At 36.3% G+C, this 60,948-nt stretch overlaps 3 protein-coding genes across 3 annotated transcripts; 1 reads left to right on the top strand and 2 right to left on the bottom strand.

Moving 5' to 3' along the window:
• Positions 1-1,492: 1,492 nt before the first annotated feature.
• On the top strand, positions 1,493-3,614 carry LOC121261867 (1-aminocyclopropane-1-carboxylate synthase CMA101-like). The gene is made up of 4 exons (XM_041164273.1): positions 1,493-1,810; positions 1,935-2,066; positions 2,226-2,386; positions 2,562-3,614. Exons 1-4 carry the CDS (start codon positions 1,664-1,666, stop codon positions 3,544-3,546), a joined length of 1,425 nt encoding a protein of 474 aa, XP_041020207.1. The 5' UTR covers positions 1,493-1,663; the 3' UTR covers positions 3,547-3,614.
• Positions 3,615-27,938: 24,324 nt separating this feature from the next.
• On the bottom strand, positions 27,939-29,815 carry LOC121262162 (transcription factor RAX3-like). Its single transcript, XM_041164567.1, has 4 exons — positions 29,761-29,815; positions 29,365-29,544; positions 29,100-29,229; positions 27,939-28,974 (listed from the first exon to the last, which is right to left on the bottom strand). Exons 1-4 carry the CDS (start codon positions 29,813-29,815, stop codon positions 28,164-28,166), a joined length of 1,176 nt encoding a protein of 391 aa, XP_041020501.1. The 3' UTR covers positions 27,939-28,163.
• Positions 29,816-38,519: 8,704 nt separating this feature from the next.
• Positions 38,520-46,060, bottom strand: LOC121261866 (protein CROWDED NUCLEI 4-like). Its single transcript, XM_041164272.1, has 8 exons — positions 45,721-46,060; positions 43,673-43,882; positions 43,307-43,560; positions 42,306-42,576; positions 42,128-42,211; positions 40,048-41,903; positions 39,508-39,877; positions 38,520-39,010 (listed from the first exon to the last, which is right to left on the bottom strand). Exons 1-8 carry the CDS (start codon positions 45,925-45,927, stop codon positions 39,002-39,004), a joined length of 3,261 nt encoding a protein of 1,086 aa, XP_041020206.1. The 5' UTR covers positions 45,928-46,060; the 3' UTR covers positions 38,520-39,001.
• Positions 46,061-60,948: the final 14,888 nt, after the last annotated feature.

The raw sequence follows: 60,948 nt of genomic DNA, 5'->3' as shown, positions 1-60,948 counted from the left end.
CATGTCAATCGGGATTATTCATGTTTGGATACAAGAAGTCTCTTAACTCATCTCATCTAGTCATTATAATTTTTTTAAACTTCTATAAAAAATACAAGAAATAATTCAATTTTCTCAAATCTTAAAATAAAAATGATATTAAAAAAATAATATTCTAACAATATTTTATTCAACTTTCATCTCATTTCATTTCATTTCAACTCACTAACCAAACCTCCCTAATGATCTTTTGGAAACTAAAACTTAAAACATTTGGTCGTAGTTGAAGGTGTCAAGTATATATATATTTCCTTAAGTTTTTCATCTTGCGGGATTAAAGATAGCTAGCAGAAATGAGTAAATTTATAAATTTTTTGAGAATTGCCGGTGAAATTGCTAGGGATTTTCCTTTCTATTTTCCTAGCGACTAGCTAGCTCCGTGATTAGAAAAACTTGTGTAAAGATGCTTTTCAAAAAACTCTCTGTGGAAGATATATATTCAGTCCTTATTTCTAACATTATCTTGTTCAAATTCGCCTTGAATTGTTTAAATATTGAAGATTGTGATCAGTTGAGAACTTCCACAGAGTAAACGGTTCAGACTTTTCTGCATTGATAATTTGTTCTTATCAATAATGAGATGCAAATAAAATCGTTGAAAACATATATATATATATATATATAGAGAGAGAGAGAGAGAGAGAGAGAGAGAGAGAGTGATGAGCTTAATGTCTCTACATATCTCTCCCTCTATACATATATGTGATATTATATAATACATGAGCTAGTTAATGTGATTGATCATATCATAGGATTAGGTGGATAGTGAGATAAGATGAGATGATTTTAGATGAAAGCTGAAAATTGAATAAAATATTGTTAGAATATTATTTGTTAATATTATTATTATTATTTTAGAATTTAAAAAAATTAAATTATTTATTATATTTTATATGATAATTTAAAAAAATTATAATAATAAAATAAAAAGAATCATTTCACTACCTAAACGGACTTGATAAAGAAATAGGAAGTTGAAAAGAAAAGAGTAAGTGTGGATGTTGAAGTGAGTTGAGTTGAGTTGAGTTGTGATGATAAAATATTGTTAGAATATTATTTTTTAATATTATTATTATTTTAAAATTTGAAAAAATTGAATTTTTTATTATATTTTGTATTGAAATTTGAAAAAATTGTAATGATGAGTTAAGATGAGTTGAGGTGAAACACACCCTAAAAACTCATGAATTCAAAAGTCTTGGAAGTTTTTTTTGCCGGGGCGGTGGAAAGCGCGTACCGCGTCCAGTACAAATATATTAATATAATTAGATCCATGTTGAAACAAGAAAGTCCGGCCTGTCGCTCTCCTTGTGGTCAAATGTATTTTTTTTCCATCCGACGTGGCATTCCATCTCAAAGAGACTTGACGATAACCACTGCTATTATCTAATATATATACACACAACATTTGCATAGAGCTCTCCACTGCACCAATTAACCTAGCTAGCTAGCTGAGGGTCTTCAAGATTCCAATCCAAAGACGTTTCAAAGCTTTCATTCTCTCTTTCTGATCTCCGAAATTGTTTGGTTCTTGCTGACTGCTGTCCTTCTCTGTTTTCTGCACCTTTCTGTGAAAGAGCTCCTTCTTCATAGCTTACTTAATCGCAGAGAGACAGTACCAGAAATGAAGCTCTTGTCTAGAAAGGTCACGTGCAACACTCACGGGCAAGATTCCTCATACTTCCTAGGGTGGCAGGAATACGAGAATAACCCCTTCGACGAGGTTCGGAATTCAAATGGGATCATTCAGATGGGTCTCGCGGAGAATCAGGTTAGATATATACATATTATATAAACGTACTCCAAAATGAAACAATATTGTTTAATTCCAGCTTGAATATGCTTACAAAGTGTGGTTGGTTACGTCGTTTTAATGCAATATTTTGAACGTACAGCTCTCCTTTGATATTCTTGAATCGTGGCTTGCTATGAACCCGGACGCAGCAGGGTTCAAAAGAGATGGAAACTCCATATTCAGAGAGCTTGCTCTCTTCCAAGATTACCATGGCCTCCCCGCTTTCAAAAAGGTATATTTATGTGTGTGTATATATATATATATATATATATATATATATATATATATATAGCAAATTATTATTTTCCTTCCTCAGAGAAATGAATATTTTTCCTCCAGTATTAACGTTTGTCTCTAACTTCAAATTTCTGGCATTCAAAATCTCTTTCAGGCATTGGTAGAATTCATGGCAGAAATCAGAGGAAACAAAGTGATCTTTGATCCCAGCCGCCTCGTTCTCACTGCCGGCTCAACTTCAGCTAACGAGACTCTCATGTTTTGCCTAGCTGAAGCTGGCGAAGCCTTTCTCCTTCCGACTCCATACTATCCTGGGTACGTACGTGCGTACATATAAAAATATCTTCCTGTTTACTTTCCCCGGCCTCTGCTAACTGCTAAGATATATCTATTACTCCTTTTAATGCATTATTAATTCCCAAGTGGCTCATTATTTACACGATAAAAAGCATTTCCCTGATTTTGCTTGCATTCCTTGGTTAATTTGCAGATTTGATAGGGATCTCAAGTGGCGAACCGGGGTTGAGATTGTACCGATACACTGCACTAGCTCCAATGGCTTCCGGATTACTGCATCCGCTCTTGAAGAAGCCTACCAAGAAGCACATAAACGTAATCTAAGAGTCAAAGGTGTGTTGGTGACGAACCCGTCAAATCCATTGGGAACTACATTGAGTCTAAGTGAACTGAATCTCCTCATCGACTTCATTACTGCTAAAGATATCCATCTCATAAGCGATGAGATTTATTCCGGCACCGTTTTTAGCTCTCCAGGCTTCGTAAGCGTCATGGAAGTTCTAAACGGCTATGAAAACACCGAAGTCTGGAACAGAGTTCATATTGTGTATAGTCTTTCGAAGGACCTGGGTCTTCCTGGTTTTCGCATCGGGGCAATCTATTCCAACGATGAGATGGTCGTGGCCGCGGCAACCAAAATGTCAAGCTTTGGCTTAGTTTCTTCCCAAACCCAATACCTTCTTTCTGCATTGCTTTCTGACAAGAAATTCACGAAGAAATACCTCTTCGAAAACCAGGAGAGGCTTAAACAAAGACAGAAAATGCTCGTCATGGGCCTGCAGAAAGCCGGCATTAGCTGCCTTAAGAGCAATGCAGCTTTATTTTGCTGGGTAGACATGCGGCACCTCTTGCACTCTAACACTTTCGAATCGGAAATGGAGCTTTGGAAGAGAATTGTTTACGACGTCCGGTTAAACATCTCTCCGGGATCGTCCTGCCACTGCACCGAACCGGGATGGTTTCGTGTTTGCTTTGCTAACATGTCCGAGTCGACTTTGAACCTCGCCATGCAACGGCTGAAGAACTTTGTTGTGGACTCCACCACCAACAATGGCAACAAAAGATCATTGCACCATTATTATTCTCCCAAGAAATCGAAAAAAAAGTCACTGATCACTAAGTGGGTTTTCCGGCTATCATCTCGTGACCGTGACCGCGAGTCGTCCGATGAACGATAGTCTGGTCTTAAGGGATTACTCATGATCATTCGAAAAGTTTTTTACTTTTATTTTTCGGTCAAGTTCTGATTTTTCTTGTTCTTTTCTTTTTTTTTTTTTTTTTTGCGAAGATTGTAGAAGTCATGCACTCTGTCCTTTTATTGGATTAGAAGTGTCTCTAGCTTCGTTTGTACAAGTACTTCGTGTCGTATTGCACCTTGCATGAATTCTTGGTGATGTCTTCATGATAACTTCACCGTGATATATGTGATCATTATCTACTAATTAATTATCTCGAAAATTCAATTACGGTGTAATTTATTTACAAGTGTACGTTTCCCTTTTAGTTATCACTTGACAGCTTATGTATAAACAGATATTTCCGCTTGCAATGAAATGCGTACGTACGTAATGGCGCCCGCGAGATAAGCGGCCAAAGACGCGGAGTACTGAACTTGTGCTGCCCTCCTGCCGACGGTGGGCGGTTTTAATTGTTTCCTATCTCGATCGACCGACCTTATCACTCACATGACTGCTTTTGTAGCGAGTACGTACGGACGTATGGGATCACTACTTTATTAAGTAATACCCTGGAAATGAGAAAATAAACAAAAAATGAAAATAGGCCGTGTTTTTGCTTTCATGGGTCTAAGGCCAATTATGAAGCAGAAGTCATGCATTTGTGACTTTGGTACGTATTAGGGTTTCAAACTACGTACATTCCATCTTGAGGCGCAGGACGTCGTTGGAATTCCTGCACTTATCCAGTATCTCTGACCTGATCTTCCAGTGGAAGAGAAATTAATATGCAAGTAAAGTTGACATGTCCTGAGGCTGTTTCCTTTGGGATATTCAAAATCGTCACCAACTACGCATGCAGGGCGATAAAGAGTAACTTGCAAGAAATCACAAAAGTCAAATTGCCCTTTAAACTTTCTAGGGGTGTAATCAATGCTAGCTTTATATTCTCTAGCTTGCACAGGTTACGCGGTTTCTGGCTATATATATATGTGTGGGTCCGAGAAGGCAACTAAAAGGGGACAAGAAGCCGAGGCTTCACCTTGAACAGGTAGACTTTTCGGCTTGGTCCATCGTACTGCATAGGGATGAAACTCACCTACCTAAAAATCTCTCAAACAGTGTCTAGTCATTAAGTATTTGTCCGCATCATAGGCAGAAAGTAAGGAGAATCCTCAATCCTCTGATATGAAAGATATCGACAGACCACTAAAGACACCAGTAACGTGAGGCAAATTTAGGAATTACGCAGTATTAATGACACCATTACTCGAACTACACATCACATTAATGACGTCATTGCAAAGTCACACCTCATTAAATGACTCTGACAAAAAGAATAGTACAAAGGATACGGACTTTTTAGGAGCAGACACGATCTGTCCTCTCAAATTCTTGGTATAAATAACAACTCCCGGGTACAAGAAACGCAACGCTATCTAATCTCTAGACTCTCTTGTAATTTATTTATAAACTTTCAAGAGACTTTACTGACTTTGACATTGGAGACTCTCCGGCCCTAAGGCCACTTTCTTCCAGCTATCTTCTTCTCTATTTTCGTAAGCTCAAATTTGAAGACTAAAATTGCTGAAACCTGGCCCAAAAGATTGTTAACGATATTATGCATGGCCAAAATTTACGTACTAGTCTTTCTGATCTCTGTTCTTGACTTAATGTGAGTTCCTTCACAGGAAACAAAGCATATCTCCGATGATATTCGGTTATCAAGCATCTTGGCAGGGATATCATGAAAATCTGATGTCAATGTTCTTTAAATCACATCAAACCCTTTTACATGTTAATTTAACGCATCGTATGCATGTGCAATGGTACGAATCAATAAAAGATGACTCGATCACTAAGTGTGGAGTTTGGATATATATATATATATATATATATATATATAGCTTGAGTAGTATAGTTAAATACAGTGTGCTAGCTAATAATACGTTCAAGAGGTGATCACGTGCTCATATCTGATGCCTGTACGCGCGTATACGTGCCAACCCTATAACTTAATTTTTCTGGCCTGCCTTCAACAGGAAAAAATTACAAAATAAAATAAAATAATTTATTTAAAAGTCTTGTATAAATCATACTCTTTATGCCCTTGACACGATCGACAAGCTGATCACATGACAATAGAATAACTTTCATGTTCCTATATATATTAAAAAGCTGGCCGGTAGACTAAATATATATAGGATGAAAATTTGTTTACTTCATAGCTGCATGCATGTGCTGTAAATTTTGACGTAATTTATACGTAAAGCAATTTTTTTTTTCATTAGAAAATATTTTCAGTGGAATTAATATTAGAGATTTTCTGGAAAAATTAGTTATCTTCTACCTTTTCTATATATGTGACGGAAAAAACCAAAATTAATAAAATTGAAAAATTATTTACAGGCGAAAGCCCAAAAATGGTTTTGAAACATTTTCTAGATCTAGTACTACGTTTGTTTGGATTGACACATGACAAATTATGTAATATGCACTCATGATGAAATTTTACCTGTTTTGCATGATGAAACATTTATTGAATATTCCGGTTATTTTAAAAAATAGAAAGACATATATATATATATAGGTTTTTCAGGATCGACGATTTTCATAGCTTTTCTAGATAGAAATTTCTAATTTCCATTCGTCAACATGCATCTGAAATTCAAGCATTTGGCTGATGATTATTACTTTTTTGTAATTTTACTAAAATTATTAACGTCCGTACTCCATCGGCATTTTGTTTTAAAGTACCTAATTATCACTTTGTAATTTCCCCGCAGACCGATCTGATAAATAACTTCTTTAACAAAAAATTGTCATCAGTTAATTTAAGTACCTACTACTCATAAGATATTACTCATCCCATTGAGGAATGTGTACACTAATTAGCTACAGTACACTTGAAGCACGATTAATGTTCATACGAGCTAACTGGAAAGGTTAAAAACTTTCATAAATATATAATATAAATATAAAGAAAATGATTTGTGCTAGTATAAGGCATGCAAGAAATTTGAAAAAAAAAAAAGGAAAAGACTGGAATATATCTTTATGGAAAAACTGGCTTTTAAATTACGCGTCTAATTTTTTCAAAAGATTTGTGCGAAATTAATCAATTTCACTCATAGCTAGTTTATATTTAACTACATTTTTTTTAAAGAAATAATAGTTGCAGTCGTGGGTGTGCAAGCGTCACACAATTATTTTTAAAAAAATGAATAAATATAAGACATACATAGAAAAAAATTAATAGTTGACCCACTCTTTTCAAAGCGACTCTGCACAGTACTTATGCATTTCACGACTGTGTATAGCATTACTTTATTTTTTTTTTTTTTTTGTTAAATGTACTTCCCATTATGTAAACTATCAAGGTTTGGAATTTTGGTAGGTGATCACCACGTTCTTGCAGTTGACTGCTAGCTAAAAATTAATTATAACTTGGCCTTTGCTGCACATCGATCACGTTCACTAGCTAGCTAGCCAACTGAGCACCTTCAACGCATCTTAAATGAAGTCAAGTTTAGACATTAATCACTTGCGGACAAACAAATGGTTCTTTAATTAATAATCACTTAAGGCAAAAAACTCCCAAAATTTTTAAAATTTGATGAAAATTAAGTTTTAGAAGGTATTTTTATAAAATAGACTATATAAAAATTAGTTTTTGGTACCCCAAAATTATTTTTTTTAACTTAACCTCCAAACCAGATTTTCTAGTTCCGCCGCTGTTTATTATCATGCATGGTTCGATCGACAGAACACGCACGATCGATCATGTACTGAAAGGAAATTTCCCTGCGATAACATTATTAATTAATTAATAATTAATTAAAGGACTACTTGGACTTCTTGGCCGCGTCTTTTAGCCTAAAAAGTAAAAGAATACGGGAAAAGCGACAAAGTTCAGTACTGAGCTAGCAGTGTTGATCAAGTCAGCAAATTACAAAGTTTATTGGCTCTTCGAGCAGACAGACACTGAATAGAAAAAACAACGAGACATGATAACTTTACTACTTATAGATTAATAAATAAGCTTTTTGTCGCTCGACATAATATACTCGAAACATCAAACATCACAAATGAGACCATAATCACCCTACAATCAATGTCTTGTACTCCCAAACCTTACGGGGATCGGACAGTGACAATTAATTAGCTCATTAACGGCAATGACAAAACCCTAAAGTATTTATAGTTTGATAAACACTTAAGATTAACCCCCTATCGATCGATGGGTACGTTCACTTCGGCTTTAACTAATCAATTAGCACCAAATTTATTGAACAAATTAACTAGCTATAGCTACAAGTACGTAATATTTAATTTGTATTATTCTATTCTTCAAGGCATGCATGCAGGAGTACGTGACAAAATTGATTACGTGGGTATGGCTGACATGTGGGTTTCACATTTGAGCAAGCACATGCTAGGGAACAGAGAACACCTGCAACATATTTTGAACACAGGTAATTAATGGGCGTAGGGTATATATATATATTAGGGTTTAATTTCTTCTGTTGCCTAGCTAGCGCTCATTGAAGGAGCAACCTGGTATGTGCTCCCTTTGGTGATGCTCACTCTTACGGGGACAGAGGGGGCCATGCGAACATGGCAGCTCATTGATTCTGACACTAGTAATGCCACTACCGATGACTCTCCCTCATGCCCCTCTACCCAGAATTGCTTGTATATATGCTGATCAGTTGGGCCCCCCTGTTGCTACGTACGCATATAGATTGGTGTTCTTTTGGAATTTCTATGTGAATGATTGAATGATTAATATATAAGAGGTTTGTCTTCATTTAAGGGCCATGCTGATCAATTGGAAAAATGTAGTAGTTTCTATCGGGCATGCATATATACTGATGATCTAGCTTTTTACTTCCATGTTTTTTCTTTTTTTCTAGTGGCTGATTGACTTGGTGGCCCTTAACAAAGAACAAGGAGACTAGTAGCTTCTAGGACACGCATCATATTTAAGGGCACGGCTCACGTTATCGCCTGCATAGCAAAAATCAAATGATCTGGCTTCTCTAGAAAGAAACTTGATATCATCACCTCAAATTTGAAATTAGGATACCGATTAAAAAAAGGTCTGATAGGAGTTGATAGCTTCCATGGCATATATCTTTAATGACGAATGAAGCTCGTTTGGATACTAAGAATTTTTCAAAATATCTATATATTATGAATAGTTGTGAAATAGTTTGTAAATAATAATAAAATAATAGAGAATATTTTGTAAATAATAATGAAATAATAATGAATAGTTTGTAAATAGTAGTAAAATAAGTTGAAAATATATGATAATAATTGTATTTCCAAATAAACCCTAAAGCTTGGAGACCTTTTGCTTGGCTATAGGGCCGGGATGTTTCCTTTGGAATTAAGGACTTTGTTCAAGAAATGGTATTCATCCTTTTTCAGCTCTTGCTTCAAAAGTTTTAATAATTTTTACAAATTAGAGATAGAATAGTAAGCTTCAAGATTCTCAATAATGGCAATAATTTTAATTTGATATATTCAAACTCTAGGATAATCAAATGATCACAGCAAGATAATTATGGGATATATAGCATGAGCATTCAGACTTAGAGGGACCCTCATAGCCTTGAAAGGAATGGGCCTGACCAGGAAGCCCATTAGATATAAGCCCAAAGAAAGAAAAGATTTGTTGCCCAAGAGACCAATATGAATCCATAAGGCAACCGCCATGAAGGCCAGATAAGGTGATTAGGCTAGTAAGTTGAGATAAGCCCGCTCTTTTCGGATTGATTATAATGTTAAGCCGATAATAGCAATGAGAGGATCAAGTTTGTAACTGGTACTTATCAACAATTCCCCAGGCCTGTATATGTGATAAGAAGGTAACAATTCAAGTAACTTGACACTCAAAGCTTTGGTGATATCCTCTTCTACATATCATTAACTTAGGCATCAGAGGTATTTCAGACACTCTAGGCTGTCAACTTTTTTTGATGCAGGTAGTGTGCGTTGGGGAACAGTGTGTGGAACACATCCCGAACAGTGGCATTGTCTTTGGGATCCCTTGAATTTACGAGTTCAATCAGTTTCCCATCGAACTCCAGCGTAAATTCCACATGCCAGCCACCACACACACTCAAGTAATTCGCAATCAAGACACAACACCTGCAGACGTGGACATGCGGCTTGCAGGATCTGAGGAGAAATTAAAGAAAGTTATGGAAACAATGGAGGACCTATAGAAGGAGATTGAAGAGCTTAAGCACCGTAATTCCAAACTCAACGAGGCCACATTACCTAGCCATAATGAGCAACTAGAAGAAGAAGTGCAAAGTGTTGAAGGGACAAACGCCGAAGAGTTAGAAAAGAAAAGACTACGCGACGAGTTGCATAGTCTTGTCAATAAATATGAAGAGATGGCTAAAAATATGGGGATGATCCTTGGTCAAGCAGTTATTGAATCTTACGGACCTACCCTACAGTGCGAAGGTGATGATCGCGCCACTCCTACCAAAGTTTAAAGTCTCGTAGATAGAAATGTACGACGGGTCTCGAGACCCAGTCGACCACCAAGAGAATTTCAAAACACACATGACTTTGCACAATTTTTACAGCGAAATAGCCTGCTAAGCCTTCTTGATAACATTGAAAGGCGTGGCGAGAGGCTGGTTCAGAACATTGAGACCTAGGTCAATTAACGGCTTCAGAGAGTTGGCCAAGCAGTTCCTAGCATAGTTTATGGTGAGCATGAGGCACCGACGACCCTCTATATATATCCTTACCATTAAAAATCAAGAGGAAGAAACTTTAAAGGCATACGTAACTAGATTCAAGAAGGAGAGGCTAACAACCAACAACCAAGTAAAAAAGATAACCCTGGCAGCTCTTCTGGGAGGTGTATGGCCTAGGAGCCCATTCATGGCCGAGTTGGCGAGGAAAACTCCTTCAACTCTTAGGGAGTTTATGGACAGAGTCGACGAATTTGTTAACGTGAAAGACATCTTAGCAGTCGGCGCCATAACCCTGCCTGTCATAGTAGGAAAAGGGCTATGTGCAGCTACCACGATGACCATCCTTTTTTGGTGTTCAAGGCCCCGTCATCCTACAATGCTATATTAGGACGACCAACCCTAAATAGTCTCAAGGAAGTTACATCCACCTACCACCTTAAATGGAAGTTTCCAACAGTAGCGGGAGTAGGGGAAGTGTGAGGCGAGCAGGCCCTGCCTCGAGAATGTTACGTGTAGGAGTTCAAAAAAGGGGGTCTGACGTTTGCACTGTGGAGGATCACGCCTAGGATGAACCACCACCCCCGCCACTAGTTCCCTTCGATCATGATGTGGAGGCACGTAATGAACATAATTTATAACAGGCAAAGGCAAATGAACCATTGGTGCTAGTGACGTTGCATCCAGGGCAGCCCGATACAACAATACGAGTAAGCACACAACTTCTCCTTGACATCCAGAAAGCCTTGAAGCAACTGCTAGTCGAACATAGGGACGTGTTCGCGTGGAGCCATGAAGAAATGCTCGAGATTGACAACACATTCATTAAACATAGACTATGTGTCGGCCCCACCTACAAAAACGTCCATCAAAATAGAAGATCGTTCAATGTAGAGAAATATTCAGCTATAGCCGAAGAAGTGGATTGCCTCCTCACCGCAGGGTTTATTAGAGAAGCCCACTACCTCGAGTGGTTGTGCCCACTACCCCGAGTGGTTGTGTAATGTCATCTTGGTCAAGAAAGAAATGAAAAGTGAAGAATATGCATAGATTTCACTTATCTAAACAAAGCATGCCAGAAGGACAGCTTCCCACTACCGTGGATCGACGCTATTGTTGATGCCACGGCAAGACATAGGATGCTGAGTTTTATGAACGCCTATTCAAGGTACAACCTGATCCGTATGAATCTGATGGATGAAGAGAAGATGTCGTTCATCACGGACAAGGGACTTTACTGCTACCATGTCATGCCTTTTGGCTTAAAAAACTCTGGGGTGACTTATTAGAGGCTTGTGAATCGGATGTTCAAAAAACAAAATCAGATGAACCATGAAGGTGTATGTGAAGGACTTGTTGATTAAAAGTAAGGAACCCACCCATCATTTGACCAACCTAAAAGAATCTTTTGCGGTACTCCGCTAATACAAAATGAAGCTAAACCTGGCGAAGTGCGCCTTCGTCATGGGTTCAGGAAAGTTCTTAGGCTTTATCGTGTCCCGAAAGGGAATCAAAACAAATATGGAAAAGATTCACGTGATTATGAAAATGAAACTACAACGGAACATAATAGAGACCAATTGCTAGCAGGTAGGGTGGCGACTCTAAACAGATTTGTGTCCAGGTCCATGGACAAATACTTGCCATTTTTCAGAGTTTTACAAAAAATAGATCCCTAGAACGACAAATGTGACTAGGCGTTCTAAGAGCTAAAACAATGCCTGTCAAATCTGCCACTACTGAGGCTACCCAAGCAAGGAGACACGCTCTATGTATACTTGGTGCTGTCACCCCATGCAGTGTCTACAGTCCTGGTCAAAAAGTTTCGACAACTTCAACTTCGTCAGTGCTCCGACGAAGTTGGAGTTTTTAAAAACTAGAGTCGGAGTCAGAGTTTTCAGAAATTAGAGTCGGAGATGAAGTTACTCAGGCTCCTTTACTCCAACATTTTTTTTTAAAAAAATGGCCTAACTAAAATGACATCGTTCTCACTTTTCCCCCTCATTCTCGCACAGGAACTCTCTCCTTTCTCCTTCTCCAACATCTTCTCTCCCCCTCTTTCTTCTCTACCCGTCTCCTGCACCATTGCGAGCCACCGTAAAGGGAGCTCTATCTGCCGTTCTTTCTTGCAAGCCTTACATCTTAATATTTTGTTATAAGAGTTTTAATTGTTTGTTAATTGAATGATTTAGGGTTCAAAAATTGTTGAAGTTATTTGTGAAATTTGTTTTTTTATAGTTTTTGTTGTTGATTTATTGTTTTAGTTGGGTGATTTATATTTTTAGAATTTTAGTCGTGAGATTTGTGGGATTTTGTTTGGAAAAAATTGAATGGAGTCCTTCAAACAACGTCTATTAGTTGTTTGCTCAAGTATGGCTTGAGTGAGATTCACACATATTGTTCACTCGAGCTTTCGCTTGAGTGGACGTTCAATTTTTATGTTTTATTTATTTTTAAAACCACAAACACGATTAGACACATATATTTTTCCTTTCCAATGAGTAGATAATTTTCATAACATGTCAGATGATGATTATTTGTTAATTGTTTCAGATTATTTACATAGCAAGTTATGAATGCTAAACCATCTCGCTGAGATTCTCCACAAGAGGATGTCGCACAACCGTTGGCGTCATCGATAGGTACTTCGGGTCATAGACCCCATCTAGAGCAGCTACCTCTTGTTAAAATAGTCAAATCTCAATAGATCTAGAAGATGTTGATATCCTTAATAATGAGGAGGAGTTGATGAATGTTGAGATTGATTGACCAGCACCACCTAGTAAAAAAAGGTCATAGACATGAGAACATTTCACCAAAGTTTCTAATTAGTGTGAGAACCCGCAAGCCTGATGCTATTATTGTGGGCAACTATGCAGTAGCCATTCGAAAAGGCAAGACATATCAGTGTTAATAGCACATTTTACGAGCTGCCACCGATATAAGTACACAAAGGGTTGGAGGCAACTGATCAGACGAAGTTGAGTTACAAGACTTCTACGGCCATTGATGGCATGTAGATTGAGAAGTTATCAATCCCTTGATATAGTGAGAAAATGTTGAGGGATGTTCTTGTGGAGATGATCATCACTGATGAGATGCCTTTTACCACGGCTGACAAGGTAGACTTCTGTAAATTTGTGCACATTTTAGAGCCACGATTTCTCATGCCTTTATAGTATACGGTGATACGCAATTGTTTGAAGAGGTGTGCCAAGGAGAAGGCAGCAATGAAGGAAATGTTTGTCACACCTAGCTAGAGAGTTTTATTTACTATTGATACATGAACCTCCATACACAATGTGGCCTACATGTGTATTGCAACCCATTTTATTCACAGTGAGGGATGTTGCAGAAGCGGATTATCGGTTTCAAAAAAATTGTTGGCTAGGATATGGATGATTGTATAAAGTATTGGGGGATCAGAAAAGTTCTTTGTATCACAGTTGACATTGCTAGTGTGAATAACACTATCATTAATTGGCTCAAGATGAACACGACAATAAATGAGAATATTATTTGTGAGCACCAGTTCATCCATGTTCGATGTTGTGCCCATATTATCAACCTCATAGCTTCTGAAGGGTTAAAGGAGGTTGATGTTTCCATTATTAAAATCCAGAACCTTATTAGATATGTGAGGGCTTCCCCAACGGCTCTGTCAATTTAAGGCAATAGCTAAACAAGTTAAGATCTCATCTTCCAATATGTTAAAACTGGACGTTTCAACTCAATATAACTCTACATATATGATGTTGGATGTAGCGCAAAAGTACTGAACAATGTTCGAGCAAACGAAGGTCGAGGATGGGGGCATAAGATATGCTTTGCTGGAGTCAAATGGGGGGAGAAGCGGCCTCGGTACGCTGAACACAATTGATTGGATCAATGTCAGGTATTTTGTTCAATTTTTTTTAAGTTATTTTATGACGTAACTATGCAAATATCTATGACAAAATATCCTGCTACTAACATGTACTTCGAGGAGCTCTCGGGGCTTTACGGCCACTTGTAACAGAGTTGTACTGATAGTGTGGGTTTGTAGAATGCAATAACTATGAGGATGAACTACAAATACAATAAATATTGGGGATGTAAAGAAGATAAATAGATTCTTATTTGTGACTGCGATCTTTGACCCTCGATATAAGTCGACAATTGTAGAATTTTGGATTAAGGACGTCCTCATAATGAGGATGTTGATTAGTTTATTAGATCGCTTAAATATGATATTGATCATTTATATAGCCATTACAACAACAATGGTCAGTTTTCAACCGAAGGTGATAGCTCTTCACACCTGACTTACTCGACATCTTCTTGGGATGACACACATGCACAGAGTTCAAATGTTTTGATGCTATGACTTTTTCATCAAAACTATGCATCGAGGAATATTATGCAATGTAAGTATCAGGTTGAGCGTTACTTTATGAAACATGTCGAGGCACCTAGTGATACATTCCAGATATTAACTTAGTGGAAGGTGAGCTCTGGCAAGTTTCTAGTCATTTCCCGAATAGGCGGGCATGTACTAGCCATCCATATCACTACAGTTGCCTCTGAGTCGGCATTTAGCACCACTTGGATGTTTATTGGAGTTCATTGTTTCTGACCATCGGTTCATAAAGTTTGACACAACACCGGTTAGCATTGGCTAGTTCCCTCTGGGAGGACTCTAGGTCCCTCCTAAGACCAAATTGCTATGCTCGAGTAGAATCTCACTCCACCTTCAACAAGGTTAGCTCAAAGTTGTCCTGGACCCAGGCCTCCCTTACCTGCATGAGCTTGCTTTGGAGGCTGGATGCCTATTTGCAAAGGATGTCCAGATCACCCTATAGTGAGTGGGTATAACCATTCGATTGCTCAAGGAGAAGCTCCAACTCAGCTTCCTTGGACTTTCAAATCTCAAACTCCCTCTTCACCCGAAAGGCAAACATACGCCTCGATTGAGCCTCTTCTTCTAAATCAACCTGATCGGTGACGATCCAGGCGGCTAAGTCATCCACACCCTATGACAATTAGATATTTGAATGCTGCAGTCAGTAAAAAAATAAGATAGAGAAACCGCATGAAGGAAAGAAGAGAATAAGTCATGCTAAAGAAAGGAAGCCCCATAAGCTGAACAACCTATAGCTGACAGACTTGCTCTTGGGTGGACGGGAAGGGCCCGGGTGCCTCTCCCCTTGAGTCCTTGGAACTGAGTCGCACCGAGGCCTATGAAAGTAAAGGTCTGATATGACGAAATTAGAAGAAATCTGCCCCTAGGGGCACGCCTAGGTTCCTCAGTGGAGTGAACAAGTTCCACCATGACAGAATTGGGCAAAATAGAACCTTCCTCACCCCCACCTCCAGTGGCGAGAACGCCCTCTTCGAGAGGGGAAGATCCCTTGTCACCCCCCAAAGGATGAGTTGAAGGGAAAAGGGATGGAAATCGGCTCCCCACTCACTTCCAAATCAGTGGGTGGGGTCTCACCCCAAAAGATGGTATTTGGAAGAGAGCTTAGATGGCTTCTCTCTCCCCTTGATCCTTCTGGGGGCTGGGGGCCATCAAGTACTCATTCTCCTATCCCTAATCCTCTTCGACCACTGACAAGGTAACTCTTAGACCGAAAAGTTTGGTCTGGACTGGGACCAGACCGAAGCTTTTGGATCCTCTAAAATATGGTCCGAGACCGATCGGTCTCAGTTTCGGTCCAATCCAGACCGAAACAACCGGTCTGATCGATTTCTTTAGTCTAGACCGATCGTTTATCACCCCTAGCCTTAGGGAAATGAATCGGCAAGTGGGGTATTCATTGAATTCCCGTCCAAGGTAAGCATTAATCCTTTTACCCATTTAATTAGCACCACATCTATGTAACAAAATGTTGACAGTTACATGCCTAAGTAGAGAGCGGAGCAATCTGAAAATGATGTCATTGCCAAAGATAGGGGAACAGAGACTGACAAGCAGAATAGCACCGACAAATCATTAAATTTCCCTCACGCCCATGCGAGAAGAATTAGTGGGATAACTGGAGGGACTCTCACAGCCCTAAAAGAAAGCTCATTAGATACAAACCCAAAGCAAGAAAAGATTAATTGCCCAAGAGACCAATATGAATCCATAAGGTAACTGTCGTGCAGGCCATATAAGGTGATTAGACTAGTAGTTTGGGATAAGCCTGCCATTTTCGAATTGATTATTATGTTAAGCCTATAAGAGCAATAAGAGGATCAAACTTGTAACTGGTACTTATCAACAATTCTCCATTCCTATATATGTGATAAAAAGGTAACAATTCAAGTAACTTGACACTCAGAGTTTTGGTGATATCCTCTTCTATGTATCATTGATTTAGGCATCAGAGATCGTTTAGACACTATGGGCCGTCAGTTTTCTTTGTTGTAGGTAGAATGTGTTGGTGAGCAGTGTGTGGAACACATCCCAAACAGAACTGGTAGTCGATATCTAAGGGTGCTACATATCCACCCACCCTCCCAATTCCGCATCCCTTCTTTGGCAGAGAGCAAATTCTTGTCCTCACCCTTGCACTCTCCACACCACCTTCCAAGCGAGGACCGGGGGTTATCAAGCCTAGCCATTTGGGTCATCGCCACCCAATAAAAATCATAGACACTATCCAAGCCAAAAATCCAATTCCACCGTCACCCAATCAAAATCAAATAAAAATATATATTAATGCAAAGTAACAAACAAATCCAATTCCACAAATCAAACTCAAGATCTACACAAAATTGTGAGTTAAGATCTATGGGTCATGGTTGTGGGTTTGTGCAAGTCAAGATCGACAGACCCATCGCCACAATCATGGGCCCACTCGTAGGAGGTGACATGACCCAAGGGTGTGACCATGTGTCCCTTTGTTGGAGGTAACACGATGTCATTTCGAACTTTTGGGCTTTGACCATTCAAGGAGATGAAGAAAAGAGAGAAGCAAAGGCGAAGAAGAAAAGAGATGAAGAGAGAGAAGAAGAGAGACTAAGGCCATGTTTTGACACTATGAGAATTCTCAAAACTTCTCATAATTTCATTTCCAAACATCATTCAAACACTAAACAGTTTTCAATTTCAAACTTTCAACTTTGTCAACCAAGAATTACTTAATCATTATTCAAATACAAAAATGAATCAACCTTTTACAAACTTCAAAACGAAAATAGTATTAAAAAATTATATTCAAACAATTTTTTAATTTTTTAATATTTTTATTCAATTTTTTCTCTTTCATTTATCAAAATCTAATAAAACATATTTACTCAAGTTATTTCACTATTACTCACAAAGTTTTAGATATTAGGGTTGTTACTTTGTTACTTTGTTTTTCTTATTTGTTTTTATATATACATGTAAGCCGATTTTAGATATTAGGGTTGTCTAAATATATAATATTCAATATACTATGTATTTATATACATGAGGATGGGCGGCTAGTAGGGCCACCTACAGTTCTCTGCCCCCATGCATATATATATTAATCTCTTGAGCCCATCCGCCCCCGAGGGAGATGATGAGATTAGGCAGGTGGGATAGGTCCGATCCCACCCCTTATGAGCACCAAACAAACCGTAGTTTAGTCTAACATTAGGTAAAAAGGAAAAAATTTACTTTCTCAGTCCTTGCTACCTATTTCAAAACCATCAACTTCAAATATTCCAATGCATTATTATGCATGGGGAAATGAACTAAAGATTTTCTAAGAAATATTTAAGACTCCTGCCGCTGCTAAAGGTACGTAAGACATCATGATAAAGCAAGATAGTTTAATTTTCTTTTTTAATTTTTTGTAGTCAAACATGAATTTGCAGTTGAAAAATATTTCCTCAATTGCGTTCGAAATATATATATATATATATATTATTATATTAGGATAATAACCAATTAGAAAGTACTGCATGCATCACTGATCTTTCCAAGAAGCTTCATTACTATGACTAACATGAAAAGGTGTTTGAAAGGTTCCATTAACAAACACATGATCTCTTCTTCTAGTTGGGGTTTCGGTTCGACCCTTTTTTTCTATAAAGTATTGCTTCCTAAAGTGGCTGAGATATCCCAGATATGCCGTTCCATTGCCGTGGGGGATCAGACTAACTCAAGAGTGCTTTAGGTACCTCTTTCATTTTCCAAATCGTTAGGTAGACCTCATGAAAAAATACAGAATCCCCCAATACCTTCTCTTTAGCTGACCAAAAAGTAAGGAGTGCCTAAAGTAGATGTCTAAGAATATTGCTGTCGTCGACCATACATGTCCTGTACGATGGTCTCCATTCTCCAATATTAGTGCTCCTCAAGTACTCTTAACTCGAAAATAAAAGCCAAGCTATCCATGCACAATGGCAAATCGGCAATCACCAATATGCATGGCCCATTTTCAATTCCGAAACTCGCATTAATCTGTGATCAGAACTATGCGCGCAGCTCAAATTAAATATGAAAGACTATAGTTCTTGGGCATTTCCCACATGATCGATGAACATATTTTGGTAATGATAGATCAATTAGCACATGCATGGTCCTCCTCTCCATGTCTTTTGAGAGTTGAGTTTAGGGAGAAAAATTAAACAAAACGAAGAAGATCAGAAAAAGAATAGAAACGTGTTTGTCTTTCTTTTCTTTACTGTTTATTTTTTTATTTTTCCTTTCTTTTGTTTTTTTCCTTTCCTAATGACGCGTATAAAAGGAACTCAAACGATAAAATCATCTAATATTATAGGTTCATGTAATTATAAGTTGTGTTGACAAGTGTAAGTACTACAAACGGTCAAGTCCCAAAAATGAGTAGTGGTTAATTTTTATGATTGAATCTCAATAGGAAGTTAAAATTCCCCTCAAAGTTTTGTCTGAATTTGATGTTTCAAGCGAGATATAAATAGGCAGATGCTATTACAGTCATTGCTGTCTATTTAGATTTGCAATATTAAATGTATAATAAATATTGTAGAGTCCACTTCATACATATATCTATTTCTCTTGAAAACTTTTACTCATTATCCTCACACCACACACCACACACCAAACATAATTTTTTAATTTTTTTAATTTTTTTCTCTTACTAAGACCCCGTTTGGATTGAGAAACTATCTCAACTCATATCATCTTATTATTACAACTTTCTCAAATTCTCACACAAAATACAATAAGCAATTCAACTTTCTCAAATCTCAATCCAATTTTTCAATTCCCCAAAAAATAATATTCTAATAATATTTTATTTAATTTTTAACTTTTTTCTAAAACTATCTCATCTCATTATCCAAACAGGGGCTAAATGTATGGTGTATAGATGATGAGTAAAAGAATTTAATTAATTTAAAAAGAATAAAATTAAAAAATAAATATCGTTTATGATGTATGAAAATAATGAGTAGTAAAACTCATTTCTGTTTCGATACAACTTTTAGGAAACTTTGATCTAATTCAATAAGATGGACTCTTCTATGTTCTTTTCTGGACCTATTGTCAGATACCCCTTTCTAGCCCAACAAATAAATGCCTTGGTTTGGGAGCTTGATTGGTAGGTAGAGAAGGAAGACTGGATCGGTCATAAACAAATTCTTGGGCCATATTCAATCTTCGCAAAACACAATTATGTAGACAGCTTATAGCTCTGCCACAATGAATTATGGGTTGGGTCTCATATTCCCAGCAAGCCCAAAGAATTACATAAGTTAATAATCGCAGCTCGAGCTTAAAAAAAAAACAATGATGATGGTAGGTGGTACGTTCCAAGTTCTCTTACACCATCATTTCCCAACCTACTCACATGTTTGAATCTAATATTCCTCAAAAACAGCCAATAACTTCTTTATTTCTTGCAATAAAATCTCCAGTATTGAAGAAGACTCTGTTGTAGTTTGAAGCTCTCTTACCATCAATAGACAATCACTCTCTATGATCAACTTTTTAATACCCATATGAGCACATAACTGCAGGCCTCAAAACACAGCAAGCAACTCTATATCCTCAGGAGCAACAACCTCAACTTCAGCTTTGCTAGCAACCATGACAGTTTTACCATTAGCATCTCTGAGTATAGCTCCAATCTCAGCTTTGTTTTGCCATGTTTTTTTAAATGATTATATACAATAGTACTACTATATATGCCATCATTCTTAGCATAGAGTACCTTTTAAACTTGGGGTAAACTTCCAAAGGAAAACATTCTAGAGCTGTGCTAGGATGTAGCACGAAACGGCTCCCAACAAGAACAAAAAGGTTTTTTTTTTTTAATTTTTCTTCATTCATTTTTTTATACTTTTAAACATTTTTTTTTAAATTCACTACATAACTAAAAAACACTTCCTTAATTACTATGTAAAGAAAAAAGACAAAAAAAAAAAAAAAAGGAAAAAGCTTTTTTTCAGGACCCAACTCTCAGTGACAATAGCATTTCTGAACATTCTAATGCTGTTTAAAAGCTAGGTTTGGTACCCTGTCCATAACAAAACTTTTGATGCAAAGGGATCATTTGGATTTGATGATACAAAACAGAAAGATTCTATGTTGATAGCATTAGATTCTCATGATAAGACTGATCACCGCAAATATAACATGAGACAATGAGATTTCTTTGAATTGGGACAATATCGGGTACACAATGGTATCTTAGTCATAACTTTTACTACAAGTGTCAAAATCGTGCATTAAATCCGCTACAAGAGATTGAGTTTTTTGAGACAAATCATTTTATTTCAAAAAATCCAATTTTCGTCCCAAAATTTTTTTGGAGATGAAAAAATTTCATCTCTATTTTGTCTCGAAAAGCCTGTCTCAAAAAGTTTTTAGAGACGTCTGAAAAATAATTTTTAGGGATGAAATAAGGCAGAACTAGTCGAAACAACTCGATTGCAACTCGGTTTCTTTTAAGGACGAATTAAATTTCGTCCCTAACAAATTTCATCCCTAAAAATAAAATTTCTTATAGTGATCCTAATTCGGAAAGCTTTTTTAATAAACGCATGGTTACCACGCTTCCATGTTTTGACCACAAAAGTAGTTGTTTTCACCCTTTAGAACCTCAATTTACACAAATTTCTCCTTTTTTAAGAAGTATTTCCTTTTAATTTTCGTAAGTGATTTTGATTCCAATTTAATTTTTTGGCCAAATTTATTGAATGATTGATCTTGAGATAAAGTGGAAAATAGTAATTATGTCCAGTTGCTTCAAAACTTGCTAGGCCATATGCAAATATGTTTCCTCTTTTAATAAACATGAGTAATTTTCAAAACGGAAAATTAAACTCAATATATGGATCATCCCACGTCGAATTAGTATATAAGCAAGAGTACAGTTGGCAAACAAGTTAGTAACTATCAAATAGTTAGAAAATTATGATCAATGATCAAAATCATGATAATATGGTTTGACAAAAGATATAATTATCAAGACAGTTTTGACAAAATCATGATCAATGCTAGTAAGCTGCAGGCCGTACGTACTTACGTAGCAGATGAACATGAATCCAGTTTTTAAAGCAGACCGCTCGCAAAAATGGATGAATGAAGAAGAATGTAATCTCAAACTCCTCATGAACATTAACCTTAGAGGCTGCCTGGCCAGATTTCATTGATAATATGGTTAATTAGTCACTGCTTAAAGCACGACAAAATCTTTGTGCTCATATATATTTTGTGGTTTAGAATGAAAAAAAGAAAAAGAAAAAGAAAAAGAAAGAAAAAAAGAAAGAGAGAGAGAGAGAGAGAGAGAACAACGAATCTGCTCGCACTTATAATAAACAAAACATTTTACATTAGATTGCTCCAAGAAACACATGGGGTTAGGGAAATAGTACGTACCTGCTGATTCTTGGTAGTGAGTGTCGACATCACTCGAAAAAATAAAGATTAATTGATAGCTAGCTAGCTAGGAAAGAGTATTATCAATTTATTATGCTCTTATACTATATTATATATATAAATATAAAGGTTGCATGCATGAAGGTCGTCGGGGGTTTTTGTCGGGGCTTGGGTGATCACGGCCTGAAGACTTGAATCAAGGTTTATTTGGTGTTTAATTATATATTATCCTCGTGGTATTGACAGATCAATGTGCCACTAATTAATGGGTTATATATTTTAAAAAGAAAAAACATTGGTGCATTGTTTTTGGTTGCATCCTTGGGACTTTTTCTTTCATGCTAGCTGCTTCTTGTCGAGGACATTAAGCTTTTTGCACTAAAATTAATGATTATATTTTTCCACTAACCTTTGTCGACCTTGAAATTATTAGTACTATCATGCATCCACTCATATATATATATATATATATATATATATATATATATATATATACATATATATATATATATCTAAATTAATGCATGCAAAAAATCTTCAGCAATATATCATGTCTTCAGCAATATTGATCTTGTGAAGTAATAGTCAGGGGATATAATTAGTGCAATGAAGGGCTAGTAAATTGATTATTTCTCAACCCCAAAAATAAAAAATGTTATGAAAGTGAACCCAAAAATAAAAATAAAAAATTAAATTATAATGTCCGACTCTTAACCAAGGGTTAAAATCTTAATAGCCTAAATTTCAGATAATACCCTTCCATTTCTCTTCACTGAAGGCTTTTGTTTTTTTTAGGACCATTAGCATAAATGGAAAACGTTTTACAGCAGGGCATGATTCCAGAATACAAACTCTAAACAATAAAATAAACTAATGAATATTGAATCTATCACAGAGAGAGAGATCAGAGAGACCGCGGCTGATGGCAAGAGGTGCTGCAAGCCGCAACAGAGCGACAAATCAGACCGAAACAAGAGGTGCTGCGAGTATGCGATAGTGCGACAGAGAGGACATTTATCAAAGGTTGGGCTACTAGAAGGTAGATAAATTAGAGTAGGTCTTGTTGAATTTTAATGGGCGGAACCCACGATATTATATTAATCTCATTGTATAATACTTAATAATTACTACTCAATTTGACGAGATTGATGTGATAATTAACTTTGTCAATGGACTTTTAAAGCGTTTACATGTATTGACTAAATCCACAACAATTAATTAAGCTCCAAAAGAAACCACTAATTAAATGATCCACATGTGTTGACAAAGCTACAAATTAATTGGTCCACCAAAAAAATTAGAAAGAAAGTCATAATTGGAGACTGTTTCTCATGGCAATATATATCTATCCTCTACCTTGAATTGATCTTGTTGTGCGCATGGTACATACATGATTTTGATTTCGAATTAGGGGTGTAACCAATATAGTTCAATTTGGTTTTAGACATATTTTAGAACCGAATCGGTATACACTGATTTTGAAATTTGAAAAATCGATATCATACTGGTTACACCTGCAAATCAATACTTCCAATTTTTCCAGTTCCGGTTAAGTTTTATTAGTGTGTGTGTGTGTGTGTATAATAGTATCATATTGTGATATTATAGTATTTGATTTTGTATGTTAGTGATAAATCAATACTTCCAATTTTACCAGTTCCAGTCCAGTTTTATTTGTGTGTGTGTATAATAGTATCATATTGTGATATTATAGTATTTGATTTTGTATGTTAGTGATAATATGCTTGGTTACATATATGTTAGTGATAATATGATAGTTACATACACTTTTTATATGAGTGTGTATATGATCAACTGTATAGAAATGTATTTATCCAAAAGAATATATGTTAGAATTTATTATGCATAAAATGTATTTATCCCTAACATATATATAGTTTTTATTAATAACATATGATCAAATGTCATGTTTAAGATTAAGATTTTTAATAATAATGGTATATTAAGATTTATAAGATTAATTTTATGTTATATCAATTTTATGTTATTAGATTATTATTATACTTGAATATATAATAGGATTTTAAAATTTAATGTTATATTAATTAGCAATTTAGCATATAATATAAAAAATTGTTATATATAATTATATATATTATATATAAAAATTATATAAAACATATTTTATATAATATAAAAACTTAAAATATATATATGAACCGGTCCGATCGTGTTCAATCCGGTATTAAAAACTGAAAAATCAGAATCAGACTGGTTTCGACTAGTTTTGAAAAAAAATGCAACCAATATTAGACCTAATGAATAGATTCGGTCCGATTCACCATTTTTTTTTTCACCCCTACTTTGAATGAAAGCAATATATATTTTGCTTATTATTGGTTTTTTTTTTTAAATCATCTAGCTCATGAATAACATAACATGTAACACATGCATAGCATGCATCACCTCAGAAGTCCTCTTTTTTTTTTCTCTCTCTCTCTCTCTTGTTTAATTTTATGTGGATTATTCAAGTGATGTGTCGGTAAGAAGCTAGACTTGTGAGAAAAGTCGAACCCTAGGAGTGGGAAATTAATTAATTAAGAAAAGACAACCCGTAGACTTTACGACCAATTAACCAATGGAGCATTTTGTTCCAACACATGACTACCAACCTCTACCAAATAATCAACCTCTATTCTTCTAGCTAGCATGTTAAACACTAATTTGAAACATAAGCAAACGATCGGGATTCGATCGTATATATCTGGAAAAGAAATTTCATGATGTCATTCATGTTCTAGCTAGCTAGCTAGCTAGTAGTCACTGAGCATGAAATCAATGGCCGTAATGATTCACGAAAACAGTATCGGAAGATGTTGATTATAAGATGCCGTCTTGGTTGTCATCGACATTATCAATCATCAGGACATGAAAACAGACAACGGAAATTAATAAAAGATCGATGCATGGCGAGTTAGAGTGTTAATTACTCTCTCGATCTACGTACCTACTACCTAGAAGAAACTTCAAAGGCTAATTTCTAGGTTAATTTGGCAACCCCGAAGAGGACAACATTAATATTCCTCGGACGTTCTACTTTAGCGCTATATATATTATAATCTATTCAGCTCCAAGAGAAACTACAAGATTTTGAATCAGTAATGTCTCCTCCTGCAACTAGTGCCAGCTTTGTCTTGCCTTATTCCTCCTCGTCCTTTCAGTCAGTAGCGTACTACTGATCTTTTCCCTCTCGCTTCATCAATTAATCATCATTATTGTGTCTTAATTTTTGTCGCTAATTAAGTGCGTGCTCGATCGGATGTGGTCACGTTGCAAGCTCCTGCATGCATGCAGCTAAAGTTCCAGGATCTGAGATTGACTTTGCATGCCCGGCCTGCAATCTTGGGATCAACTCCTCGATAGGCGTGATATATGCCAATCAAGCCCCCAACAAACACCATTACGATAGAGTTATTATCTTCTTATTAATTATTAATTATTTATAGTGCATTTTTTTTATCATTTTTTTTAAGTATTTTTTTAACATCTTTAATAATTAAAAAAATTTAAAAGTATATATAATTTTACTAATAATTACTTCCTAAACTATTAAATAAAGTAAAAATTTTCAAAAAAATCAAATACTAAAAAAAAAAAAAATAAGTAGTACGAGGATATAACTCTATCATTATCCTTTCCAATAACATTAAGGAGATCATTGCGATGAGCATTAAACAGCTCAATGTGGCAGACAATTTACGATCGGGAGAATACCCATGCTGCATGCATCTCAATTGTCAATTTCGAATATCCTGATCATCAAAATTAAGTCAAATATTGATTGATTAACAGCAAGTATATGCCACTAAGGTAGTGGAAGTACTACTCAGTATATAAGTGTCTTTCTTTATAATTTATGGGACTTTATATTAATCCACACATACGTACATGAGTCATCACTCCGATCTCCGTAAAGCTGTGATCGATCTCCGTGTCACAATTATAATCTATTGGCTCCTACGTACATACCAATTACGTCACAATCCACAAAATTTGGAACATCATGTTCCGATTTTCTGAATTTTTAAGGACTTTTTCATTTGGGTTAATGTTAGTACTAGGTAGTAACGTCCGCGATCGATCCAAATATTGAGCAACAGTACTTATTATAAGCACCATTAATACCCCCATTTATCTGCATTTACGGAAAGAAAAAGGTGCGTGAATATTATTTGAGTGACTGGAACTATCTCAAACTAACTTTATTCGGAGTTCTGTCATTAATCGATATTAATTTCATGAATTGTTCGTACTTTCTGTATAATAATGTCGGACAACATGCTTCGTTAAGTACATGAAGAAAAGAAATTAAGAACCCCACGTGGAACATGATGAACGTTATTTTGATATTCAATGTGATGCCATTAATTCCTATTTAGAGTACGGCCTGTAATTAATATTGGAATCTTAATTACTGTAAGTGAGACATGATGATCAGTACTTAACAATGTCACAGATAGATCAATCCCGATATTTGAAAGCAAATTAAAGATAGAAGCTGAAAGGATTGATCAATCCTTTCAATTGATCGATATATACATATGATCACTATCGATTTTGTAATAAATTACTTCTTCTATTGATCCATCAGAACGACGAATAAAAATTATCATGAATTATTTTATGTTTCACGTACTTGTCACATATCTATATTAGTTTATTTGTACATACTATAAATCTGTACTTCACATCATTTTTGTATAACACATATATATACACGGAATTGATCCTTCAATAAACTGAGGTTTTATTCCAAGAGGTTCTAGACTGCTCCTCTCTACGAGAGTTTCATCCCTTCTCTCTGCTAGGGCTTCAACTTTACATGGTATCAGATGATTTTTCCTTCCATGGCGCTGTCTCACAAATCTGTTTCAGAGGATGCTACCTAGCTCTCCCTTCTTTCTATCTTCACCCGAGTGATAGTCTCGGTGTCCTATTATAAGATGTCATATCAATTAAGAGTGTTGATCATATCAATTAAGAGTGTTCATATATATTAACTTACCTAAACAACTTTAATTATATGTCATGTTGTGATAGAATGAGAATATATATTACGTTAGCTGTAATCTGAAAGTATCTTATAATTTTTCCCGATAGACAGACAAATATTAATATAGAAGATTCTAATTTCTAGGCAATTTTATTAAATTTTCGTCATTCTCGTTGGAGCTACATGAGATGGACTGATTTGATGTACTTTCACTGTTCTGATTGCAGACACGAAGAAACCAATAAAAGAAAGAAGCCATATTTTGATGCCCTACTTCGCTAGAGTCGAACAAGTCAGGGCCAAAACGTCAGAGCACCTTCCCAACTTTAGCTACTTTTTCATGGAGGATTCAGGGGAGCTTTGTGAAAGATACAGTTCATCCCATGTGTTCCAAACAAAAATAAACATATATAGAAAGAGAGATCAGCAACTTTGTTAAATTATAATATATTAATTAAGAAGTAGATAATAAATTTTATCAAACACTAGTGATTATTTGGTAGAGTATAACTAATCGATGTTGAGATATATATATATAAATATTTATATATATATATATCTAAATATGAATATGAGTACACCGGCCCTTTAGATCAATAATTCTCTAGAAAAGATAAGAAAACACCATGCATGCTAGCTATATCAGTATTTATTTCAAGAACTTAAACTAATGGCCGAAAGGAGTGGATTTTATGATGTAATAAATATGTAACAAATCTAATTATTAAAGACTTCAAGTTCCAGGAGAATCAATTGAACAATGTCACGGTTATATATGGTTGATCCTAGGATTCCTCAGCCGTGACACCAATGAGCAATTCAATAAAATAAAATAAAAAATCATAGAAAAAGATAACCTAGGAGTGGAGGATTATTATTTAAGATAAAGCATATATAGATATATAATATCGGAAAGAACATCGATCATGATCTTGGGGAAAAAAATATATATGAGAAAGAACAGTCAGTATGAAAGTGCAAGAGTGCAGAACAAACAAGTCTCTGAGTGAATTCATTTCGGTTTTCTGAAATCCTGACAGCAAATTCTCTGTCGGTACAAATTTACACCGCCCACGTACAGCTAGCGCTGTGCCTGTTGCGCCGGCGCAAAGTACCTCAAATTCTCAAAAGCAGAATCTTGCAGTTGTGGCAATCCTTGTTGACAATTTCCTTCGTGGTGGTCGGACACCAAAGAGCTTATATCTCCCCAACTGGAACTTTCGCCAGAAATGGAAGCTGTTGCAGTGCTAGCATTGATCATTTCCATTCCATAAAACCCCTCCAACCCATGATCTAATTGAGGTGGGTTTTCATAGCCAAACTCACAAAGCTGGTTTGGGAAGTCTTCAAGCCTTTGAAACATGTTGGACAATTGATCAGTACAAGTTTTGTCACTGTAATTCATAGCTGCCGAAAAATTACTAGTAAAAAAACTCGATGTGTTCGCATATAGTTGATGATCTTGAGGCGAGGAAGTACTCCCAATGGGGTATTGAAAATTAGTGGTGGTGGTGGCGGTGGTGGTGGTGGTGGTGGCGGTACTGTTTGGTTGATGATCCGAAAAGTTTTCCCCCAGTTTGATCAGCAAACTCCTTAGAGTTACCTGGTCCTGATCCAGATCAGTAGGGTCTTGGTCTGAACTCATTATTGTCGCTGCTACAGGGTTCTCTGCAGACCAGTATGGGCTCTGGTTCATGACTCCAGTAACCATAAAGGTCTGATCACAGCTCTCTCTCTTCATGATCTCTTGCTTCAGGCTGTTACCTCGGCGAGCCCGAGTCTGTTGGTCTTTGCGCTGCCTGCCAAGGAGCTTCTTCTTCAGCCTCGTGTTCCAGTAGTTTTTTATATCATTATCAGTTCGTCCGGGTAATTGCCCTGCGATGATGGACCACCTGTATACACACCAAGATATATAACTTCAATTTTTTCGATTCCATCAACGATTGTTGGGCACAGTATCTTACAGAGAAAAGGGTTATCAGATCGATATTTTGGGGACGATTGAGGAATTACGTACCTGCTTCCAATAGTTAGGAAAAGGCTACAAATAATGTTATCTTCTTCCTCTGAAAACCCGCCGTGCTTAAGGTTTGGCCGAAGATAATTCAACCATCTAAGGCGGCAGCTCTTTCCGCATCTCTTAAGGCCTGAATTACATGCAACACGAGAATAATATATATTCTGCAAATTAGAATTCGATTGTATCTGGGTTTTTATTTATAGAGAGAAGTGGCACTGGCAATTATAAAGAAAGGTTCATAGATTTTATAAGTAGTACGTACCTATCTTCTGGGGCAAGGCTATCCAGTTGCCGCCGGTGCCACGCTGCTCGATGTAAGTCTTGAGTTTGGCATCTTCCTCTGGCGACCATGGACCTTTCTTGACGTTGGCCTTGTCACAGCAAGGAGCTCTCCCATGTTTTCTCTGGGTTGTAATTGTGAGGTGCTTTCCCAAGACTAAGCCTCAATCGGGTAGCTTTATTTGAAGTTGATGATAGTGATAATGATAATGTAATATATATAATAAAGACAGAGAGAGAAAAGGAAGTGGGAGACTATAATGGCTGGAGGAAGACAGACATGGCACGGTCACTGGATTTCAAAAGGGAAATGAGAAAAAGATGAGCCTTTGTGAATTAAAATAATGATAAAATTATTGGAAATGCCAGAATAGGAGACCAGGGTTTTTCTCATTTGTCTTTCTTAATCCAGAATCTAGACATATGTCCGCCATCCTCTCTCTCTCTCTCTCTCTCTCTCTCTCTCTCTCTCTCATATTAATGCATTTCTGGTACATGATACATCTTACTTTTCATGTATCGATACATACATATATGGTATAGTTGAATAAGTGTACCCGACTATGGATGCATGATTAAAAAGATCAGACAGGAGCTTATGTTTGAATGGTTCCTCCCAGATGAGAGTACGTAATAGCCTCAAAAATCACATATGTTAAGAGAATATTGTGATGTCATCAGTACTATATATATGAGTGTCACCCACATGAAATGGCTCTAAAGAAAACCAACAAGTAAAGAGAAGATTTCCATGAAAGGAAGTACCTAGCTAGTATATAGAGTTGTACACAATTTATTCTAGTTGTCTCAAAAAATTTTGTAGCTCTCGGGATATTTACCATATATATATATATATATATATATATATTTTATCTTGGATAGATCAAAGTAAAATTATATTATTTTCGACGAGAATGATTATTTATGATGAAAATAAATTTATTTTAACAGAAAATAATTATTTTAATAAAAATAATTAGTCATAAATAAATAATTTTCTTATAATGTCTCATGTTATAGTAATATTACAATCGAGACACGGTACAACCTCCAACCTATCTAATCTCAACAAGTGGTACTTTTACTACTAGACCGGACCCAAGACTAATCCCTGATCAAGATATACATATAGAAGATTAGAAGTTGTCAAGTACTATACATTAATCATGTTAGAATGATGAGGGACTTTTTGGTTTGTGGTAGGTGACCAAATCGCCACTAACACGAAATTACCTTGATGCTACCGGGATGATCATAAGCTAGCGCGCGTCCTGCTCATGCATGCTAGCTAACTAGCTCATGATCATCATATAATATCATGCATGGTTTGAATGCATGAAATTTAATTATAAACTATGGCAAAACTTTCAAATTACAGCAACAATAATGGATGCCCTTTGGGTATACATATAATATTATAGCCAAGCTAGGTCTACTTTAAATTATAGATTGGTCCTTAAAGGAGAAAAGCTTGATGGGCTCAACCACTTATACTAACATATTTCACATGTAATTTGGGACCCAAATTGATATTATTAAAGATATGATCAGATGCGTCACAAATTAGATCACCTTCTCTGTCTGTTTATAATTCTGATTTCATACTAATCCCATAATTATTCTATATACTTTTTAACATAATATATATATAATATATATGTATATATATATGATCAAGATGCAATATTGTACAAGTTTTCCAGTACGAGCCACTACAAGAAAAATAGATTTTTGTGACTATTTAATTGGGCGAAAATACTATTTGTGATCAAAACAGACTCATTTTAGCAGTAAATAGTCATTTCGTTGAAATTAACTGACTACAAATAAACAGTTTTCTTATATTGAGCAATCAAGAATGAGGTAGTCCGGTGTCACGTCAAATATTGCATCACAAATTAATTAATTTTTGCATTATTCCTAATTAATTGCCTGATTATTGGGATTAGTGTGTATGTATATATATATATATATTCAAACACGAAACTCAGAGATGAGTGTAGTACTCCACTTGAGGACCGCCTGTATGAATGCCAAAAGAAAACGTGAAAATTGTTTGCTTGTGGTAAATTATTTCTTTTAAAAATAATTATTTTTTATTAAAATGAATTAATTTTTCGTCATAAATAATCATTATTCTTGTAAATAATCCGTAAAAAAATACTAATTTTTCTTACCGTCCGCAGAAAGCCAGAGGCTGACTTAAAATTCTAAGATGAAATGTCATAAAGTCAAAGTTGGCATTATATAATGGTCGTTGCTTTTTCAATGTGTTCAGATTTGTCTTCTAGAATTTTCACTGCGTTTTCTTCCCATATGGTTTTATTTTTTCAATATTATCTCAGTATTTTCTTTATCCCGATGACAATAGATCACTCACGTTGGTAAGAAATTATCATCTTTTAATCATATAATTGATCATAAATAAACGTTTTTTTTGTAATTCATACGTCATCTTCCTAATTAAACTGGCCACAATTAATAATTACTACAAGAAAAATAAACATTTATGACGGATTATTTACGATGATAACGACTATTTGTGACAAAATTAAACAGATTTATTTTGATAAAAAATAATCATTTTCGTTAAAAATAACTAGTTACTTTTATATAATTTTTTTTTTAAGATACACTATCCCCTCTCTCTCTAAAAATTCAAACGCAATATTCCTTCTTCTATGAGCTACGAACAGTGAGAGGATCACCGGCTCCTCTCTCCCTCTCAACCATTGTCCTTGTCTTTTAGTTATATTCTCCTCTCTCTAAATCACTATCTTTAATGTAACAAGACTTTTGTACAACCATGCACATGACTAGCTAGGTGATTATGATTTGCCTTTAAATTAGCTAGGATTAATATTGATTAAAAAAATAGACAAAGTGAGAGAGATATATATAGTAACGATATACATAACACATTTTATAAAATACTATATAATAATATTATAAAATAAAGATATTTTTATAAAATAATACACAACACATGTAAATAATATTACGTTACAACTTTTCAAACACGGAAAGAAGGAAACGGTCTTCTAGGTAGGCCACTGATCTCTGTCTGATCACCCAATGAATGAATTATACTTTTTTCCCTTCTCGGCCTATTTGAGTTACTTTGGTCAACCTAGCTAGCTAGCTATTATAACTTGCTTTGAAACCGTCCTTTTTCACATATAGCATGCATGCATGTATGTGAGCGAAGACATTTACAAGAGTAGCTCTGTTCACACGACCTGTACGTACTGGCTTCCAAAATCCAATGAATGCCATAATATCATGGATCTTGTTACAGTCACCGTTACTTGTTGCTGAAGCTACCGTTAGTTATAGGTTATTTTTTTTGTTCGTATATGTATTTTTTAATATTTTTTTAAAAAATAAAAAATTATAATATTATTAAAAAATACTTTTTTAATCATTAAATAAAAAAAATTAAAAAATCAAAGCGTTAGAATCAAACGGTAAAAATAGAATGGTAAGACTAGTATTACCCTTTTGTTGTTGGGCCATAAAGCATATGATATATAGTGGTGAAAAAAAAAAAAAAAACCTTCATGGAAATTATTTGCTTCTAGAAGTAGAAGAAAGATGTACTTTTTCCTAACATGTTGAAAGAAAGGTGGAGTCCAAGAAATGGGGCAGAGACAAAATGAAAATACTTCTTAATTTGTATAATTCGATAAAAACACACACATACATACATATATATATATATATGTATGCTGCTATGCAATCTTAAAAGATGGTTTAGTAGTCTTAAGTTTGGATGTTGAACTGAGTTGAGTTAAGTTGAATTGAGATGATAAAATATTGTTAGAATATTATTTTTTAATATTATTATTATTTTTATATTTGAAAAAGTTGTAATGATAGGTTGAGATGGATTTAGATACCAAACGTTAGTTTGTTTTCATAAGTCCTCTAAACTCATCTCATTTCATCTAATTATTACAACTTTTACAAATTCTTATACAAAATAAAATAAATAATTCAAAATTTTCAAATCTTAAAATAAAAATAATATTAAAAAATATATATTCTAATAATATTTTATTTAACTTTTAATTTTAATCTCAATTTATCTATGAAAATAAACGAGATATTAGAATGAGTTGTATATATAGATAAGATAATTCAAACTATGCATTCATATTATTAATGGAGCTAGCCATCGAGCATGAGGAATTTTTTTTTCCTTGAATTACTCAAATTTCACTTACATGACATTAATTTATCGTCTAATTTTCAAGAACTATTCGAGGCGAAAAGTACTACTTCCATTTTAGATTATAATGACGATTATATCATGCCTTGTAGACTATTTTTTAGGCATGATTTTGCCGACAATTAATAGCTAGGGCTACCTTGTCATGTGTTGATACTACGTACATCGTGTGGTCAAAAGTTAGACTGGTCATGTGGTCGGACCGTAGACCTCATCTAACTATCAATTCAATAGGGATGCATTAATAGATAAGAAAAAACCCCGCATCTAATGATCTGTTAAGGTGAAACCGCGCGTAGCCGTCGGTGGAAGTGGTACTGGCGGCTTCATGGGTAATATTCCTGAGTAAATCCAAATATATATCATGTTGAAAATTCGTCATGTACATGTAGAAACACAATATTAATGTAACAAGATCATCATCTTGAAACAATGTGAGGGACTTTAATTAGGGTCTTGACTCTTAGCATAATATTCCAGCTTATCTTTTTTCAACTTTGCAACGGAACGTCTTTGAACTGTAGTTTATTTTGAAGGATATGAATTATGAATATCGATCCATCCAGAAACTCCACGATCCTCTGCACTTAAAATGCATCAACTACGGGCTCGTTTGTTTTCAGAGATGAGATGAGATTAAAGTTAAAAAGTTGAATAAAATATTGTTAAAATATATTTTTTAATATTATTTTTGTTTTGGAATTTGAAAAAATTGAATTGTTTATTTTATTTTGTGTGGGAATTTAGAAAAGTTATAATGATGAAGTGAGATGAGATGTTTTCTGAAAACAAACGAGGCGGTCAACCCTGATTTTTAGGAAAAGCATGATCTGATATTGGAGCTGACATGGTCAGATTTTTGTAGATCATCAAATGCTAAGGAAGTTGGAGTGCTGTGCATGTGGTGCAAGAGGGGTAGAGATTGGAGATCTGTGAGGCTGGCGGCTTGAGTAGAACATGAGCCTCAAATGCTGGTTAAGAGTAATGCTAGATATAAGCTTCAAATATACAAGTTTTTTGTAAAAATGTGATCCCCATAAAAAGGGCTTGCACAAAACTTTTCTCTGGTGAGATTATCTTTTTATAAAGAACTCGCATGAAACTTGTGCATTTAGAGCTTGTATATATCATTTCTCATGTGGATTATATATGGTAGGACCAAAAGCTTTGAGTCTTCTTTCCTTATTTAAAAAACGACAAATCAAGTAGTAATAATGCATCTTGGATAGACAAATTTAGGAAATTATCTAAAAATAAATAAAATTAGGCATGATAATTTATGTTCGTGTTGTGTCAAGTCATAAGTATTAGATTATATGGGGGGTCAATCCAAATCCAATCTGTTTAATTAACGGGTGACACAACACAACCTACTTAACCTGTTAAAATCTTATAGTTTTAGATCATATAACCTAGTCAAATACTAATATTAATATCACATATTCCCAACAACAAAAAAAGATTTATAGGACTATACATTTATTAAATTTAAAAATAAAATTTATTTGTATTATACAGATTGATTATAAGTTCAGATGATTAATCCACAATTGACTTATTTATTAATTAATTGTCTTATCGGATCAACTTATTTTGATCCAAACTCATTTATATCAAACCTAAAAGTACATTTTATTTCATATCATATTCGTGTCGGATTCATAAGTGATGTCATGAATTACTACCCCTAAATAAAATAAATTTAGGGAAAAATGGTTATTAATTTAATAATTATTGTGTCCTGTAAGCATGACATTACCCTGACGGAAGAAAGGATTCACAAACTTTGACCTCTACAAAATCCTTCCAAGAAGAAAAGCAATTGATCTTAATTAGTATCAGTTTTAACTTTTCCTTCACTCCAACCAAAAGTTAAGTCGGCTGCACAGTTTTTTCCTCCTTGCTGATTTGTTTAAGTTAAAAAGCTAAATAGTAAAAGGCGATATCAAAAGAAAATGCTAATTGAGAAAGAAAATCTTGAAAAAGTTATATAATATTGGCAATTACTTCGTATCCAGAACAATACCATGGGTCCATGACCTGCCGTTTTCATTGAAATTACCAGATGCTGTTGCTCTTGCTTTTTCACGTGGGATGAAAATAATTATTTGTAATGAGAATAATTAGGTTGGTTTGTTTTCATAATTTTTTTCAATTCATTTTATTTAGTTATCATAATTTTTTAAAATTTTTACATAAAATTAATATTAAAATAAACAATTCAGTATTTTTAAATTTTAAAATAAAAATAATATTAAAAAATATATTCTAAAAATATTTTGTTCAACTTTTAACTTTAATTTTAACTTATTTCATTTCATCTGCGAAAACAAACGAGACCATTTTGATATAAAATATATAATATTTTTTGTAAAAAATAATTAGTAAAAAATAAACAATTTTCTTATAATATATATATATATATATATATATATATATATAGACGTGTTTAAGTTTCGAAACATAGCTTTGCTTATTAAATCACACCTTTAATTCCTGCATTTAAATGTCATAGATTTGATAGTTTACATCTTTTAAGAAAAACATGAGATCTTTTCTTTTGACATGTTTCAGCAATTTAAAATTAAAACTTTAAATATTTAAAATACTCTTATCTTCTTTTCTCTTTAACACTCCAACTTCTTTTGTCAATATTAATTTATTTCGACTAGATGCCACATTTAAATAATTCCACAATTGCACTATAAATATAATAAAAAATAGAAGAGAATTAAAAATGACTATTTTTATGTTGTGCATCACGCATGTTTGTGACTATAATTTAGGGTATGTTAACTTGTTAACACCTGAGATATATAGAGAGTGTTCTTTTGATAACGGAATAAGAAACCATAGCATAGCTTATGACTGGCTAGAGGGTAAGTAGTATTGTTATTGTTGTAAATATTACGCGCGCACAACATTATAGAATTGAGTGGTAGTCTCATTTCATCAATTTTTCTTTTCTAATTCGAATCAATTTTAAAATTTTTATCATTTTTAATAGTTGAAACGTTAGCACATATGGTTATATGCGTAAAATTATACCTATAGATAGTATTCTTCAAATATTATTTTATTTCCCGAATGTGGATAATGCGGTACTCTCTCTACAAGAAAAATGAGTATTTGTGACCATTTGTTTGTGACGAAAAGACTATTTGTGACTAAAACAGACTTATTTTAACTGTAAATTATTATTTTCTAGAATTAACTGTCCACAAATAAGTAGTTTTCTTGTAGATCAATCAATTGATCTCAACTTCTCACCATATATCATGTAATGAAAATTGTTTATATAAACATCATTTTTAATTGGCATGGCATTCTATGATAGAATGAACATACTTGGGAGCACCTAATAATTATACGTATTATTGAAGTGTAGAAATATATATGGTGTTGTTCCTGTTAAGTAAAATGGGTGGAAACTCACTTATTGGTTCTTGTGAGAGGTCCCAACTTCTGCTAACTCAACGTTAGGGATGCTACTTGCCCATGTGGGGGTAGGGTAGTCCCTTCTCCGCCCCCGCATGGGCAGGGGGTAGGCTTGTCACCACCACATCCTAGGGGCGTGGTGCAGGGGTGGGGATGGACACCTCATCCATCCTACCCATTCCAATAGTGTTTATGGCACATTGGGCTCAAAAATTATTTATGGGTTTAAAAGTGACCAAAAACATTTTTTTTTTATCCAAATTGTAAATTTAAACTTGTAAATATGATCATAATTTAAAAAATAATAACATAGTTTTCAAATTTTCTAGTGTATATTTTGTGCAAGTTATAGTGTGGCATAATGTGATTTTTATATAGGAAGCCAATGCAATACAAGTATCTTACTTAAGCAATGTGGGACTCTTGTATTGCTTAAGTGAGACACTTGTATTTCCTTGACCTCCTATATAAAGGTCAGGCTATGCCACACTATAACTTGCACATATTAAATAAAAATTATACTTAATACATATTACTATATTTATATATAGTAAAATTATTAGTATATATTTATAAATATATATAATATATGTAAGTAGGCGGAGTGGGGGGTTGGCCAGGGGCCCCGCCCCCGCATGGGAGAAGCTGGGTGGACGGGGGCGAGGTAGTGGGTTGGTAGCCCCTGCTGCCCACCCCTACTCAACGAGCTTTGGGCACCATGCAAAGAGTGCAAGAGAGAAAAATAAAATCCGTAGTGCATCCGCCAATTAGGGAAGTAAATTCTTGAACACTTTTTTAATCTTAAGCCTTGTTATTCCCTGAAAAATAACAACCCCGTAAAAAAATCTTGGCCATGTATTAGCGGTTTTAATTTAAAATTTGAGTTAGTTGCAAAATTACTTAAAGATTTTCACGTTTTCCCAATTTGTAGTGTCAGTTTTCAACTTTCACATAAATGATAAACAAACTTCAAGAAATTTCTAATTAGATTTCTCCATTAATCTGCTAAGGTCATTTGGATCAATTGGTAATACCTTAATTTCTCACTAAGAGAATCAAAGATCGCGTCCCGCTCTCCCATGTATAAATAAATAAATAAATAAATAAAAGATTGCTCTATTAATCTCCTATTTGAAAATTAATGAGGGCACGTGTCAGCCAATGGATGACACATTACATACTCGTGTCAGGTGGATTTAACCCATTAATTTTCTAACGGGAGGTTATCTGAGATACCTAATTGCCAGTTTATTGAAATTTAGGTATCAATTTTGCTGACAATTAAAAGGTGAGGTTTCAAATTATCTGTCATAATTTAGAGATTCGCCAATTTGCAAACATACAATTTTAAAATGAGTAATCGTGTAAATACGGACCTAATTAGTTCGTCAAAAGATAAGTTCACCGTTTCATGAGTCCCTTCTATTTTGAAAGCGAAAAGGGTCACAGTATGAGAAGTTACTTCTCCCAACAAGAATCACATTAACAGTTCAAAATACAGCAAAGCATACAACCCATAAAACTAAAGGAGACCATTCTAACAAATGCATGCTAAAGCCTAAAACACTACCCTACGGCTATTTCAATACAAATATCAGCAATCCTCACCAGCTCTAGAAGAAAACTGCACATACAAAGCCAATAAAAGATTACACAAATCATATACAAATTTCCCAATATATCACACCGACTGCCGACTGGGATCATTTACATGATATTTATCCCACTTGTAAGAGGAAGAGATGTTACCAGCCTAAGCAACTCATAAAGGAGTGAAGAACACAGATTTTATCCATTGCAGTATATAAACCGTAGGTGCATCCAATAAAAAGCCAAAAATATTTTACTTCTGCTTTGACCTTGTCCACAACTTATGCTCGACGATATCCTTTTCAATATAATATGGCAGCACCATGATGTTCAACTTCCTGTTTACTCGTCTGGTCTCTCTTCATTGAGACTGCAAGACAAAGACATTCATAAGAAAAAGATTAGAAAGCAGCAGGAAGAATGAGCAACTACTCAACAATGCAATAACCATATAAAATGTAGGCCTATTTGATATAAATTGAGCACCCATGGATTGGGACCCTACGAAAGTTTCACAGAGAACTCTCCTAGTTGCAGAAGCCATCAGTCAATGAAAAGCACCACATGGAGCAGCATTAAGATCATGACATAGGAAAGAAGATGAAAGGAGCAGAAACAAATCACAAATAACAAACAAGCAAAATATCACAACCACCTAGCGAAGAACAAAAAGCCTCCCAGATTGAAAAAAGATAAGTCTTATAACTAAGAACGACATATACTTACAATATGTGAAAACGAAAATATTGAACATGAAATAGAAATTTCAGAACAACCTGATAAATGATTAAACAAAAACCACTATAATCTCATATACCCACACACAAAAACATCAACACAAGCAAGATTTGAAAACACGGCAGCCACCTGAAAATGATCACTATCATGCCCAACATGAATTACTTCCTGTGGATTTTCTGGTGCCTTGGGGCAACAGGGAAAGACACCATTCTGTACATGTGAAGAATTTGCATGACCATTTACTCCTTGATCTGGAGAAATATTTATTACTTCATCTGGAGAAATGTCCAGCTCCAATTCTCCAACAGGATTCAACAGGCTGTCTAATTTGTCTTCATTTGTGAAGTTGTGAGTGCTGGTTGTCTCAAGAGTCACTTCTGAGATTTGCATGATTTTATCTACAAAAAATGCACCGGCCTCTTCAGCACCTTCATTAGTCTGAGAGGATGACAATACGCGCTGATCCTCAGGAATATTTTGTTGGGAAGAAATTACACTGAAACCAAATAAACAAATATTTAACAGAAATATATAAATCATCAATTTACGCTTTTAAGAACCAGAAGCTCATTTCATATTATTTCATTCAAAATCTCCAAGAAATGCAATACAATTATACAAGCACTAAGCTAGAGCAAAAGAAAGGGATTGACTTCAAGGTCTTACCTCTCAGTAGAGGCCCATTGAGCAGGGCCATCTTCTTGTTGCCTCCTTTTCTTATTGTTCTGTGTTTTCTCTAGTTGTAAATTAACACCGTCATTGGATTTAGAGGGAATAACTCTTTTTTTCCTTCTAGCCAGAAGCTCTTGCTCAGAAATTGAAGGGGCACTCCTTTCACTGGCATATTCTTTGATTTGAGATTCAGTATAATTTGCTTCTTTTACAACCTCACCAACAGTGGGCACTTCAACTATCACTTTTGGCTCACCAAGTGCATATCTCACCTGTTGTCTCTCGCTGAGAATTCTGTTTGACTTCTCTCGCACATAGTTTTGCCTGTTGCTTGCATTTTCATGGTCAGATGTTAAAGACCTTTCTTCATACTTCACAGGAGTCTTATCAGGAGAACGTTTGAATATTAATTCCGTGCAGCGTTTAATCCAAGAGTAACGAGCAGAGTTTTGCATAGAAGCACCATCCATATCACCCTTAGATGGAGAATCGAGCACACTGCTAATGTCGGTAATATCTGTCTCTTTATGTGAGTCAGCCTTTTGTAGAAGAGTCTGCTGCTGCAAAATTCTTTTTGTGGAAGTCTTCCGCTGGCTTGGTTTGGAACCAGATTTTTGCAACTCAGCAACTACAACACTATCTGAAGCAACTTTCAAATCCTGCAGCTTCTTAAGGTCTTCAATCTGGGAAAGAATCTCTTCTCTATCTGCATGTAAGAGCTCTCTTTGCTTTTTTAATCTCTCGCTTTGGACCTTAAGGTCCTCAATGCAATTATTTAGCTCTGCCCACTCCCTGTTTCTTTGTTCACGTTCAAAATTTATATCAATTCTCTCAGTTTCGAGCCTCTTCATTTCTAAAGCAACCTGTTCCAGCTCCTTCTCCACTTTTTCCTTGAGAGAGCTTAGACACTGAAGTTCATTTTTCTTTTCTTGCTCAAAGGCTTTCTCCCTCTCCCTCAAATCACTCTCTAATTCTTCACGTCTTTTTTCAAAACAATTCTCCAGTTCCCTCTTATGCATATCAATATCCAGTAAGAAATCTGCACGTTCTTGTTGCATCTTGCTGAACCACTCAGTACGATCATGCACCATCTTATTCATAAAGTCTTCCCGCTCAAGGTTTAGTGCCTCAATATCACGTTTACACTGATCTCGCATTGCAACTTTTTCCAGTCTAAGGCTATCATGTTCGTCCTTAATAAACTTGGAAAAGGCCAGTCTCTCTTCAGCTACGTGTTCTGCTTCTTTCCGTAACTCTACTCTTTTTTCATCAATAAACTCCCATTCAGATTCAAACTTAGCCTTTTCTATTTTCAACTTATCATAATCAGCCAAAAGCTCATTTTTTTGAGCCCTAATAATATCTATTTCTTCTTTAAGTTTCATCTCCAGAACCGATAACTCACTCGTTTCAGTTTTCATGTCCTCTAACTTCTCTTGTGCGCAATCAACTAGCTTCTTTCTGTCTTCCAATGAATCCAGTGCCTTTTGAAGCTCTACTTTCATTTTCTTAACCTCTTCTTTTTCTTCTAGCAAATTAGCCTTATTAAGCTCAAACTCCTTCTCAGTAGCACTAAGGCATTTTTCTTTCTCATCAAGTAGATTTAATGTCTCTGCCACTTCTTTCTCCCTATCTGACAAAGTCCTTGATTCAACCTCCAACTCACGTTCCCTTTCCCATATTAGGTTCTCCCGCTGCCTAAGATCCATCTCCTTCAACTCCCAAGCCCGACTCTTAGCCTCAATTTCTTCTTCAATTGATTTTCGCCTCATCTCCAGCTCAGCTTCAAATTCAGACTTCCTTTTTCTCAAAGCAATTTCCTGATTGGCAATGGCTTTTTGTAATTCATCCTGCATTGTCCACCCAAGCAATAAAATAAGAAAAATAGAGTAATGATCACAAAGGAGTCCAGCTTTCTCTATTGCAAAAGATTATAAGTGTTGGCTAAAAGAATTCCAAGAAACAATCCATGCTCAGAATTATGTTAAAACCTAGGACATAGCTGACACCGTCTTCCGCTTTATAACTATAAAAAAATGACATAAGGAAAAAAAAAAAAAATTAAAAAACTCACCGATTCCTTGCTCGCAAATTTTTGCTGTAAAACAAGAAGGCCTTGCTGTTCCTTGTTCAGCAAAGCTTCCTTTTTAATGATATCCTAAATAAACCCAAAAGAGAACCTACATAAATGAAGTTTCCCCTAAACGGAAAAATCTTACAACAAAATAAAATCAGGAAATACAAATATGAACCTGCTCCCTTCTTGACAGGGAAGCCTTAGCCAGCTCCAGATCAGATCTCTCATCATTTAGAGCTCTAAGTTCCTTCTTGATATTCGTCTTTAAATCCTCTCTCTCTCTTTCAAGTTGATTTATATCCTGAGATCTACTAAAAATGTGATCCTCTCTCTGGTTTAGCAAAGCTTGCGCATCAAGTAATCTTTCCTGTTCAAGCTGCAAAGCTTTCTGCCTTTCAGTCAAAGATTGCCTCTCAAGAATGATCTCTTTCTCCTTTTCATCACAACTAAAACATAAAGACGACAAGGAGATCATGAAGGTACATGTAGAGCAAGTCTTGAACAAATTTATGACCATTGTGTGACTATGGCCTTATATGAAAGACAATAAAGAAATTTCTTCTGGGTTGATGACAAGTTGAAAACTTCTGCTCTGTTTCAACAGTTAGCCAAGATGAAATGTCAGTCCACAGAGAGAGCAACCTTATGGTCTTGCATGGAATTCTTTCATAAACTAACTTATGACAGGGCGTAGAGAATAAGGAAACCATGTCCACATAAAAAACAAAGTTTGGTTACTAGAAAAGGAAAAGGGAGATTAATTACATTTCTGTCTTCATCTCTGTAACGAATGAACAGAATATCTAATCCCCCCCTCCACTTCCTCTATCTTGATCAAACAAAGTGTAAGGACCTCTCACAAAAAAGCACTTGAGCAAATGATTCATTGAAAGTTGTAACAGAGCATAGATTAAGAGAGTCAAAGAAGAGGATTTAGCTACAAAATTCAAATGGAAACACCATTTTGCAGTCCACTTCAGGTTTTTGTGGGCTTCATTGTGACTTTGAGTGGCATAATGAAATAAAAGAAGAGCTCAGAGATCTCATGGAAAGATACTCCTCGAGCATTTTTCTCAGGCACATTTTCCTACTTGAAACTAATAAAATCCCGCTAGAACAAAGGCACTTTACAAAGTGATTTCCAAAAAATGCGATATAAATGACTAGAACACATACTCAGACTTGAAAGATATGATACGCCTCCTAATGTCATCTTCGCGTGCTTCAACATCCTGCAGCTTTTTTTCTGCAGCACTGTTACACCGGCTCGCTTCTGCTTGCAAAGATTCTGCTGAATGCAGCTTTGCCTCCGCTTCAGTGAACTTCTTCTGAGCATCCTCTACCATAGTGCGTGTGTCAGCCAATTTCGTCTCAGCTGCAACCTTTATTTCAGCAGATTCCACACGCATCTCATGCAAGGCTTTCTCAAGCTACCGAAATTCATAGAACAAACCCCAATAAAACATAAATAATGATGACAGAGGTCATATGGGAAAGGAAATTTTTATTTAATTTAAAGGATGACCATGATGATAAGCTTACGCTTGCTATACACTCATCCTTGACGACTACAGCCTTCTTCAGACTCTCTTCTTGTTTCCTTGCCTCAGATAAAGCAGCTAGGTGTGCAGCTTGATCACACACCCGCATTATTTCAGCTGTTTCTGCAGAGATTTTTATCTGCTCATACTTGGAATCCAACTCCTTTCTTTCCAATAAAAGAAGGCCCATGTGGTGTTGGTGTTCAAAGATCTGATAGTGTTGCTAGTCAGATATACATCGAACAAAACAACTAATAATAAATGGGTATGGCTAGGATGCACCTCATGGGATAGGTATAAATGTAATAAATAATACGAAAATAGAGCCTAGATAGAGTAGCAACATTCAATGCACATACCCAATAAAACGACACTAAAACCAAATAAATTTGAAACAGAAGTGAGCTGCAAATGAGATAAAATACTATTTGATTACTCAATAACTCAATAACAAACAATCCCACAGGATTTTTTTTTTTTTATTGGTATTGGGTGCCCGAGAACAGCATCCCAATTAATTCCAGGGGTGCACAGGTTCTCAACAAGGAGTTTCCCACAAATGCACCTTCGGTAATTCAAGGGGAAACTCCCCAAGTCCAATGGCCCCTAGAAATTGTTTGCACCCAAGAGGACTCGAACCTCAGACCTACGAAGGAGCATACCACCAAGAACAAGGCCTTTACCACTTGAGCCAACCCCTAAGGGTTAACAATCCCACAAGACTAGCAATATCTTATAGAACCAAAAACATCAACAGCAAGAGGTCAAAATTCCGCTCTCTTGAATCTAAAAAACTATATGTATGAAAGCATGCCACCATCTCCATCATCACTCATTTACAATTAATGATATACCATCATAAGGTACTCTTATGCTTAGAAAATGGATAAATACATTAAATTTAGTAAAGGGGCACACGTACTACTTGAGATTCTCTTTCCAATAATAGATAATGTAATAGACAAACACTCAAGCCTACACAAATTGATTTCCACCCATAAAGTACAGTCGACAAGAACTATTGAAACTTAAAAATATGACACGCTGAAATCGTTGATAGTCACTTTCCTTCTCCTCATAAATGTATTTTGATAAGACAGACAAATTTTATTAAAAACAAAAAGGTATTATCCAGGTACATGAGGAGTATACAAGAGATACACCTAACAAAGAGGTGAAAAGACCAAGATAGTCCCAGAATCTAGAAATTCAACAAAAAATATAAGCAGCCATCCAATGGTAAAATGTATATAAAAGAGGGCACACCACCAACTTCTCGTAGTCTTCAAAGTTACACACATTCCTTTCTCTCCAAATAAACCACATTAAGCAAGAGGGAATCATTTCCCAATAGAAAATGATGCTGATGACTACCAAACTCTCCTTTCTAACAGATGGAGAGATGCACCACTCCACAAGGCATGATCCAATCAATTTCCATAGGATAAAAAATGGCCTTACATAAGGTACTAGAAATCTCGCAATGAAGTAGAAGGTGATTAATGGATTCCTCAATTTATTTATTTATTTATTTTTTTATCGGTATGGATTCCTCATAATTATTAAAGATGTGAACCACATCTTTTGACCATTTACCTTTAAGGAATGATTCAACACACATGGTAATGGGAAAAAACTCTTGTTTGCCCACAACACGCTAAATGAAGTGAAGTAAACAATTCATTTTCATTTATATCCAAATACCTTTCTTAATAAAATGATTCAGCAGCTCGCCTAAAATATACTTTCAGTTTTTCCAACGTTATTAGCCCTTCACCCTCTATTTTAATAACAGAGAATCAAAAGAACTCAATATGTCCAAATAGTTTGCACGAATTTCATATGTTTTAAGAGTTCATATATTTCCAAATAAGTAACCAAGAAAAGCTAAACAACCGGACAAACCCCCCCAAGGCCACCAAAACGCTATATAAATAAAATAAAAACGCTAAAATAAGCAGATAATAAAAAAAATTCTATTATTCAGAAAGAAAGAAAAATAGAAATAAATGAAATTTAAAAATATATATATTTGGCAAATTAAGAAACCTCAGCTTCAAGCTTTGCAATATAGGTTATGAGCGCAGCCTTGTCACTCCGTTTGATCGAATCCTCATCGAAACCGGCCTCTTTAAGGCGCTTCCAGATGGTTTCATCGCTGAGAGGGGTTTTCAAAATCCTAGAACCAGGCGTAATCGACAAAGGCCGAGCAGAAGTCGGTGTGACCGCGAGGCGTTTCGGTTGCGGAGTCGCCATCTCCGTCCGGTTCGGAAACCCTAAAAGAATCACTTTTCGCCTTTTTGGGGAATGGGAGATTCGGCTACTGTTGATATGTAACTCGGCACTCCCACGTTGTACTTGGCTTCTTTCTCTCTCTCTACAACACACTACCGTGACAGTGTAATGCTGACTTGGGAGTGGGAGTGGGAGTGGGAGTGGGAGTGGAAATCGCGCGACGTCGTTTGCTGGGATTTTACAATCTTTCCTTTCTCCACGATTATTTTCTTAATTTACTCGGATTTTAAATTGTATCAATTTACTTCTTGAATTTAAACCTATTTTTTCAATATCGATCCTCTGTCAGATTTTCATTACTTTATTTAACGAAAATTAAATACCAAGTGTCCATGTAATAAATCTCACACGGTAAAATAATAAATATTAAATAATATAAAAAGAGATTTTAAAAGTTAAAAAGAATATGAAAACCTAAAATCACTCAAAAATTACAAATAAATCAAAACCCACAAATTATTGTTTTAATAGACTCAAAAAATAGAATTTACAAAAAAAAAATTAACGATCTGAGTCTTTTACTAAGAAAAACACAAAATATAAGAACAAAAAATATGAAAAATAGAAAAAAAAAATTAAAGCCAAAAAAAATTAATAATAAAAATAAAAATGGGTTAGCTTTTTTCAAAATAAGGATTGAATTGTTTATTTGACTGTAGCATCAACATTAATCTTTGGTTTCTGAAGGTTATTTATGTAGAGGCCTCTTTCCACTGTCATATGTGCCATGTCGTGCCCTGCTTTTCTTGTTTTAGGTTTCCTGTTGCAAATAGAGGACTCTCTCCATGATCTCTATCAGCGTCTTCCTTTGACTAAGACGGAAAATACGGAGGTGGTGTTGGAACCGGCGAAGTTAGCAAATGCTCTTCTGAGCTGAGGTAAGTGTCTGATAATGAAGTTATTCACTACGAACCATTATAATAAAGAGGTGTTCAAGAGTACGATGCGGAAAGCTTGGCATTTGGGGTTTAGGGTGAAGTTCAGAGATCTGGATTCCACTCTCATTCTTGCCGAATTTGAGAACATAAAGGATAAGGAGAGGGTTCTCTGAGAGGGTCCTTGGTCGTTTGATAAACATTTAGTTTTAATGTCTGAAGTTGATGGCCGGAGTCAAGTTCACCAGATTCAAATGAAGATGGCTTCCTTTTGAGTCTGGATTCATGACTTACCTCTTATGGCTCGAACTAATTATATTGGTCAGTTATTGGGTGAGAAACTTGGTGTTATTGAGGAAATGGATGTGGAGGCAAGGGAGATGGAATGGGGGGAGTATTTGCGAGTACGAGTTGCTTTAGCAATCGATAAACCCCTGCTCAAAGGCTCAAAATTGATGATTGGGGATGGCAAACCAATGTGGGTTCGGTTCTCTTATGAGCAATTACCGAATTTCTGCTATTGGCGTGGATGTTTGGGACATGGTGAGAGGGATTGTGCCAACGCAATACGAGGCTTTGAGGTGCATATAGTGAAGGATTTCCCATGTGGTATGCGGCTTCATGCAGGAAGTGGGTTCGGAGGTTGTCCATTGGCAGGGAAATATAGGGGACCCAATCCTTTGAAACACACTCCAACTTCTTCCCCTGCCACAGAAAAGGATGCCATAGAGCTTGGGTCTGATACAGTGGAGGACGGAGGAGTGTCCTTTCCGCCAGAATTTCAACCTAAACTGATGGGAGTTACGTTCAAGATGGGTGCGGATTTACAGGAACAAGGCAGTTACGGGAAGGTTGAGGTGGGCGAGAAGTTAGGGATGGCTGTTACTAAGAAGAATATTCTGGAATCTTCTGGCCAATAATCGGGAAAAGTCTCCAGTATTGTTTTTGGGCTTGGTGGGCAAGAAGTTATGGGCTTTAATGTCACGGGGGTTAGCCAGGAGGGAAATAATGCCAAAAAATCGAATGGGCTTAGAGGTAAGAAGTGGAAACTCACTTCTTTGCTACATGAAACGACACCATTTCCTCCTGGGCGAGGTTCGGTGAAGGGGGCTTCCAGAAAACTAAAGGGGCATTCAGAGGAAGACAATTCTTGTGGAAGGTTATCAAAGCGTCTTCAAGTAGCTCCAGTTCTTGATAATGCAGCGAAGTCTATTCTTGATGAGGCTGCAAAGGCAATGCCAAAACCTGAGATATCGGTGGTGGCTGTGGATCAGCACCGCCAAGAGCCATGAAAATATGTAGTTGGAATGCACGTGGGCTTGGGAACCTGCGTGGCATTCAAACCCTCTATGATCTAATTCAAAGGGAAGGGGTCGATGTAGTGTTCTTGCAAGAGACCAGACTCTCGACTCGTGAAGTTGAATTCTATAAGTACAAGTTAGGTTTTCAAAATTGTTTGGCTATTAGTTCTAAATGTAGGAAAGGAGGTATTGCATTATTATGGGATGCAGATGTTGATCTTTCAGTTATTAACTATTCTTTTAATCATATTGATGCTGTGATAAAAGACCCAAATTTGAGGATGGGACACTAGTTTTTAACTGCTATTTATGGTTTTCCTGAGACTCATTTACGGCATAAAACTTGGCGTTTGCTTAGATTGCTGTGTAGAGCAAATGATGAACCTTGGATGGTGATGAGGGATTTTAATGAATTAATGTATTCTCATGAAAAATGTGGGGGGTAGACAAAGGCCTGACAGTCAGCTTTACGCTTTCAGGGAGGTTGTCGAAGACTGTAATTTGAGGGATTTGGGTTTCTCAGGTCCAAAGTTTACGTGGTCAAATAGGAGACATGGGGATCAATGTATTAGTGAAAGGATTGATCAATTCTTGGTCAATTTTGTTTGGTGGGATTGTTTTCCGAATGCTAGAGTAACTCATGAGGTGGTAGCCTATTCGGACCATTTACCTATTTGGGTGAATTTGGAGGGGGCCACTTTCCCCGTCCAAATTTGAGGTCATCTGGGTTGGTGAGAAAGCTTGTGAAGATATTATCAAGAATAAAACTACTATGCCTCCCCATTTTGATCGCTCCATTTAACTGCTAGTCAGATTTTTTATTTTTTTTTACTTAGTAATTAAGGAAGTGATTTTAAGTATATTGATGTATTTTTTTTTATTTTTTTAAAATATTTAAATATTTTAAAAAATGTGAAAAAAAAACAAAACCACTAGACAGTACGCCTATCGGTAAGAGTGGGGCGGCATAGTAGCCCCACTCTATTATCAAAGGCGTTTGGGGAAGGGGTGCTAGCCCAACTACTATGGATGTTGTTTTTGGTTTGATTAATGAATGTGGAGCTCAACTACAGGGGGGAATAAACAATGCTTTGGAAATGTTCAAACTCAGTTTTGTAAAGCACAGAGAACACTGCACAATCTACATGAGAGGGCCCGAACTTGGTTCCTATAGAAGAGATGAATTTTGCAAGAGGTGAGGTACAACTTTGGTTGGAGAGGAAATAGATCATATGGAGGCAACGTTCAAAGGCATTGTGGCTCAAAGAAGGTGATAGTAATACTAAATATTTTCATAGGAAGGCATCTCAGCGAAAGAGGAAAAATCAGATTTTAAAAATCCAAGATGACAGTGGCTGTTGGCAAGAGGGCTCTCAGAGGGATGGGGTTATTCTTGACTATTTCCAAACCCTTTTCACTAGCTCTTTTCAGTCTGTTGATGCTAGTTCTTTGGCTTTCTTGGAACCATTGGCTGGGAGAGTTTCAGATGAGACAAACCTGAATCTGATGGAGTTCACAGCTGATGATGTTAAGGAAGCGTTGAATCAGATGAACCCTACAAAGGCCCCCGGACCTGATGGCATGTCTCCAATATTTTTCTGAAAATATTGGCATGTTGTTGGTGAGAATATTACTGCAATAGTACTTGAAGCACTCAACTCAAGTTTTTTTCCTTCTACACTGAATCATACTCATCACTTTGATTCCTAAGAAAAAGTGTGCTATTAAAATGAGTGATTATAGGCCCATCAGTTTATGTAATGTGGCCTATAAACTTATTGCAAAGGTTTTTCAAATAGACTTAAATCCGTATTGCCAAGCATAATTAGTGAGAGTCAAAGTGCTTTTATTCTTGGGCGTCTTATCTTTGATAACGTTTTGATTGCTTATGAGTTGATTAATTTCCTAAAGCACAAAAAGAAAGGTAAAAAATGGTTTATGTCCTTAGAATTAGATATGAGCAAGGCATACGACTGGATTGAATGGGGTTTTATAAAGTCGGTTATGGAAGTGATGGGGTTTCATCTGAAGTTCATTGAGCTGATTATGTGTTGTATTGGATTTGTCTCTTTTTCTATTTTGATCAATGGTGAGCGAAGGGGTCCCATTTTGCCAACTAAAGGGTTAAGATAAGGAGACCCATTATCTCCGTATCTATTTTTACTATGTATTGAAGGACTGATTTCTTTATTAAGAATTGTGGGGTTGAGAAATGAAATTTCTAGGTTGAAAATTTGTAGAGGGGCACAAACTATAAATCATCTAATCTTTGCAGATGATAGTGTTGTTTTTTGTCGTGCGGAGGTGGAAGAAAACAGAAGGATACAAGTGTTATTGGAGAGATACAAAGTTGTTTCTAGCCAAAGAATTAATAAAGAAAAAATAGCTATTGTGTTTAGTGGTAATTTGTGTGGCGCCCTCGACCCCCACATGTTATTTTTGTGGAGTTTGCGACACCGGGATAATGACCACACGGATCACACACCCCAACAACCAATGCTTAAAGTGTGTACAACATGCAATAAGTGTACAAAATAATATTCGCAGTGGAGAAATAAAAAGGTCTTTCTTTATTAAGTACCAGAAATTGTTCAAAAACAGTAAAATAACTTTACAAGAATTATACAGTCATTCGACAAATAAATTAAAGACATGAAATAACATAAGGGAAACAAATCCCATAACACTGAACAATATCTCAGCAACTCAGACCTTTGGTAGCGCTGATCCCTCGGGTTCATACTCGGGTTCTGCGTCAGACTCTACGGAACCATAAGATGGAACCGTAGGGTAAACACCACAATGAGATTATGACATCTCAGCAAGTAATTATTCAAAATAACATCCAGAAGATTTAAAACATAATAATAAATTCATGTGTCCCTATACGGACAAATATGCAGAATAGCAACCTACATTCTTTTTTCCCAAAAATATACTTTTAATACTCACACAAAAAATTCCATTTTTTGCCCCCAACATAATTATTACAAAATTACGCATGCACCACGGTCTCCCTTATGGACCATCCGTACACCCTGACTCTCATCGTCACATCACGGGTAACGTCCGTGCATGAGACTTCGTAACGAGTGATGCCCAGTTCCTTGCCCAGCGCGTACATAGCCAAACATCCTCTAACCTTGCCAGCCAAAAGGTCACGGAATCAGTACGAGAGCGTTACCGTCTCGTCCGTTCCCGTCGTCGCCCTGCGACAACTCAGGAGACATCACATCAGTCTGTTACGCTCCCGAGTGACCAGAGGAGCTCCACCGAGATAATGCCCATCTCGGTTTGGGGTCGTGATACACATGCACCCACATATTCAGTCACAATTCTAAACAGACAACGTGACATCACATCTCAATTTATTAAAGACGATAATTATACATTACAAGAGTTTATTGGAATACATTTAAATATCTCATTTACAATTTCATAATAATTACAAAAATACAGTTTATAACCACACACGTAACCCCATCCTCCAATCCAGCTCAAGGCCCAATTCCAACAACTACAATTAACAATTACAACCCAACATTTCAACTGCCTAAGGCCCAATTTCCAATCAAACCAACAGATCAAATAAACAACAGTTATAATATCAAATTAAATCACTTGAGTCGCGAAAGAAATTACATATACACGAAGATGGAAAATTTCTGAAAGTTCAAGCGAAATGAAGTGTTGCCAAAGGTGACGGCACAACGGCGACATAGTGGCAATTTTGATGGATTTTTCACAAGATAATTTCAGTCTAAATTGATGGAAACAACTCTCGGCAAGCACCAAAAATACCAAGAGACTGAGTGAAACTCATGACTGAAAGTCTTACAAGAATTTCAGGACAATTACAAAACTTTGGAAACAAGATTTCAAGTTGAGAGAGAAAGAGAGAGAGAGATGAACAAATTTTGAATCCCTGAGAAGAGAGGAATCCGGACCTATAAATAGGCCAAGCAAGGAGATTTGCGAGGCATGCGTGTCGCATGGGTGGAAAAAGAACAAAAACAGCAGCAAGCCGTGGAAGCTCGAGGTGGAAGTGGTGGCCGCATGGAGCGGTAGCTGGACAGTAGCTCTTTCGAAATTCCCAGCCGAACGATACCGAGTAGAAGAATGGAAGGAGGAGGTGGCGACTGGAGGATGAAGTGCGTGACTAAGGTCCACACGGTGATGGCAGCAGCTGCTGGAAGAAGAAGTTGCAGGAAGAAGATAGAAGGAGGAAGAAGGTTGTGCAGCGCATGAAGGAAACAATGGAACCCTAGCGTTCTAAGTGGAACGATGCCGTTTAGCAACAATGAAGGGCTGGGTTTACACTTTGCACGGGCTAGGCTTTGTTTGCACAAGGGTTAGGCTTACTTCACTTGGGCTAGGTCAAACACAACACACACAGAGGTTGGTCTGGGTTCAAATCACACGGGTTGGGCCTCTCATCACACACAACACAATTAAAAACACACACAGCCCACCAAAAATAAGAACACTACAAAAACAAAGGCCCAATCCGAAAATACACCAATAAAAATTAAAATAACATAAATAAAATAACACAACTAAATAAATTAATAAGGAATTAAAAACACATAAAAATCATGGATCTCACAATGTGAGTGTGGAGAATCAAAATGAGATCAAGAATTTATGGAGTAACGGTGAAATACAACAATTTGAAAAATATTTGGGACTTCCACCTGTTATAAGGAGATCAAAAAAGAGTGATTTTCAGTCCATGAAACAAAGGGTATGGCAAAAGCTTCAAGTTTGGAAGGAGAAGTTGTTGTCACAAGGTGATAAGTAGATTCTGTTGAAAGCAGTAGCCCTATCCATACCAACTTATACAATGTGTTGCTTCCTTTTATTGTCTAGTATTTTTGCTGAGTTAGAAGGTATGATATCAAGATTTTAGTGGGGCAAAAAAGGAAATGAGAGGAAAGTGCATTGGTTAAGTTGGAACAAGTTGTGTCAGACAAAGAACTTTGGAGGGTTGGGTTTCAAAGATTTAAGAATCTTTAATCTCGCTCTACTTCCAAAACAAGGGTGGAGGTTATCCCAAGATGAAGGTTCATTATTGCATAAATTACTAAAAACTAAATATTTTCCTCATACCTGTTTTATAAAGGCTGGTTTAGGCAAATGTCCTTCTTATACTTGGAGGGGGATTTGGGAGGCACGTAAATGGCTAGATGTGGGATGTAGGTGGCGAATAGGGAATGAGAGGTCTGTTAATATATGACAAGATCAGTGGATTCCAGGGCATTTATCCTTGATGGTAGAAGGGATGGGTGAAAGTGAGGGTACTAACTCGGGCTTGGTGGATTCTTTATTTGTTGGTAATGACAGAATTTGAGATATTCAAAAGCTTAGATCTCTCTTCAATCCAAGTATAGTCTCAGATATTCTAAAAGTACTTTTATGTTCTGATAATGTAGAAGATAGAAGGGTTTGGGCTCATGAACGTACTGAGTTGTTCAGTGTGCAAAGTTGCTACAGATTTATCTATGCTCAAATTGGTTTTTACTGTGCTGAATCTTCAAACATGTAGGCTCAACCGAAACTTTGAATGTATTTGTGGAAGATGAAAGTGCCAAATAAGTTAAAATTTTTTGCACGGCGTGTATGCAAAGATGGCCTACCTATTACTGTGAATTTAGTGAAGAGACATGTCTTAACATATGCTACCTGCTGACTTTGTTTATCAGAAGAAGAAGATATCAGTCATGCAGTAGTCCATTATGGGGTTGTGCAAGGTTTGTGGCATCTTTATCTTCCTGAATTAATATTGGATAAATGACTGTCATTATTCGAGATGGCCTTGCAACTTTGCGAAAGGAATATGTCTGAAAAGCTGTCTACGTTATTTGCTTTGGCTTGGGGCTTCGGGTATCGCAGGAATAAGTTTGAGAATGATCAGGAGCTGTTAGGGCTTGCAAGTGTTGTTGAGAATGCCTATATTCTACTAAGAAGCCATGCTCAAGTCAAAGTGGGATAAGGCAAGTGTGGGGGCAGTGCTGAGGGATGAAAATAGTAGAATCATTATGGCACTTAGCCGAGCAGAAATTGTGGCGCCCCAATCCCCCTTATATAAATACACAGGGATCGAGACGCCAGGATGGTGACAACACGGTCACACATCCCAACGAAGTGCCAGTGTGTGTACATGCAACAGTGTACAAATATAATAACGCAGCGGATAGTCAACTAAGTACCAAAATTTAAATATAAATATTTAACACAATTTATCTTTAAAAAAATTATACAGTCATCCCAAATATAATACAAAAGGTAAATACAGTAATTGATAAAAACATAACTCACTAAACAGGAGCAATCCCAGATCACTCCTCCACCGGAGCCAAACTAAGGCTCGTCATCATCGTCTGCATCAAAATCTGCGATACCATAAAATGGTACCACAGGTAAGTATAAACCAAACAACTCTCGGGATAAAAATACATTAATGCAACCAACAATATAGCAAAATACAGTTAGCCATAAAATACCATTTTTTTCCCAGAAAAATGATTATTTCCAACACACGCCAAAAATCCCATTTTGGCCCAAAATATCCGTAACACATTTTCCCATAAAATGATTCACACAAACAATCCATTTATCGGACACTGTAGGCGGGAATCGCAGGCGGGACTCTACCACCATCCCTGCTTACCACCATCCCTACCGCGTGCACCGTAGGCGGGAATCACAGGCGGGACACAACCACCATCCCTGCTTACCACCATCCCTATCGCGTGCACCGTAGGCGGGAATCACAGGCGGGACTCTACCACCATCCCTACTTACCACCATCCCTACAGTTCCTTTACACACAATGCATACTTAACAGAGCACTGTAGGCGGGAATCACAGGCGGGACACAACCACCATCCCTGCTTACCACCATCCCTACAGTCTCTTTTCCTTTTACTCATATGAAAATCCAAATCCAATAAATACATGAACATGTATGCAGTCATGCGAAAACCCAGTTTTCTTTATAAACATGATCATGCATGCAATATGTGATGTACGTGAACAAGTCATAACCAACAACCACAATTCACAATGCAAACAAACACAACTCCGTCCACAATCCATCCGACCCCCGAAACTCCTCGGACTCAGTCCGGCAAAACAAACCAATTCACAGATAATATGCGTTAGTGCAAAAATATATTTAAATCACGAAAGTTCTTTAAGGAAAATACTTACAGTGCAATATAATAATTTCCGGAGGATCTCGAAGTTGCAAGTGGTGATTTCTGAGCAACACCACAGTGTAAAATACACTGTGGCCGTGGGTCACAGATACCCACTTTTCAACGAGGACAAACGAAGACCCAAGATTGATAGGGTAGGGCCTAGGGAGGTCGGTGAAGCCAATGGTGGCGGTGGTTTACCGTGGGTGGCGGCGGAATGGGCGGTAGAAGACCAAAATGCCCAAATCGGAAATGTAGTTGGTGGAGCTTCACCGGTGACGGATCGGAGGTGGGGTTGGGTCCAATGGGTTGCCAAGAGGTCGGGGATGAAGTGGTAGGAAGATGGTGGCCAATGGTGGTGCGACGGCGGCGCAACGGCGGAAAGAGTGCCGCGGCTTCGAAGAGCGACTGGTGGTTAACGGCGGCACGGATGGAGGTGAGGTTGGTGGGGTGAGGTCGCCGGCGGCTGGGGAAGCTAATGGGCTGGGCGGTGAGGGCCACCGCCGGCTCACGGCGGCGCTGGCATGAAGGTGGCCCGCGGCTTCGTGGGGGCGTGTGGGCTACCGGCGGCGAGGTAGGGGCTGAGATTTGGGAGGTGAGGTCGCCGGAGGGAGGGGGAGCTGGTCGGCTGGGCGGTGTCGCGCACGGCGGCGCGACGGCGGCGCTGGGAGGAGACGATGGAAACGGGCGGAGGAGAGGAGAGAGAGAGATCGCGCGGGAGAGGAGAGAAAATAAGGAAGAAAAAGAAAAGAAAGAAAAGAAAAAGGAAGGAAAGAAAAAATGGAGGGAAAAGAAATGAGGTCCAATCCTCATAACTTGGGTCACAAAAAAGATCCAACGGAGACGATTTTAAAACCACAAGTTAAATAAAATAATTTAAACGTAATGGTAAAGTCAAATTGAAATAATTAAATCCCACGGTAATTAATTTAAATATTAAAAGCAATTTAAATGCATAACAATAAATAAATATTTGGAAAGCACATAAAAAATAATTTTCACCAAATTAAAATCATAGAAATAAACTTACTAAAAATCCAACCAATTTTAAAATAAGAGGATAAATTTTTGAACAATCAAAAATAATCCTTCAGTAAAAATACACTGAAATACGGAGTGTTACAGAAATTCCCATGGAGGGTTCAAAAGGAATAGAGCTTCTAGCCATCCTTAAAGGCTTGCAACAATGTGTCACTATGGGTGTCTCCAATCTTGTGGGGGAAAGTGACAGTTTGTTAAGTATTGATGCTCTAAATGATGATAGCATGACTAATTCTATGTTAGGTGTGCTTTATTATGAGATTAAGAAACTTGCTACTTGTTTTGCTGCTTGTATATTTTCTCATGTATATAGGGAAGGCAATATGGTAGCTCATAAGTTGGCTAGAAATGCTTTTAAGGTTTAAAGTATGGAGGTTTGGTAGAATTGTATTCCAGACTGTATTTCTCAGTAATCGTTTGTTTTCCAGTTGATGAATGATATTATCATTTTCTATAAAAAAAAAAAAAATTAATCTTTGGGGTAGCTTTTTCTTGCAATTCGATGAATAAAGAAAAATAAGAATTGGATTATTTATCAATTTTTCTTTTCATTTTTTTGGGTAATTTTTATCATTTTTTTTATCATTTTTAGTTGCGTTGTTGTTTCATTTATTTTGAGTTTAATTACTATGTGAAGTAAACTCTGGAAAATTATAGATAGAATGATCGAATGAAACCGATGATACCTAGTATGTTGATTAATTATGTTGATATATACTTGTATATACTTGAAAGTCTAGACTAGGGCTAAGCAAAAATCCGATTCTGAATCCAACTATAACACTCGGGCTGAACATTAAACCCAAGCCAAGACACGTTTTATAAATTCATTTTTATTTTTATTTTTTTATTTTGGTTAAGGGAAGCCATTTGAGATTTATTGAGTAGTTTTTGAATAGGTCACGGGTCCAAAATATTATTACGACGAAATATAATTTTTTTATTGAGCTTGTAATTAGGTTAAAACCTATTTAATAATTTATAGACCAAGTGTGCATTTTTTGGAGTGGCCCAAGTTTTTACTCTAAAAGCCCAACAGAACTACGCAACAATTCTATGAAAGTTTCTTCTTCCTCTTTCTTTCTCTAAGTTTCCAGCTTTCTATATTTACGCACACCCTTAATACACAAATCAACTCTCTACAGACCCCCATACATGGACGGCCACACCCTTTTTGCATGTTTTGAGCATTAACAACCAAAGCCTCTCCCACATACAACATATTTTGTCAATTGCCCAAGCCCTTCCACACGTATAGTATATTTTGTTCAACTTCCCATCACTTTCTCTCCCACATTTTATTTGTATTCTCACCTAAGGCAGGCATCTCTCTCTTTTTTTTTTTTTTTTTCTTGTGAGTTTCGCTGCCCAAGCCCTACCCTAGTCCAACGCCTTTCTCCCCACCACTGCCTCCTACCTCTGTCATACGCCTCTTGCCAACCAGCTACCTCCTAACACCTCAAAGCACGCCATGACAACAAGCCACCATCTAGCCCTTCACGTTGCCAGCCATACATCCAACAGAGTCAATGCAGCACCACTACCATACTGAGCCTTCGAGTTGCTTTGTGCGTGCACCAACATGCTCTTCCAAGTCCAACAACCAAGTGAAGAACCACCACTGGATCCATGTCTTCCCCTTCTATAGGTAGAAACAAAACCACCACAGGAAGCCGTGTTGCGACACCGTGAACCACCAAATATAGCCCTTGCCAGCCACTGTTTTTGCTCCTCAAAATAAAGCAACGTGCCATCTAGACCACACTGGTCCTTCGTCCGACTTGAGCATAGCCAAACGTGCACCACGAACTAGTTGCTGCCGACATGCAACCTGGAAGAGAGAGCAAGATTTCAACCAAGCACCAAAGTCCAACCGTGCCCAACCACCTTCACCCAACACCATTGAAACAGAGCACTCCTACGCATAACCCAGTCACCAATGCTTCACACGGACGAACCACCATGCACGAACTAGTGGCAACGATGACACAACATGGCCACGAATGCCGTGAACCAGCCACCCTACACAGAGAACACCGTCAGAAGTTTTCAATACTTCAAGCATAGAAGTTTTCTCAGCCATCGGTTGTCCCTATCTCTCTCTCAAAGTAAGTTTAAATCCTTTCCTATTACATATATATACACATACACGACGAGCTATAAGTGTATTTTTTGTTTAATGGGTTATGAATTTGAGTTGTTAGTGTTAGGTTCAACAAAGACCCATGCATGATATAGTTTGACCGAAATGTGTATGAGTTAAGAAATTTGATGCATTTTTAAAGGAAAAGTCATGTGAGAATCTTTTTTTAACGTGGAAACATTGAGGGTAAGGCCCAATCGTTAGGCTTGATTTTTTTCTTAGGGATTAATCATGTAATTTTTGGAGGAACTATAGGGATGTTTAATCACTTTGGGGAACAATGAAATTTTGGAATAAGGCGAATTTAGGTGTATGACAGTTTTAAATTCAATGAAAAATCAGTCATTAGTATTTCAAGGTTTTAGTTGCATGAACGCATTTAAGGAACAATTTGCATGCATTTGGAATTTGATGTAAGTTATGTATCTATTTTATAGGTGATGATTGGTATTCGTTTGGCACTATTGTGGATAAATTTAGAAAAGTTAAGAAGTCCAGGTAAGCAGGGTTCTTATACTAGACTTTACATAAAAAAAAATTACTGAGGTTAATTTCAAAAATATGCATGTTTGTTAGGGGTGTAAAAGAAAAGGGACCAGACCGGACCAAACTGGTGGAATTGGTCCGATACCGGTTTTATTTTTCTTAAAACCGATAAAAAACATACATCTTTTTGTTTCTTTTTTTTTAATTCAATAATTTGAACTTGCTATGACAACTACCAGTAATTTAATCATTCAAATATATGTATCTTTAAGAGTCAGTTCCTGGACGGGTATTGTTTTTAAGCAATCTCAACATTGGATACCTTTATCTTGTGTTGTATAATATGGGATCCTAACTAGTCACCAAGCTTGTTTGGGAAATAGATGCCCATGAGCAAGTCTTCAAGGACATAGCTGACAAGCATCAATGGTTTCTCTTCATTACAGAACCAAATTACAGTTTCTCTCATTTTCCAGAAGATGAACGGATTGCTCATGAGTCATGAACTAAGACCATTGCTGCAACCATTCCCTGTATGGAGTATTTAGAAGTATTGAACTCATCATGCAGGCAGCATGATTGCCCCAGTTTTATATCAAAACATAATACAATTAACCTACTCTATTTTTTACTTCTTTTCCTAAGCATTGAACCCATCAAGGAATGACATTGTGGCAAAAACTATAGTTCATTTATAAATCTAAAGTTGTCTAAGAATGTAGACTATGTTTTCTATTGGAAAATCAATTAGGTCACTTGCCGATTGCATGCATCAAAGGCCACCTTTTTTTTTTTTTTTTAGTTACTTTTCTGGTGCGTAAAACTTGAAGTTCGAATAAATACATGTTTGCTCCCTAATGCCCAAAGTTGAGAATATAAGATCTCAAACGTCGTAATACTACAATTTGAAAATGATTTTGTTTTAAGAGTACAATATATATGTATTTTAAGGTCCAAGATAAATCAACTGTTGATTTTCTTGCATTGTTGGGATCTCAGGGGATTACTAATAGCTGTGAGTCCTTGGCTTTGATACCTCATTTATTGAGAGGTGTTCTTCACACTCACAGGCTTGGTTTACCTCAAATTAGATGAGTTGGCCAAGTCTTGTGTTGAACGTTTAGCTTATTTTTTTTCTACTTGCTGGGTCATTATTTTATTTGTTATTGGAGTATTGGTACTTGTGATCTAGAATTACAAATTAGTTTCAATTTTTTTTCTCTACACATGAGGCAAGAGAAAGGAAAAGAGGAAATTAATTACACATATTAGAAGGCTTGGCCTCTTTTGGATACAAGAAGTATTTCATCTAAAAAATGTTTAATAGCACAAAAGTTTACCATTATGATTTTAGGATCGATATTTATAATATTATCAATATTTAACCTCTTATATTAAATTTATAGCTAAATGTAATCATGGTCATCAAGGGTAATCGATCCATGTCATTTTATCATGCTCGATTTCTATGTTCATATGATTAAATGGATCAACATCTTCTAAAGTGTTAAGAATATCATCGTAATTGTTGATCAAGCGTATTCACAATATAATGACTTCTTGCAACTGACCTAAAATTGAATGCCATAAAATATTTGAGTGATCTTCCCTAATGCCAATTGGTTTTAAGTGAAATGGCGACTTAACGGTTTGATAAGTGATACTAGAACCAGAGATAATAGCTAGGTTCGTCTTGTGAGAACGCCATTAATGTGCTAGCAATCACGATTATCAAATTAAAACCTCTATATTTATAAAAATATGACGTATATATTATGATTTGAATCTTGGAATATTAGTTTTCATCTACTTTGGAGAAGATTGTGGCATGAAGAGGCACACTTTTGTACACTTTTGTAGACTGTAGTGACACATTCTCTAATATTGGAGAATGTCATTGCCTCATCCTCGATAAGAGTACTACAAGATCACTAAGG

The sequence above is a fragment of the Juglans microcarpa x Juglans regia genome, chromosome 4S, assembly GCF_004785595.1.
Source record: "Juglans microcarpa x Juglans regia isolate MS1-56 chromosome 4S, Jm3101_v1.0, whole genome shotgun sequence".
In the NCBI taxonomy this organism is placed as follows: domain Eukaryota; kingdom Viridiplantae; phylum Streptophyta; class Magnoliopsida; order Fagales; family Juglandaceae; genus Juglans; species Juglans microcarpa x Juglans regia.
This window is presented reverse-complemented; position numbering and strand designations above follow the sequence as displayed.

What these genes read in the sequence shown, in the direction of transcription:
- LOC121261867 (XM_041164273.1), top strand. Translation starts at nt 1,664, where the DNA reads ATGAAGCTCTTGTCTAGAAAGGTCACGTGCAACACTCACGGGCAAGAT. An exon ending in TGGGTCTCGCGGAGAATCAG is followed by an intron (nt 1,811 to 1,934) that starts GTTAGATATATA and finishes TTGAACGTACAG; the next exon opens with CTCTCCTTTGATATTCTTGA. An exon ending in GCCTCCCCGCTTTCAAAAAG is followed by an intron (nt 2,067 to 2,225) that starts GTATATTTATGT and finishes AATCTCTTTCAG; the next exon opens with GCATTGGTAGAATTCATGGC.
- LOC121262162 (XM_041164567.1), bottom strand. Translation starts at nt 29,815, where the DNA reads ATGGCGGACATATGTCTAGATTCTGGATTAAGAAAGACAAATGAGAAA. An exon ending in AGCCTTGCCCCAGAAGATAG is followed by an intron (nt 29,230 to 29,364) that starts GTACGTACTACT and finishes CATGTAATTCAG; the next exon opens with GCCTTAAGAGATGCGGAAAG. An exon ending in TTCCTAACTATTGGAAGCAG is followed by an intron (nt 28,975 to 29,099) that starts GTACGTAATTCC and finishes GTGTGTATACAG; the next exon opens with GTGGTCCATCATCGCAGGGC.
- LOC121261866 (XM_041164272.1), bottom strand. Translation starts at nt 45,927, where the DNA reads ATGGCGACTCCGCAACCGAAACGCCTCGCGGTCACACCGACTTCTGCT. An exon ending in TTGCAAAGCTTGAAGCTGAG is followed by an intron (nt 43,883 to 45,720) that starts GTTTCTTAATTT and finishes CAACACTATCAG; the next exon opens with ATCTTTGAACACCAACACCA. An exon ending in AATTTGCGAGCAAGGAATCG is followed by an intron (nt 41,904 to 42,127) that starts GTGAGTTTTTTA and finishes TGGACAATGCAG; the next exon opens with GATGAATTACAAAAAGCCAT.